Here is a 68904-nt window from a genome sequence, read left to right on the forward strand (position 1 = left end):
AAATAAGCCAGGCACAAAAAGAGAAATATTATATGCTACCACTAATGTGAACTTTGAAAAATGTAAAACAAATGGTTTATAATGTAGAATGCAGGGGAACTAGCAATAGAGAGCAATTAAGGAAGGGGGAACAATAATCCAAGAAGAACAGATAAGCTATTTAACGTTCTGGGGATGCCCAGGAATGACTATGGTCTGTTAATTTCTGATGGATATAGTAGGAACAAGTTCACAGAAATGTTGCTATATTATGTAACTTTCTTGGGGTAAAGTAGGAACATGTTGGAAGTTAAGCAGTTATCTTAGGTTAGTTGTCTTTTTCTTACTCCCTTCTTATGGTCTCTTTGAAATGTTCTTTTATTGTATGTTTGTTTTCTTTTTAACTTTTTTTTCATACAGTTGATTTAAAAAAGAAGGGAAAGTTAAAAAAAAAAAAAAAAAAGAAAAACAAGGAAAAAAAAAGATGTAGTGCCCCCTTGAGGAGCCTGTGTAGAATGCAGGGGTATTTGCCTACCCCACCTCGATGGTTGCTAACATGACCACAGACGTAGGGGACTGGTGGTTTGATGGGTTGAGCCCTCTACCATAAGTTTTACCCTTGGGAAGATGGTTGCTGCAAAGGAGAGGCTAGGCATCCCTATGGTTGTGCCTAAGAGCCTCCTCCCGAATGCCTCTTTGTTGCTCAGATGTGGCCCTCTCTCTCTGGCTAAGCCAACTTGAAAGGTGAAATCACTGCCCTCCCCCCTACGTGGGATCAGACACCCAGGGGAGTGAATCTCCCTGGCAACGTGGAATATGACTCCCGGGGAGGAATGTAGACCCGGCATCGTGGGACGGAGAACATCTTCTTGACCAAAAGGGGGATGTGAAAGAAATGAAATAAGCTTCAGTGGCAGAGAGATTCCAAAAGGAGCCAAGAGGTCACTCGGGTGGGCACTCTTACGCACACTTTAGACAACCCTTTTTAGGTTCCAAATAATTGGGGTAGCTGGTGGTGGATACCTGAAACTATCAAACTACAACCCAGAACCCATGAATCTCGAAGACAGTTGTATAAAAATGTAGCTTATGAGGGGTGACAATGGGATTGGGAAAGCCATAAGGACCACACTCCACTTTGTCTAGTTTATGGATGGATGAGTAGAAAAATAGGGGAAGGAAACAAACAGACAAAGGTACCCAGTGTTCTTTTTTACTTCAATTGTTCTTTTTCACTCTAATTATTATTCTTGATATTTTTGTGTGTGTGCTAATGAAGGTGTCAGGGATTGATTTAGGTGATGAATGTACAACTATGTAATGGTACTGTAAACAATCGAAAGTACGATTTGTTTTGTATGACTGCGTGGTATGTGAATATATCTCAATAAAATGAAGATTTAAAAAAAAAAAAAGGTAACTCAAAATGGATTAAAGACCTCAGTATAAGAGACAGTACCATAAAACTCCTAGAAGATAATGTAGTGAAACGTTTTCGAGACATTGTATTAGGAGGTTTCTTCTTAGACCTTACACCCAAAGCACAAGCAATGCAGGAAAAAATAGATACATGGGAACTCCTCAAACTTAAAATCTTCTGTACCTCAAAGGAATTTGTCAAAAAGGTAAAGAGGCAGCCAACTCAATGGGAAAAAATTTTTGGAAACCATGTATCAGACAAAAGACTGATATCTTACATATATAAAGAAATCCTACAACTCAATGACAATAGTACAGACAGCCCAATTATATAATGGGTAAAAGATATGAAAAGCCATTTCTCTGAAGAGGAAATACAAATGGCCAAAAAACACATGAAAAAATGTTCATCTTCACTAGCTATTATGGAGATGCAAATTAAGACTAGAATGAGAGATCATCTCACACCAATTTGATTGGCTGCCATTAAACAAACAGGAAACTACAAATGCTGGAGAGGATGTGGAGAAATTGGAACTCTTTTCATTGCTGGTGGGATTGTATAATGGTACAGCCACTCTGGAGCACAGTCTGGTGGTTTCTTAGAAAACTAGATATCAAGTTACCCTTCAATTCAGTGATTTCACTTCTCAGTATATACCTGGAAGATCTGAAAGCAGTTACAGGAACAGATATTTGCACACCAATGTTCATAGCAGCATTATTCACAATTGCCAAGAGATGGAAACAATCCAAATGCCTTTCAGCAGACGAGTGGGTAAACAAAATGTGGTATATACACACAGTGGAATACTATGCAGCAGTAAGAAGGAATGAGGCTATGAAACATATGACAACATGGGGAAACTTGAAGACATAATGCTGAGTGAAATAAGCTAGGCACAAGAAGAGAGATATTGTATGTTACCATTAATGTGAACTCTTGTGAAAAAAGTAAAATAAGTGGGTTTTTTTTTTTGTAGAATATAGGAGACTTAGCGATAAACAGCAAATAGTGAAGGGGGAATGGTAATCTAATAAGAACAGATAAGCTAGAAAGGTAAACTTAATGTTTTAGGAATGCTCAGGAACGACTATGGTTTGTTAATTTTTGGGGGGTATGGTAGGAACAAATTGGAAGCAATGTAGTTATTTTAGGTTGCTTGTTTTTCTTATTCCTTTCTTTGGTTATAGTTTGTTTATTTTCTTGGGGTATGGTAGGAACATGTTGGAAGCAATGTAGTTATTTTAGGTTATTTGTTTTTTCTTATTCCTTTGTCTTGGTTTTGCTTGAAATGTTTTTTAATTTTTTTGATAAATAAAGTTAAAAAAAAAGATCTTGTTATAGGCAACGGTTTCTTAGATTTTACACCCAAAGCACAAGCAATGAAAGAAGAAATAGATAAATAGGACCTCATCAAAATTAAAAACTTTTGTGGTGCAAAAGACTTTTGTCAAAAATGTGAAAAGGCAATTTACTCAATGGGAGAAAATATTTGGAAACCACATGTCTGACAAGGGTTTAATATCTGGAATACATAAAGTAATCCTACAGCTCAACAATGAAAAGACAAACAACCCAATTTATAAATGGGCAAAAGACTTGAGTAAACATTTTTCCAAAGAGGATATACAGATGGCTAAAAAGCACATGAAAAGATGTTCAACATCACTAGCCATTAAAGAAATGCAAAACCACAGTGAGATATCCTTACACACCTACTGGAATGGCTACTATTTAAAAAAAAATACCAGAAAACTACAAGTTTTGGAGAGGATGTGGAGAAATAGGAATACATTCACTGTTTGGAATGCAAAATGGTGCAGCCACTGTGAAACACAGTCTGGCGGTTCCTCAGGAAACTAAATATAGAGTTGCCATATGATCTACAATCCTGCTGCTAGGTTTATAACCAGAAGAACTGAAAGCAGAGACTCAAGTAGACATTTGCACACCAATGTTCATAGTGGCATTATCACAATTGCAAAAAGATGGAAGCATCCCAAGGGTCCATCAACTGATGAATGAATAAACAAAATGTGGTATATACATACAATGGAATGTTATTCAGCTGTAATAAGGAATGAATTCCTGATGCATGCAGCAACATGGATGAACATTGAGGACATTATGTTGTGTGAAATAAGCCTGACAGAAAAGGACAAATATTGTATAATCTCACTGATATGAACTAATTATATAAGCAAACTTATAGTTAGAATCTAGAAAGGGGAGCTGATGCTTAAATTGTGCAGAATTTCTACTTAGGTTTGTTGTTGATGTTTGGAAATGGATAGTGGTGATAGCATATTGTTGTAAGTGTATTTAACAGCACTGAATTATGTTGGTGAAGGTGGTTGATGGGAATTTTGGGTCACATATGTTACTAGAAGGAAAGTTCGAAGATAAAACATTGGACCATATAACATAGTGAATCCTGTTGTGGACAGTGGACTGTGGTTAATAGTACAAATATAAGAATGTTCTTTTATGCAGACATAGTTTATTTAAAATACTAGATTGTGAACCTAGAAACACAATTCCCAAAATTATGAAGTATTACATGAAGCATTACAAATGTTCAACACTATTACAAGGTGTTAATAATAGGGTGGTATATGGGAAAAAATAACCTAATGTAAACGAAAGAAGAAGAAGAAGAAGAAGGAGAAAGAGGAGGAGGAGGAGGAGGAGGAGGAGAAGAAGGTGGTATCAAAGAGTTTACAGCCAAAATATGAAGGAAAATTAGTAGAGGTGGTCAGGCAGTTAATAAAAATACTTTATTTTTCTGGATTTGAGAATGTTTGTGGGATTTTTTCAGCTTTTTAAAAATTAGTAATTTGTAAATTTTATGATTTCTTTTATAATTCTAAGGAAATATTTTCTTTCAAATCTAATTTTATGTTTTTAAGAGTGTCCATCAAATTGTATTCATTTTAGGCCTTTCAAATCTGGATTCCCCCTGAGCACTGATCATGCTATATGGTCCTTGGTCTGTCTTACACACCAGTCTGGGAGCTCCTTGACCACCTTACCAAACTCCTTGACCCAGTAGTGTTTGGTACAGGGCAAGGCACAGAAGTACCTACTGTTTGCTAACATGGTATTGTCCAAAGTTTGCAACCCTCACTGTGCAAGGAATCACCCATGATGCTTTTTAAAACAACAGCAACGACATTATTGGGATATTATTTACATACCATAAAATTTACATGTTTAGAGTGTATGAACCAATAGTTTTTAGTATATTTACAGAGTTATGCAACCATCATCATAATCTAATTCTGGAATATTTCATCACCCCAAAAAGAAACCCTATACCCATTAGTAGGTGCCCTACTTTCTCCTCCCTCTCCCCAAACCCTGGACAACCACTAATCTACTTTCTGTCTCTATAGACTTGCCTATTCTGGACATTTCATACAAATGGAATTATACAAAATGTAGTCTTTCGTTGACTGACTCCTTTCACTTAGCATAATATTTTCAAGATTCATCCATTTTTTAGCATATATAACTACTTTATTCCTTTTATAGCTGAATAATATTCCATTGTATTCCATTTGTTTATTCATTCCTCAATTGATGGACATTTTGGATATTTCCATTTGGGGCAATTATGAATAATGCAGCTATGGACATTTGTGTACACTTTTTGTATGAACATATGTGTTCTAGTTTGCTAATGCTGCCAGAATGCAAAACACAAGAAATGGATTGGCTTTTATAAGTGGGGTTTATTTGGTTACACAGTTACAGTCTTAAGGCCATAAAGTGTCCAAGATAACACATCAACAATTGGGTACCTTCACTGGAGGATGGCCAATGGCATCCGGAAAACCTCTGTTAGCTGGGAAGGCACGTGGCTGGCATCTGCTCTGGAGTTCTGGTTTCAAAATGGCTTTCTCCCAGGATGTTCCTCCCTAGGCTTCAGCTCCTCAAAAATGTCACTCTTAGTTGCTCTTGGAGCATTTGTCCTCTCTTAGCTTCTCCGGAGCAAAAGTCTGCTTTCAAAGGCCATCTCCAAAATGTCTCTGTAAGCTGAAGTTCCTCTCTCAGCTTCTGTGCATTCCTCAAAGTGTCCCTCTTGGCTGTAGCAAGCTCGTTCCTTCTGTCTGAACTTATATAGTGCTTCAGTAAACTAATCAAGGCCCATGCTGAATGGGCAGGGCCACATCTCCATGGAAACTATCCAGAGTCATCACCCACAGTTGGGTGGGTCGCATCTCCATGGAAACACTCAAAGAATTACAATCTAATCAACACTGATACTCTGCCCACACAAGATTACATCAAAGACAATGGTGTTTTGGGGACATAATACATTCAAACTGGCACAATTTGTTTTCCATTCTCTTGGATATATACCTAGGAGTGGAATTGCTGGGTCATATAGTAACTCCATATATGACATTTCGAGGGACTGCCAAGCTGTTTACCACTGTGGTTGCATCATTTTACATTTCCACCAGTAATGTATGAGGGTTCCAGTTTCTCCAGATCCTTGTCAACACTTTTGATTTTCCATTTAATAAAAATAAATGGAAATAAAATAAATTTAAAAAATAAATTTAAAAAACCTAGTAGGTGTGAACTGGTTTCTTATTATGCATTTTTTTTTATTTTAAACTTTTTATTGTAGTAATACATATGCAACTCAAAATTTCCCATTTTGACTACTTTCAAGTCTACAATTCAGTGGTATTAATTACATTCATGATATTGTGCTACTGTCACCCAACATCCATCACTCAAATTTTTCATCACCTTAAACAGAAACTCTGTACCCATTAAGAAATACTTCCTTCCTCTTCCCCACCTGTTATATGTGTGTGTGTGTGTGTGTGTGTGTGTGTGTGTGTGTGTGTGTGTGTGTGTTTTCTTATTCTAAGTATTTTTTAATTTAAGTGAGCTCATACAATATTTGTCTTTCTGTGTCTGGCTTATTTCACTTAACATATTTTCAAGTTTCACCCATGTTGTAGAATGTATTGGAACTTCATTTCTTTTTACAGCTGATTAATATTTGATCATGTGTATATACCACATTTCATTTATCCATTCATCTGTTGATGGATACTTGAGTTGCTTCCTCCTTTTGACTATTGTTAATAATGCTGTTATGAATATTGTTGTACAAATATATTTTTGAGTACCTGCTTTCAATTCTTTTTTGTATATACCAAGAAGTGGGACTGCCAGGTCATATGACAATTCTGTATTCAACTTTCTGAGGAACCACCAAACTGATTTCCACAGTGACTGCACCATTTTATAATCACACAGTGTATGAAGGTTACAATTTCTCTGGATCCTCACCAACACTTGCTATTTTCTGTTTTTTTTTTTTTTTTTTTTTTTAAATAATAGACATACTAGTGGGTAGAAGTGCTTTTTCATTTTGGTTTTGGTTTGTATTTCCCAACTAATGATGTTGAATATCTTTTCATGTGCCTACTGACCATTTGAATATCTTATTTGGAGAACTTACTATTAAAATCTTTTGCCTATTTAAAAATTGAATTGTTTTCCCTTTTTAGTTGAGTTGTTAGAGTTCTTTATATATTCTGGATACTAGACACTTATCATATATATTATTTACAAATATTTTCTTCCATTTTGTGTGTTGTTTTCACTTCCTTGATTGTGTCCTTTGAAACACAATAGTTTAATTTTGATGAAGTCCAGTTTACTGATTTTCTCTTTTGTTGCTTGTGCTTTTTGTGTCATGTTGAAGAAACTATTGCCTAATCCCAGGTCATGAAGATTTTCAACTATGTTTCCTTCTAAGAATTGTATAGTTGTAGCTCCTACATTTATGTCTTTGATCCATTTTTGAGTTAATTTTTATATGGTGTGTGGTAATGGTCCAAATTCATTCTTTTGCATGTCCTTGCACCATTTGTTGAAAACACTATTCTTTTCTCATTGAATGATCTTGGCACCCTTGAAAATCAATCAACCATAGATTTATGGATTTGTTTCTGGACTCTCAATACTATTTCAGTAATCTATACATCTATACTTATGCCAGTACCATGCTGTTTTGATCACTGTAGCTTTGTAGTATGTTTTGAAATTGAGAAGTGTCAGTTCTTCAACTTTGTCTTCTTTTTCAAGATTGCTTTGACTATTCAAGGTCTTTTGCATTTCCATATGAATTATAGGATCAGCTGGGTCCCTTTTTTCTGCAAGAAAGGGAAGTTGAAATTTTGATAGGGATTGCATTGAATCTGTAGATCAATTTGAGGAGTATTGTCATCTTAACGATATTGAGTTTTCCAGTCCATGAACACAGGATTCCTTTCCATTTATTTAAGTCTTTTAAAATTTCTTTCAACAATGTTTTGTAGTTTTCAATGTACAGTTCTTGCACTTTCTTGGTTAAATTTATTCCTAAGTATTTTATTCATTTTGATTCTAAGGTAAATGGAATTGTTTTCTTCATTTCATTTTCAGATAATTCATTGCTAGCGTATATGACTATAATTGACTTTCCTACATTGATCTTGTATCCTGCAACCTTGCTGAAATTGTCTATTTGTTCTAACAGTTTTTTTTTTGTGTGTGTGTGGATTCTTTAGAATTTCCTACATACAAGATAATTTAATCTGCAAATAGAGATGGGTTTGCTTCTTCCTTTATATTCTGGCTGCCTTTTCTTTTTCTTGCCTAATTGACCTGACTAGAACTCCAGTACAATGTTGAATAGAAGTGGTGAGATCAGCCACCCTTGTCTTATTCCTGATATTGGGGGGAGGTGTTTAGTCTTTCACTATTTCAAGTATTATTTTAGCTGTGGGTTTTTCATAGATGCCCTTTATTGGGTTAAAGAAGTTCCTTTCTCTTCCTAGTTGTTGAATGTTTTTTCTTTTTATCATGAAAGGGTGTTTGATTTTGTCAAACACTTTTTCTTCATCTATTTTCACGATCATGTGGGGTTTTCCCCTCTATTCTATTTGTATGTTGTATCACATTAACTGGTTTTCATACGTTCAACCACCCTTGTATTTCTGGGAAAAAATCCCGTTTGATCGTGGTGTACTCCTTTTTTATGTCTTGCTGAATTCAGTTTGCTAGTAATTTTTTAAGGATTTTTACATCTATATTCATAAGGGACATTGGTCTTTAGTTGTTTTTTTTTTTTTTTTTTTGAGACATCTTTGTATGGTTTTAGTATTGGGATGATATAGGTCTTATATAATGAGTTGGGAAGTGTTCTCTCCTCTTTTATTTTCTGGAAACATTTGTGAAAGATTAGTGTTAATTCTTCTTTAAATGTTTGGTATAATTCACCAGTGAAGCCATTTTGGCCTCGGCTTTTCTTTGTTGGAAGTTTTTAAAATCACTAAATCAATATGTTTACTTGTTATATGTCTTTTCAGATTTTCCATTTCTTCTTCAGTTAGTTTTGGTAGTTTGTTCTAAGAATTTGTCCATTTCATCTAAGTAACCTATTTTGTTGGCATACAGTTGTTCATAGTATTCCCTTATATTCCTTTTTATTTCTTTAGGGTTGGTAGTGATGTCTTCCTTTTTATTCCCGATTTTAATTATTTGAGTCTTCTCTTGTTTTTTTCTCGGTAAGTCTAGCTAAAAGTTTGCAAATGTTGTTGACATTTTCAAAGAACCAACTTTTGGTTTCATTGATTTTCTCTATCTTTTCTATTGTCTATTTCATGTATTTCTGCTTTAATCTTTATTATTTCCTTCTTGTTTTGTGTTTGCTTTTGCTCTTCTTTTTCTAGTTTCCTAAGGTGGAAGATTAGGGTTATTGATTTGAAATCTTTTTGTTTTTCAATATGGATATTTACAACAATAAATTTCCCTCTAAGCATTGCTATATCTACCACCCCATAAGTTTTGTTATGTGTGTTTTGATTTCATTCATCTCAAGGTATAATTTCCCTTGTGACTTTTTTTCTTTGATCCATTGGTTATCTTGGAGTATGTTAATTTCCACATATTTATGAATTTCTCAAATTTCTTTCTGTTAATGATTTCTCATTTCATTCCATTGTGGTTGGAGCACATACTTTGTATGATTTTTAACTTTTTTAAGGCTTGCTTAAGGTCTAGCATATGGTCTATCCTGGAGAATGTTCTAAGTGCCCTTCAGAAACATGTATATTCTGCTGTTGTTGAGTGCAGTGTTCTATAGATGTTAAGATGTGTTTTTTTGAAAATGTAGATTCCTTAGGCTGAGCAACCTGAGGTTGATTTCTCTGCCCTGGGATCCGAGAATCTGTATTTAATAAATTCCCGCACATCTTTCCTGCGCAGTACCCACTGGCCCAGAACCCGGTGGCACCAACCGTCCTCCACTCCTGGCATCCTTCTATTTAATTATCACAAGCGAGTAATGTACACTTGTCATCATTTGCTCTGATAGGCTTTTCTATTGTTCTAGCCTTGTTGCTAGGTCAGCGGAAAAGCGAATTCTAGTCTCAGGATCGGCCTGCGGCTTATTTTGCCTGGGCCGGCGTGGGCGGCACCAGTTAGCGGCCTAGTTATCACGTGGTCCGCGATCCAGTGATGGCTGGCGCTGGGGAGGATTCGCGAGCTCTCTTCCGGGCTGGCGTCCGCGCGGCGCTGGAGGCCTGGCCGGCATTGCAGGTGAGTGAGGCCACGCCGGGTTAAAGGTTAGGGCAGAACAGGAGTTGGCTGGGCGATGTAAGCGGCGAACCCCCACCCCACTCCAGGCTGGCGCCCACGCTGACTTGGTGAAATCCGGCCTGTGTTTGCAGATCGCGGTGGAGAATGGCTTCGGGGGCGTGCACAGCCAGGAGAAGGCTGAGTGGCTGGGGGGTGCTGTGGAGGAGTACTTCATCCGTAATGGTGAGTGAATGTGAGGCGCCCCGACGTGTCTATGTGGAGGCGTGGAGAAGAGCCACTCAGCTCTGGAAAAGTCCGCACTTACTCCTGTCTAATTGTCGTTTGGTAACTGAGTGCGAGGTGGGATGAATAAAGCCCTTGGAATTAGAATCCTGGGTTCAAATACCTTACTGGCCGTGCCACTGATTCATTTTCTCACTCTGGACAAATCATTCCAACTTCCTGGGACTCGGTTTCTTAGTGAGTATAAAAGTATCTACCCCAGCGTTGTACAGTAGAAGTATAATGTGAGCCAAATCTTGTCATTTAAAAATTTTTTGCAGTAACATTAATAAAGTATAAAAAAGCAGTTGAAGTTAATATATTTTATTCAACTCAATCTATTCAAAACATTATTTCAATAAAATAAAACATTATTAAGACATTTTAGTCTTTTTTTAGTATTAACTTTTTGAAATATGGTGTGTATTTTACAATTTTAGCTCGTCTCAATTTGGCTTAGCCACATTTTAAGTGCTCAGTGACCACATGTGGCTAGAGGCTACCAGAAGATCTACACCTTAGGCTTGTGTAAAAGGTCATTTAAGAATAAGGGGCCCAGCAGAGGGCCTGTTGCATAGTATGATTTTTACAAAATTCTTCATTCATTCTGTAGCCTTGGAGATGACATTAGGCAGAGTCGTTTCTCTCAAGAAATTTACTATCTACTGAGGGATCCAGACAGGTAAATAGGCAGTCACAACAGAGGGTGATAGATGTTCTGATAAAGAGGAACTCCAGGTACTCGGGAGAACATGGGACTAGGGAGAAGGCTTCTCAGGAAAGGTGGTGATCGGGCTGGATCTTAAAGGATGATAAGGAACTAACTGGAGCAACACCTGCCTAAGTTCTGTGGTATGAGGAAATAGTATGTTGTTTTTAGAAGGTGACAGAGAACTCAGTATTAGAGTAAGGGTGTTTATGTGTGTGTATTTCCGGGGGGCGGGGGCGGTTCGTAGAGAATTAAGCTGGAGTGGGGGTGTGGAGTGGAGCCACCACCCCCCCCCCAAAGGCTAAGACATGGAAGGCCGTATGTGCCTTTAATTTCACCCTTTAGGCCACTGTTTGCCAAAATGCATGCTATGGTAGACTAGTTCTGTTAGATGTTCAGTGAAGAAAAAGCTTCACTAGTCAAATTAAGAAAAGCTCTTTTTCCCACTTAAGGGTCGGGATATTTAGTAACATATTAACAGCTTGAATAAGAGTAAGGACCACTAAAAAAGAAAGCTGTTTACCTTTGTTTCACAATTGTCTATGGATAGAAACACAGCAGAGGAGATGTTTCTCAGAGTCAGACTATGAAATACTACAGTAGCTGATACAAATTCATGCGCAGATTCTAAGGTGAGTGATAGGATGGGATTTACTGGCTAGAAATAATCAGAAAGTAATCAGCATGGACTGGAGGGGGAAAACTGATAAGAAAGCTGTTTTTGCCAGAAAATGACGAGGCCTGAACTACGGCAAATAGCCATGGAAAGGAAGGGGTGGATTAGGGTCATGGAGATTATTTGACTGCAGACAGAGGGAAAAGATGGCAGGTTTTCTGGTTTGAGTGGCTGGGTGGACTGGGCGATTTTTATGGAGTGAAGGAAACCTGGAAAATGAGAAGCAAGTTTAGAGGATAAGGTGATGAGTCTGGCTTTGGATATGGAGGGTCTGATGTGTCTGTGAAACATTTAGTCAGAGAGTAGTCTGGGTTGGAGACCGATTTGGGAGGTATTAGGGTCGAGTAGTAGGGAAAGCCAAGGGCATGAATGAGCTCCCTCAGGGAAAGCATATACAGTGAAGAGAGGGTGAAGAGCTTTGTGGAAGTCTTTCTTAAGTTCTTCTCTAATTCAGAAAATGTAGAGCATTTTATTGGGGCCCAAAAGGAAACTGAAGCCCAGATTTGGCCAAGGTCACACAGTAAGATGTTGATGTCAAGGTTATGACGATTTCATTTCATCATCATTGCAGCTACTTACCCATTTCTTCTTACCATTCCCACTGATCTGTGGCCTCCTGTATCAGTGGAGCCACAGTTGTGAAAAAAACTTCAGTCCTTGAGTGATGGAAACATGGATTATGGGTCTCCCTTGTGCCAGGCATGGTGTTGGATGACTCCTCAAAATAGACCTTCAAGGAGGCCACTCTTCGCCCCATTTTACAGATGAGAAAACTGAGGCTCAAAGAGGAGTAAATAACTTGCTCAAGTTCACACAGAGGGGGATCAGTTAGAATGGATCAGAGGAAAGAGGGTGAGCATGGGGCTGGGAGCTGTGGAAATAGAGGGCTCAGTGGGATGCAGGAGATAGTAAATTAAATGTTAATAGTTACTGTCTTTTAAAATCATTAAAAAACCTGGAATACAGACCATTTCAGCAAATAAAAGGCTCATTGTTTGGACCTTTACCTACCAATCCGATGCAGACCCACCAAGTAGGTATTAAGGATTAGTGGGCAGGGGTAATGAAGTTGGCTGGTCTTTGACCAAAGGGCCCTGTCCTTTCCTACTCAGCTGACTTGGAGCTAGATGAGGTGGAGGACTTCCTCGGGGAGCTCATGACCAATGAGTTTGATACGGTTGTGGAGGATGGGAGTCTGCCCCAGGTGAGCTTATCATGGACAAAACTGCCATCTCCCTGCCTGCAGTCTTTTCTCTCCCCAGCTCTCTTGGGCCAAGACCCTTCTCTTGAGTCTGGCACAAGAACCTTCTATGACTCCCTATTGCCCAGAGGAAAAAGTCTAATTTTCCCAGGCCTTTCCAAACCCTCCATCTCCTCCCTTATTTCTCTCTTTTTATAATTCCCAGCAAAGCCTGTTCCTTACTCTTATTCCAAGCATAGGGCAGTCCAGGTACATTTATACCCACTGCTCTGGTACACATTGCTCTCCCTGCTGAAATGGCCTTCCCTTTTACATCTTCCATCTTTCAAAGCCCAGTTCTAGTGCCTTCCTGCTACGAGGCCCTCCTTTACTGCTTCTGGACCTCCACTGAGGCCTTTATATGTGGTTGCCTCATTGATGAACTCCTTGGGGAGGAAAGAGCCCTGTACTCTTCTGGAAATTTCCGACCCCTCTCCATTCTTGCTGTAAATATGGGCTGATTGTATAGTTTGTTCTCTTGAAAATCCAAGCTGGTTGAGTATTTTCTTGGTAGGTGAGCCAGCAGCTGCAGACCATGTTCCACCACTTCCAGAGGGGTGATGGGGCTGCTCTGAGGGAAATGGCCTCCCACATCATCCAAAGAAAGTGCAGGGTCTCAGCCACCGCACTTACAACAACGAGAGAGACTGATGAGGATGAAGATGATGCGGACAGTGTGGAGGAGATGGAGGTGAAGGGGGTGCCCTTTGTGGGGGATGCAGATATTTTCGATTTTCTGGGAGATCAGCTGGTTTCACAGGGAAGTGATGAGAGGGTTGATGGTGGTTGTGGTATTATTCAGAGAGGGCAGGTAGCTTTCTTAAGGTCACCCAGCCAGTCCTGACAAAGCTGAAAACAGTCTGGGTCTCTAATGGCCACAACTGGAAAGTGTCACATTTTAGCTCTCTCTTATATTTCCTCTCCAGGTCACAGCTACAAATGATGGGGCAGCTACTGACAGAGTCTGCACCCAGCCTGAACCCTCTGGCCCAGACTCCCAGACTATTAAGGAAGAGGATATAGTGGAGGATGGCTGGACCATTGTCCGGAGGAAGAAATGAGTGGGGCTGGAAATGGTTTGGGCCCTTGATTGCGAATTAATTTGAGACTCGTTTGTAGGGGCTGTTTTGGAGGGGTTGTGGACCTCTGGTTACTCCATCCCCTCCCTCTCCCCTATTCCCCTGCTCAGCTCCCTCCAGGGGAAGAAAAGCTGGGAAAGGATCATCAGAACCAATATGCAGTGCTAGGGGCTGGCTGGGTCAGGAATGGTGAAATGAACAGAACACATAAATGGAAGAGAGAATAGTTGAAGATAAGAATGAAAGCTGTGGTGTGCCCCTCCCTTCTTCCCCACCAGACACACACCAAGCAGCTCTGTACCCCTGCCCAGAACTTGCTCCCTTTCTGAAGCTCAGCCTCTAGCCCTGGGTTCTCTCAGGAATTCTGAGACCTTGGCTAGGTGGAGAGCTGGGCTTTGCTTTTTGTGTTCTCCAACCCCTTTCTGCACTCTTATTCCATCCCAGTTAAGTCCAGGGATAAGACCTCCATAAATACCTTACTGTTTAATCTGTGGCTTAACCTATGAGTAGCCTTAGAATCAGCCTTCTGGGGGCTGAGCTTCACTGCTCAGCAAGGGAATAATATCTGGGCCCACCCTAAGAGCCTGGTGCTTTGGACAAACAAACAGATGGACGAATGGAACACATCTGTGCTTTGAAAGTTTCTGTAAGCCTGAAATAAACTGTATTTTTCTTTAAAAAACAAAACAGAGAGTATCCATTGTCCTCCCTCCTGTTCCCTTGTCCTGCCCGGTGGCCCTGCCATGGGTCTGGACAATAAAATACTAGGTAGCCTTGGGGCCAGGTAGAAGCTGTAAGCCATGGGGGAGACGCAGGAAGAATATAATTCACCACCCCACGTTGAGTTGTACATGTGAAGACACTGGCTGAGGGGCAGGGGTGGGCGGCCACAGGGGTCAGTGGCAGAGCTGGCACTTGGAATCCAGATCTCCTGCCTCTGGTGCTTTCTGAGGGAATTGTGTGGAGGCAGGTTTTGTAGGGTATTGGGAGGGGGGATGGGGGCAAAATGTCCTAATTCAGGAGGGTCTAGCAAGAGCTCCCACCCTCTCTGATGGGGGAGGATTAAAAAAATTAATGTTACCATAGGAATATTTTTTTAAAACCCCACTATTTGTGAAAAGATTAATTAAAAAAACCCAAGACCCAGCATTTGGGATTGAAAATGCCCATGATGGGAGTTCAAGTATTGACTGAGCTGGGAGGGAGCTGGAGTTCCTAATTGGACACAGGCAGTTAGAGGGTGGGGCAGGGGGCTCCCAGTTCTCTCCAAACCCTTTAGGTCTTCTCTTGGGTCTGGGGGGCTTCAGGGGGGTCAGCAGTGGCTCCTGAAGCTGCCACCGGTGCTTCCTCCAGCTCCCTGTCCTCAGAGAGTATGGGGCCCGGGCAGAACGTGTCCCCACGGCCTGCCCGGCCAAGCACAGCCATCCAACGTCGCTGCAGCTCCTCTGTCTCAGGGCTGAAGTACCAGCTCAGGTGACTCTGGGTGATCTTGAAGACATGCCGTCTATCAGGCCGTTCTCCTGCCTCAGGAGGCCCCACCTCAAAGCCAATGAGGGGCAGGCTGCGTTGGGCTTTCACATCCTGGGGAGCAGGGACAGAGCTGGGGTTACCTTGGGGCTGGACCTTTCCCTCTGCTCCAGCTTCTAGTTGGTTTAGCAACTACTCCCCTTTTTTCCTTCCCCTGCTCAAGAACCGTCCATGGCTCCACTGTTATCATCAACAGAAAGATGTCTGAACTGGGGCTAGAACTCAGGATGGTTTGAATATCCAGTTCCTCTCACTTGCAAAATCACCTGGGCTAGTCTCTAGCATACCCTATATAATGTTTTCAGGCCTCTGCTTGCATGCCCTTCCCCACTGCATGTTCTTCCCCACTTCAATTTGGACCTGGCATTACCCCATTTCCAATCCTGCTTCCTCCAGGAACCAGCCCTCCCAACTCACTTGTTTTTCCTACATACTCTGGCCCACAATCACCTCTTGTCCCTAGCTGGCCTTTGGCTCAGAAGAGTGGGAATCCTCATTTCCCCAAGGGGACTGTGGGGGAAGTGGGGGAAGTGGGGGAAGCCTGGCTTTGCCAGGTGGCTGAAAAGACCTGAAGGAATAGGATACACACCTGAGGGGCTCCATAGATGTACAGCACCAAGGGTTCATTCTCAGGCACCACAAACCATGCCTTGTGCCAGCCTTTCCCACCCTTCTCCATGTAGTGCAGGAAGCTGCAGATAACGCTGTTCTCCGCAGCCACTGAGGCCTGTTTCTGTTGCCAGAGATGGGGGCATCAATGTTGACTGAAGGCCAAGCCTGGCTCTTGAGAAGTTTCAGCACCCCCTCAGTGTAGGAATTGCTGTTCCCATATCTCAGATGAGGAAACTGAATGAAGCTCAAGTGGCAGGAGTGATTTTCCTATTGTCAACCAATGAGTAGAGTTTGGTCTGCCTGACTCTGGGGCCCTGGCTGCTGCCACTAAGGGCTGATGGAAGGGTGTACAGATATATTTTTCATCTTTCTTCACACATCCATTGCCTACAGTCAGAGAAGGTAATAGAGCATTGTGATTAAGGAGGTGAGTGGGTGATTAAGGCAGTATGGTTCAGAATCCCAGTTTTGGATGAAAATGTATTGACTTGGAAGGAAAGCAAATAGAGTTGTTGTGAGGATTAAATGAATTAATTACAAAAAAGCACTTAGAATAGTACCTGGCACAGAGTGTTAAATATTTCTTGGTTCAAAAAACAAAAACGTGTGTGTTTGTATGTATGTATGTGTATGCACCTAGAAAGATAAGGAGAAGGAGAAGTGGTAATCTCTGGGTCGAAGGAACCTGGTATTTTTATTATTTTTACTTATATTGTCTAATTTTCCTTAGTGCAAATATCCTAACTTGTAATAATAAACGGTAATTTGTTAATTTAAAAAAATCTCAGCTTTGCCACTTACTGACTGTAACATGGGCAAATAACCTCTCTGGGCCTTGGCTTCCTCATTTGTGAAATAGGGGTAGTAATAGCATAGATAGATTAGTTACTATAATTAAGTGTGTAACGCACTTAAATAAAAATGACTGTCTCTCGTTAACTCTTGCACTCATTTGTCTCATTCTATGTATGTCACTTGTCCAGTGGACATCCATGGCACCCTAAGGTTTGAGATATCCAACCCTCTTCAATACACTGTGTGGGGCCCATGTGGTTGCTGGGGGATTCATGGGATCCTGGCTCTTACCTCCAGGATGGACCTCCGACGCTGGGGTGTATGCTGGCTGCAGGCTGGGCTGCTCCCGGGCACCCCATGCAGGGCCACATAGCAGTCGGTGCACACACGGTTGGAACGGTTGTTGTCATAGATGAGGCGGGCCCGGAACTCGGAGCACTTCCCACAAACCACCTGGGGTGGCAGGTGGGCAAAAGCAGCCTGATTCCAGTGGACCTTCCCCTTTGGTGTACCAACTCCCACAGCAGACTTGCAGATTCCTCCCACTTGGAGGGTGCCCACTCAGAAGTGGGCCTTTGGGCTGCCAATTTGTCCCCTCCCCAGCTCTGCCCCTACCTCCCAACACTCACATGCCCACAGGCCTTGCAGTGGTGCCTGCGTTTGGTGATGGAATTGAAGGGCTCCTGGCAGCGCATGCACATGGTGACTTCCTTTTCCCGGATGGGTGTAGGTGCCCGCTTCCCAAGATCCACGTTCTGAAGGGAGGGCCAGGGCCAGGTCAGAGACAGCTACTCACCAGCCCTGTCCAGCCAGCCCATGCCCTTGCCCCTGCCCCAAGACATGGATCATAATGGGGGGCAGTAGATAGGGGGCCTGCCTTTGAGTCCTGGCTCTGTCCCTACCTCACTGTGCTACTGAAGACAAGTCACTTTCTACACGCTGGGCCTTGTTTCCCCAGTGATTTCTCTGTGGCCCTACCAACAGAAGACTGTGTTTCTCAGGGTCATGCATTGCCTCTCTGGTCTTTACTCTCGGAGAAGGGGAGAGGGGCATTTCAAGGTGAGGTGGGGACTTGGAGGCCTGAAATGGACCCTGATGCAGGGGAAGAGGGGATGGGGACTTACTGGAGAGTTAGGGGGTGTGTCTTCATCTTCCTTGTTTGTTGAGTTCAACAATTTGAAGGTCTCCAGCGTCTGTTCATGCTTCAGGAGGGTGGAGTTGATGGCCTGGGGGGGAGGTGTAAAAAATGAGAGGTCAGATTACTCTCCAACCCATCCCTTTTCCACCTCACCTCACCCTCCTCTGCCCTACCCTAGAGTCAGAAGAGTTGGGTTCTAGGACTAGCTCTGCCACTGCTTGGCGTATGGCCTTGAACAAGTTCCTTTTCAAATCTAGGGCTCAGTTCTTACAACTGTGAAATTGGAAAGGGGAGCAGTGGCTGAAAAACTTCAGAAGGCGTTCCTGGTCACTGTCTGGTCTTAAGGTTTTATAGGACTTGACTCACTGGGATTAAACCCTCATAGGAACCAGCATTCTAAAAGAAGAAATCTGTGTTTCTGCTTAGCCTCTGGACCTGTTTGCTTATCTGTGAAATGGGGATGGTAAAGTTTGTTGGAAGAGAGGTGTCCATGCCCTTTCTGGTGAGATATGAGTTTTGGGGGTACAGCCCACCACCCCCTAGGAGACCTGTTAATGCTTTTCCAGCCCCCTACCACAAAGCCTTGTTGGATGTTACCTGGACCCAGTCTTTCTTCTCTTCCTCAGTCCTAAGGGCAGAAAAAAGAAAGATGTTGGGTTATGCAGGCCAAAAAAGCAACTGGAGTTTGGTAAAGAGCATGTTTTGGAGTTGGGCAGACCTGGGTTTGACCCTTTGCTCCTTTATTATCTGTGACCTTGGCAAGACACTTAACTATTCCAACAGTTATTAATTCCTTCCAAACCCTGTGCTAGGAATTTGGGCCTCAGAAAAGACCCTACCCTCAAGGAGCTCATGGTCCAATGGGGGAGACAGACAGGGACATACAGAGGGATCAGTGCTGTGACAGAGTGAAAGTAGGGCTGGGAAGCCCAGAGGAGGGGACCCGGAGCTGGGGTGGGGGCTTTTAAGGAAGGTTTCCTCAAGGAGGTGCTAGGCCATAGATAGAGGGGTAAGGGTGAGGTTTAAGAAAGAATATGGAACATACAAGAAACCATTAATAATTCCCTGTTGTTGGAATGTCAAGTTTGAGAAAGGAGGACAGTTTTTTAAATTTATATTTTATTTCTATCTCTGGGTTCTGTGATGTAAAGTGCCCGGTGCAATGTCTGATATACTAGATGCTTATCAGCATGAGTTCACCCTTCCCTTTGCCTTTCTTCCCTCTCCTGTCTGCCCTGCAGTCTCCAGGGCCTCTGCCCTGGGCGCAGCCCCATCAGCTGCTCACTAGGAACATAGGACCCCTCTTTGCTGCTTCCTGTCTGACCTCTTCTAATCTCCTTCCACATCCACACTCCAGACATCAAAAGTATTTTTCTAATATGAAAGTCTGACTACATCCTTAGAACCACTTTGTGAAAAATTAAAACATGTGAGAATGTCCATAGCAATGCTATTTACTGCAGTGAAAGATTGGAAGCAGACCAAGTGTCCAACAACAAAATAGGTTAAAAAATTTCAGTACATCACTACTGCAGGAGAATATTAATGATGTAAAAAGATGTTTATAATATATTAAGTGAAAACAACATGCATAAAATACATATAGTATCTTCTCATTTTTGTTTAAAAAAATATGTGACACAAGTAGCCAAAACTCAGCCATGGTACACTTAAGATCTATGTATTTCACTGTATGAAAATTTTACCTTAAGGAGGAGCCTTAAACAAAATATTGAACACTAGTTAATGATATGAATGCTAGAGTCTTTAGGGATGATGTCTAATGATGTCTGCAATTTACTTTGAAATGCATTTAAAAAATCAGATGTATTGGTGGATATATAAAAGGATAGATATGTGCTAGAGTAAGTACAGCACAGTGTTAACACTTGTAGAATCTAAATGGTGGGTTTATGAGCATTTGCTGTACAATTTTTTAAACTTTTCTATATGTTTGAAAATTTTCATAATAAAAATGTGGAAAAAATTACATATACATATTTGTGTGTTTTTGTATGTGGACTATATCTATGCATAGAGAAAAGACTTGAAAGGGGTTCTGCCAACATATCAACACTGGTTATCTCTGGGTGGTAGGGAATTTTTCTTTAATCCTATTGTATTCTTTTTTATTTATCTATATTTTCTATTTTCTAATTTCTTTGCGATGAAGAAGTGTTGCTTTTGATTTTTTTAAAAGCTACAGTAGGCTTTTTGGTGATGCATGCTGAAGTATATAGAGGTGAAATGTCATGGTGTCTCTCATTTACTTTAAAATGGTTCAGCAAAATGTAATATAAAATATATATAAATATATAAATATATTTATAATATATAAACATATAATATATAAATATATAAATAAAAGTATATAGCACAAAATATTAGCAGTTGCTGACTCTTAAGTCTGGTTCTAAACCCTGGTGCACACATTAAAGTTACCTGGGGAGATGTTAAAAATTCCTATGTTCTGGCTACACCACAGACTAATTAAAGCAGAATCTCTTGAAGTGCGTCCCAGGCATCAGGATTTTTTTAAAGCCTCCCGCCCCCAAGCTGAGTCCAGTAGGGGCTTGTTGTATTAGTCTTTCTACTCTTCTGGATATTTGGGGGGAAAAAATCACATGCAAAAATAAATTTTAAGGTCAGTAAAAGTTATTGCAAAGCAAACCCTCTATGCCTTCCCTCTGCCACTAGGAGGAAACCCTACACTGCTATGCAGCCTCTGCTGGGCCCAGCGTCCCTCAGCAGCCCCCTCCCTGCAGACGACGTGTCCCTGTCACGTGGCTTGTCACTCAGGCTCCACCGAGGCCGAGGCCGGACTGGGGCCAGCACCTGCCCTCCCCCAGATGTGCCGGTCATCAGCTTTGTTCTCGCTTTCCCTGCTGCAGGCCTCCACGATTCTCTGCCCCAGGAGGACCCCTCTAGCCCACATTCATCCCTTTCTCTTGCCTTCACACAGTTTCAGCAACAAGGGTTCTGTCTCTCATTTCTCACTTCCTCCCAGCCTGTCAGAAGCAGACCATCTACCGATGTGCATCCACTCTCGGGCTCTGACTGTGACCTCGATACCCGAACACTTGGGCCCTCAGAAGGCAGCATGGGCAGTGGTTAGGAGCATGAATTCCGGGGTCAGATGGCCTGAGCTCCAATTCTTTTTAGCTGTGGGACCTTGGGCAAGATGCATAACTGTTCCGTGGCTCAGTTTCCTCATCTGCAAAATGGGGTTAATGATAACAGTAGCTACTTCAAGGGTTGTTGTAAGAATTCAATTAGTCAATTTAATGTAAAGCACTTAAAATAGTGCCTGGCACAAGAGTAAGTGTTCATTAAATGTGAGTCCAAGTAGAGGATGGCTATGAAAATCCCTTTGTTAAATGGCTGGGCATTCTACTCATGTATTATTTTTAAACTTTTTATTATGAAAAATATCAAGCATACAGAAAAGTAGGATAGCAAAAGTACAATAAACACCCATTTATCCACTATATTGATGCAATAATTTTTAATATTTTGCCATATTTTTTCATCTCTATATGTATTTTGGGGGGTGATGACTCATTTTCTAGTAAATTACTGACATCCTGACACTTCACCACTAAATCCTCAGCATGCAGAGCCCAAAACAAGGCCATTCTCCTATATCACCATCATACCATTATCACAACCTGAGAAAAATCAGCAATACTTCCCCAATACCATCTAATGCTCATTTCACATTCAAATTGTCCCTAATACCCTACAAATGTCTTTTAGGGCTGTTTTTCTCAAACCACGTACCTATCAAGGACCAAGCATTGCATTTGTTTGTTATTTCTCTTAAATCTCTGAATCTAGAATAAACTATTTGTGTTGTAGTTATTCATGTTAGGATCAGCACCCCCTTCATCCCTCTCCTCTAATGAAAGCCATCAGAAGAGATTTTTGCTTTAAACAGGGACAGCTTATTCATTCCCCCAAAAAGACCTCCTGGCAGGAGTGCCACCTTTCCCCACAACATGAAGTACTCACCCTGAGCCCAAGTGGGCTCTATCCTTCAGGGATCAGCCCCACTCGTGAAGAACAACCCTGCATCTTTGGGGAAAGGTGTCCATCCTTCCTCTGGAACAATCTCTTACCCAAAGAGGTAGGCCTGGCACTAGTTCTGGAATTCCTTTCCATCTCTGAAGAGAGGGCTTGAGGCACGGTATAAGCAAGGGCAAGTACCTGGCTTGGAGCTCCAGGGAGCGTTGCTTTCCTGACACCAGGAAGGTCCTAGGCAGATTGAGGTTGGAGCTTTCCTTTAGCTGGATGGAGGGGGAAAGGGACTTGGTGAGGCCTATGACAGAATCCCAGCCCTTTACACACATGCACACACAGACTTGGGATCAAAGCTAGAACTTTGTTCTTCCCAACATCAAGGCCCCACTCCAGGTCCCCATTTTCCACCTCCTGGTGCTCACCTCCATGCCATCTACATCAATGCGTGCCCGAACACTGAACTTCTGGCCAAGGAGCCGCAGCCTGGGTACGCAATAAAGGAGGCGGTCGTTGAACTAGGAAGGAAAAGGTTTGGGATATATGTGCAGAGGAGCTAGTGGAGTGGTCCAGCTCCCTGCTCTTATGAAACTCCTGAAGTTTTATTGCTGGGTACCCAGATTGGTTACAGGGGTCACAAGGATAGAGTCTAGGCATGGGAGTCACTTCCTAGCTCTGTGACCTTGGGCAAGTCACTTCTCTCTAAGTCTTAGTTACCGCACCTGTAAAGTAGAGAAAAAAATTCCTAGAGTGTGTGTGTGTGTGTGTGTGTGTGTGTGTATAGTGAAGATATGAGTTAATAGAGGAAATAATTGTTAGCATGAGGTATGGTCTTGAGTCAGTAGGGGGAGGGCAGGCACGGCTCACTCACAGCCCCACACCTGGCACTTACTAGTATGAGGTATCGGTCTTGAGTGGTCCCATTCTTTGCTGACAGCTTAAGGATGTGGCCTTCTTTTATGAGTTCTTTGGTGGGGCTGACAATGTCCTCCTCACCCCCTAGCAGCTCATATACCTTCAGCAGCTTGTGCATTCGCTCCTGGCAGGAAACAGTGAGCAAAAGGCAGGGCTTGCGGTGCCAGCCTTCCCTCAGATGCCCACAAGGCACAAAGTCCCCCAGGACAGAGACACCACAGGTGGGTGGCCAAGGAAGGGCAGGGGTTAGAAGTGCCACTTACCATTTTGCGGATGGCAGCATTGGAGTGCTCTGCTGCTGTGGCTATCAGCTCCAGAGACTCTGTGGGCATAGAGAAGTGAGGTCAGATAGGAGATGGGCAGAGAAGAGGCTTTTGGGGGCTTCTTTCTTCTCTAAATACATCCTCTTGCCCTGACCACATCCTCCCCATCCCAGAAAGCACCAGCCTCAAAGATATTCATAGCCACATCATTTATAATCAGGAACTGTCCCAATTAATGCCATAATATCAGAATAGTATATGGAATAGTTGGCAGCCAATAAAACCTAAGTTTACCAATATTATTATTATTAATAACAACAATACTAGTTACATGTGTAACTGGAAGGAAACATGCCATGTTTTGAGTAACAAGTTGTCTATGGATGGTAGGACTATGGGTGATTTTTATTGTCTTCTTTAGGTTTTTCTATATTTCCATATTTTTGACAAAGAACATGTATTATTTTTATCAGAAAAAAATACAGAAAAAAGAAACAAAGAGATGACACTATTCTTTGTCTCAATAATCCTGAATATAGGAATCTATGCTAAGCAAATACACATTCTGTACACATTCATTGCAGCGGTGTTTACAACAGTGCCAAACAGGAAACAAAATATTCAACTGTCTAGGGGTTCAGCTAAATAAATTATGGTGCAGTCATACAATGGAATATTAACCTTTACAAATGATGCTTATGTGGGGCTTTTAATGATATGGGAAACATTTGAGGTATTTTAAGAAAAAAAGGCTACAAACTTGTATATATAGTATGATCTCAGTTTTACAAATATACATGTATAAAAAAGATCAGGAATAATATATGTCAAAATGTTCATTGTGGCATATTTGAAAGTGGCTAAAATGGGAAAGTTTAGGTTGTATATATGTTACCAGAATAAAAATGTTTAAAAACTATAAAACTGTACATCACAAATGTAAACTATGGACTATAGTCAATAGCATAATTATAATCATATTGGTTCATCAATTGTAACAAAGTTACAATACTAATGCAAAATGTTAATAATAGGGAAAACTGTGAGTGTGAGGAGGGGGTATCTGGGAACTGTACACTTCTATGTGATTTTCCTGTAAACCTACAGCTTCTCTTTAAAAAAAAAATCATATTTGTTCTCTGGGGGCTCAGATCACAGGTGATTTTTTCCCCCTAATTCTTTACTCTTTTCTGTAATTTCCGTTTTTTCTATAGTGACCTGGCATTCTCAGGGAAAAAAAAATAAGTGCCTAAATATTCCCCTACACTAACAAATCCTGCCCATGCTTAAGGCCCAGCCACAGCTACATTGCAAGCCACTCTGTTTATATGGTGCTGGATTTGCCCACTCACTAAACATGCCTGGAATGGAGGAGCACAGGTGCTTCTGAAGAGGGTCCTTATGGTTTGCAAACTAAGTCTTGTTTTCCTACAAGGCTTCTCTCCATAGCCAAATCTTGGTGCTCAAGAAGATCAGTGGCTCCTGTCCCAGCTCAGGCCTAAACATGCCTTTCAGATGCCAGGCTCCAATCTCCAACTTCTCTTCCACCCTGGCTGCCAGAGGGTGCTTTTTCACACACAGCTTGCTATCACTCTTCTGCTCAAATCTGTCAGTGGTTCCCCTGTGCCCACAAAGTAAAGACCCCACCCCTTGGACTGTCATTCAAAGCCCTGGTGATCTGGCTTCTGCTGAGCAGTCCAGCTTCCTCCTCTTGCACCTAAACATGTTTTGTCTTGCTTCAACTGGCAGACTTCCACTCGATCTTCTGGATTCAGCTTACCTTCTCCAGTAAGCCTGCCCTCAGTTCCCAGGTTTCCTATATTCCCCTTTGTTGCTCCCCTGTCCCACTAAATTGGGACATACAGTGTGCTCATAGAACATTTATATACCTATATTTGTATCCCTTAGTAGAAAAGGAGCTCCTTAAGGACAGGGCCAATGACCCACCACCTTCCAGGGCTCGCCCAACAAATGCTTTGCATAAATTAGCTCCTTTAATCCTTTTGACAACCCTGAAAGGTAGACATGATTGTCCCATTTTACCAATGAGGAAACTGAGACTCAGAGAGGGGAGGTGGCCAGCCCTAGGTTGTCTAGTTGGGAGATGGCAGAATTAACATAAGAGCTGGGGCTGGTCTCCCAGCTGCCCTTTCTCCTACACTTTCTCCATCACCCCCAGACCCCAGGGTGGGGGGCATGCCGGGTAGTGGAGGTAGGGGTACCTAAGAAAGGGGACAGGAAGAAGACAGGAAGAGGACTCTGGCAAGCTGTGGGCACACATGCTCAGGTCTGTATAGGCCACTGGGCTCAGACTACAGGCCTAGCTGTGCGGAGCTCTTGTCTGGAGAGGTCTTATGTGAGGTACAGAGTGTCATTTCCAGTTCAGTGTGTGCAGGCTGTCTGGGTTCAGTGTGGGGATCTCAGTCCACAATTTCATTTGGGGGTTCAAGCTAGGGAGTGCAGTATAGGGGCTTGGTCAGGAAGTGTTATGGCCCCTGGTGTAGGTTGGCAGTCCTGAGATGCTGTAGTTCAGTCTTGGGCTCAGCACAGGTGGCTCAGGCCAGGAGTTCCAGCTAGCCTGGTTTGGGGAGCTCAGTCTAGGGTCCAGGCTCTAGAGTTCACTCTGGGAGGTAAAAAATGGGCAAGTCAGTCTGAGGAACCAGAGAAATGATTCAGTGGGGCTCAGACCCAGAAGCACTTTCTGGGGCTCAGCCTGGGGATTTTAGTCTGAGGGGCAAAAAATAGGGAGCTCAGCTTAGGATCTTGGGTGGGCACATCTCAGCTGGCTCTCATTCAGAGATTCTCATTCTGAGCAGCTCAGAAAACCAGACCGGGAAGTTCTTTCTTGGGGGTTTCATCTTTGGGCTCAGTGTGGGGAGCTCAGCCTAGGGAGTCTCCTTTAGGGGGGCTCAGTCTGCCAAGCTCAGGCTCTGAGGTTCATTCTGGGGTCTCAGATGGGATTGGGATTGGTACAGAACAGGTATCTAAATTTGGTGAGCTTAATCTGAGGGCTGATTTTGGGGGGAATTAAGTATGAAGGAGGTCAGCTAGGGCAGTCAGTAAGACTAAGAACAGCTGAAAGTTATTGAGCCTTTGCTAAGTGCCAGGTACTGTGAAAAGCTTTACCTGGATTATCTCCTTTATCTTCACAATAACCTTATGAGGTAGGTATCATTATCATTCCCACTCTACACAGGAGAAAACTGAGGCTGAGAGCCTGAACAGCTTTTCCAAGGATACATTGTTGATAAAAGGGACTCTATCTGGAGTAATGAAAATGTTCTAAAATTAATTGTGGCAAAGAATGCACAACTATTTTATGATACGGTGAGCCACTGATTATATATTTTGGATGGATTATATAGTGTGTGAATATATCTCAATAAAATTGTATTCAAAAAGTGGGGGTGGGGGGTGGGGGGATCTCTATCTGGGGCCAAGTCTAGGGAGCTTACACTGACAGCTCACCTTGGGGGTCCAGTCCAGGGAGGTCATTTGGGGAATTTCAGTCTGGGGATAGCATTCTGGGGATTGAATCTGGAAGCAAAATTGCAGGACTCAGTCCTGGGAGCTCAACGTGAACATGTGATTCTGTGGAGTTTTGAGTGGAGAGATGATACAGTAGGCTCCTTCTGGGGATCCCATTATGAAGGCTATAACTCTGTGGTGGTGAGGCACCCTTCTTGGGTCTCATTGTGAGGCCCAGTCTGCAGAGTGCAGTCTGCTAGACTCAGCCTGGGTATCTCAATCCACAAATTCAAGTCTGGGAGGTAGAAAATAGGGGGCTCAGTTTGGGGGAGGTTAGTCAGGGAGTTGAGATTGGGAAGATCAGACTTGTAGCCTTTGCCTGGGTGGCTTAATTTGAGGGACAACTTAAGGCATGAGTCTGGGGGCTCAGCAAAGACTGAATCTTGGGGATAGAAAATAGGGGTCTTCAATCTGGGGGACTTGGGCTAGGGAGAACAAATTCAGGAATTTCAGTTTGGAACTCAGTCTTGGAGCTAAGTTTGGGCAGCTCAATCTCAAGGTTGAACTGGAATTGACACTGAAGAATTCTGGGAATCCAGTGTGACGGCTCAGTGGGGTCTTTGGGATGGATCTGGAGATCAGTCTTTTGGGCTCAGCTGGAAATTTCAGTCTGAAGGGTGATCAGTTGGGAAATATCCATTCTATAGAATGGTGAATGAGATCAGACTGGGAAGCTCTTTTGGGGGAATCTCACACTGGGAGATCAGGCTGAGTGCTCTGACTGAAAACTCACTCTCAGGGCTCGGGGTGGGGATAGCGTTTTGGAGGACCCAGACTGGGGATCTTAGTTTGGGTAAACCAGTGCAGAGATCTATAACTGGGCCCTCAGACTGGGTTCAGTTTGAGGGCTCTCAGGTTGGGAATGTCAGTCCATGGGGCTCATCAGTCTGGAAAGCTCTTTGTAGAGGTTTAGGTCATACATCCTGATACCTCAGTGAGGGCTCAGTCTGGGGGAGGAATGGGGTACTTAGTCTGCAGATGTCAATTTGTAGAGCTCAGCTATCAAGCTTTCTAGGGGTGCTGCTCTTTCTAGGGGCCTAGGCTTGATAGCAAAGTGTCCCATCTGGTGGAGGGAAGGGGCTCAGTTTGGGAAATCTTAACAGGAGTGGACACAACTGTCTACTCCTCCTTGTGGCTTCCAGAGCCCCGCACTTTCCCAGTTTTCCTCCTACCTTCAGGGCCACTCCTTCTAAGTATCCTTTGCTGATTCCCCCTCCCTGGGCTTTGTCATGGGCCCCCTTTTCTTCTCCATTTACACTCACTGTCTTGGTGATCTTGGCCAGCCCCATGGCTTTGAATACTGTCTATACGCCAGTGATATCAAAATCTCTCTCCCTGGAATTCCAGACTCATCTAACTGCCTAACTGGCAGCTCATTTTGAACATGTCCAAAATCAAACTCCCAAGCTCATGTCAGTAACCATCACCACTAGCCAAACATCTAGGAGTCATTCTTGACTCTTTCTCACAAGCCCCACACCCACTCCACCCTAGTCCTTTCAGTGCTACTTCCAAATATAATATATCCTGTGTCCAACCATTTCTCACCACTTCCATTGCTACTATCCTTGTCCAAGCCAACTTCTCTCACTTGGATTATTGCAAAAGCCTTTCAACCAGTCTCTTGGCTCCCTTTCTTGCTCTCCGTGTAATCCCAGTCAAAACCTTCTCATGCTTTCCCACTGCACTCAGAATAAAATCCACCTCCTTATCTTGGCCTTCAAAGTCTTGCTTCTTTTTCCAACCCCTCTTCTACCATTCTACCCTCACTTGCCATGATTGGGTCACACTGGCCCTCTTGTTGGTCCAGAGATATGCAAGCTGATCCCCTGACCCCGACTTAGAGACTCTGCACCTGCTTTTGCCTCTAATGGAATGTGCTCCTCCCCAGTCAGCATGTGGCTACCTTCTTGTTATTCAGGCTTGACTCAAATGTCTTCTATTCAGAGAGGCCACCCAATCTAAAGTAGGCCCCAGTCACTGTCACATCACCTTCTTCTAATTCTCTGGATTACACTTAGCACCTATCTACTATTTTCTTGTGTGTTTATTACTTTTGTTTATTGTCTGTCACCCCCACTAGAATATAAACTCCCTGAGATCAAGGGCCTTTTCCTTGTTCGTCTTGTTCCCCTCTATTACCAGTGCCTACAACAATGGACAGAACATTGAAGTGCTCAGTAAATAGTTGTTAGTTAATGAATGAATGAATGGAAATAATTTGAGGGAAAGTAGAATTAGAATCTGGTGGGCTCTATCTGGGGCTGTGACCCTGTGGGGGTGGGGCTCATACTGGAGGAAATTAGAATGAAACACTTTTCAAGTGGTTCAACGTGTAAGGACTCAGTCTGGGGAGGGGTTATCTGAGCCTAGAGATCCAAATATGGGAAGTAGAAAATAAAGGGGTCCAGTCTAGGGTGCTCAGTTCTGGAGAGCTGATTCTGTGGGGCTCTGATCAGACTTGGAAGTTCTTTTGGGAGGTTCATTCTGGGTAGTGGCTGCAGGACACAGAGTAGAGCTCTAAATCTAGAGGACAGAAAATCAGGGGCTTGACTAGATAGGAGTCTTTCTAGGGAGCTCAACCATGGAGATTCAGTGAGGAGGGCTCATCCTGAGGGGGCAAGCCATGGATCTCACCTGATAGCTCAGTCTATGCAACTCAGTTCCTGGGGTTCAGGTTCAATTTCATTATGGACTTGGTATAACTTCATTCAGGGTCCAGTCTGGTTGTCAGCCTTGGGGCCTCAGCTTAGGAAATGGGTTGCTCCCTTTGGGGAGATCATTCTGGACATGCCCCTCAGACTGTGAGGTTCCAGCTGGGAAATTCACACTGGGGGACTCCTTCTGAATGTTCTGTCTGGGCGCTCAGGCAGGGATCTCACCTGGCGTTCATTCTAGGGTCTACTCCAGAACCTCAATGTGGGCTTTCAGATTAGAGACCCTATTTTGCGATCTCAATCAGGTGGCTCAGGACAGGAATTTCAGTCAGGGTCTTATCCTGTGAATTAAGTTTTGGGGCCCTGAATCAGAGGTTCTGCTTAGGGCAATCAGCGTGGGGCTCATGGTGGAGGGTGGAGCAGGGCTTGGGTGCACACACTCACTTTGGGCGTCTTTGCTGTCCGGGGAGCCATGGGGCAGCTTTAACAGATAGTCCTTGAGAAGCAGCTCATAGCGGGGGATGCGCTGCACAGGCTCCAGCATGTGGTGCTGCAATGTCAGGTTGCCACAGGCTTCTTCCTTCTGTGATAGGTAGAAGCAGGAGGGGCTCAGGTCTGGCTGCAGAGCCCCCACCAGGTCCCTGCAGACCTCTCTTCCCCCAGTTTGCCTCATCCAGCTTTTCCACTTACCTGCACTTCATGGATGATGACTTTAAACTGGGTGGAACGCTCTGTCCAGGTGTTGACCAGCTCCACGGCCCGGTCAAAGTTCTTTACATACTCGCCATACATCTTGAGGAAGGGTGCCAGCTTCTGCAGGATGTCTCCAATGCGTGGGTAGCGGTCCCTGGGGTGGAAGCAGGGGCTGACATGGTGCTACTGATACTTGGCCCCCCAGAACCCTCTCTCACAGGTCTACAGTGTCAGGTAGGCCACTCATCTCAGTCCTGGAAACCCACTTTTCAGTCAGTCTACTCCCTCAGAAATGCTGCTTACTAATTGCAGACCAATTAACCCAAGAGGCTCAACCTGACCTAAGACTGCATCCTGGTCCTCCAGCTGCCCAAACTCTGCCCTGCTTAAGTACCAAAAGACATGTCCTGGAATACCTGCCCAACCTTATGGCAAAAGCCACTTCATTCTTCACACCTTCCAATTAGGGTGTTCAGATTAGGACAAGCAAACCCCAGAAGAAGTGTTCTAACCTGGCCTGAAGATTAATGCAGGCTTATTGGAAGAGGGGAGGCCTGTGATAGCTCCTTGTGCCAGGTTGGATATATAATGTTCCCCCAAAAGCCATATTCTTTAATGCAAACTTGTGGGGACAGACATATTAGTGTTGATAAGGTTGGAATCTGTTTGAGTGTTTCCATGGAGATGTGACTCAATCAACTGTGGGCGAAACTTTTGATTAAATTATTTCCATGGGATATGGACCCCACCCATTTAGGGTGGGTCTTGATTTAATCACTATAGAGTCTTATGAAAGAGCTCACAAACAGAAGGAGCTCAGAACAGCTGAGAGGGACATTTTGGAGAGAAGCTAAGAGCTGACACTGACGCTGACACTTGGAGATGCTTGGAGATGCAGACAGAAGGATGTTAGCTAAGAGATGAAGACCAGAGTTTGCCCCAGGATATGTTAAGAGAGGACCCCCAGGCACTTAGAGAGACACATCCTGGGAGATAGAACTAAGAACACACAGGAGCTGAGAGAGAAGCTGGAACACAATCCAGGATCAACAGATGCCAGCCACATGCCTTCCCAGCTAACAAGAGATTTTCCGGACACCATCGGCCTTTCTCCAGTGAAGGTACTTGCTTGTTGGTGCCTTAGTTTGGACACTTTTATGGCCTCAGGACTGTAAGTTTGTAATTGAATAAAACCCCTTTATAAAAGCCAATCTATTTCTGGTATTTTGTATAATGGCAGCATTAGCAAACCAAACACCCCTGAAGGATCAATTGAGGATAATCAGTCCAAAGCAGGTCCCTCCAGGCAGAGGGACTTGAATGAGCAAAACCATGGAAGTGACATATAGTAAGGTGTTTGCAGAAAACTAAACATAATTTGGTGGTAGCAGAAGGGAAAGTGTAAGGGACTGGCATCTGGTCGGCCTAGGGAACGGTGCAGGCAAGGCCTTTATCATGGAGGTAGGAAGGAGATAATGTTAAGCAGGGGAGTGATGTGGTCTGATTGCTCTTTAGAAAGATGCTTCTGGTAGGTGGGGTTGAATCTAAAGGTTTCATTGGGAGAGGAGAGCCAGGAGGTCAGGAGACTGTCTATAAAACCCACCCAACCCAAGACTGGGTTAGGTCTATTTGTCTGGATTCCCATAGTGTCCCATTCTCACTTCTATCAATAACAACAGCTTACATTTATTGAGCACTTATTATATATCAGGTAGTATTCTAAGCTCTCTATAGTATCAACTAATTTAATCCTTAAAACAACCCTACAAGGTAGACTATTATTATTTTTCCCATTTCATAGAAGAGCAAAGGCACTACAACTTAAGAAACTTGTTCAGTGTCACAAAGCTAGCGAGTAGCACAGCTGGAATTTGAACCCAACCAATTTGGCTACTGAGCTCACACTCTTAAGGGCTATGCTACTGTAATTGTCTGAGTCCTGGTCTATGTTCCACATTAGATTGGGAGGGCTAGAAGGCAAAGCTTGGGCCTGATTCCTTTTGCAAAAGGTGATAAGAGGAGAGGGCAGGCAGGAATGAACCCTGTGCACACATCTGGGCCTAGGCCCAGTGGGCAAGTGGACAGGAAGGTGGGCAGACTAGGCCTGGGGCCCCTCACCATTCTTCCATGCGCTTCTCTAGCTCTGGCAGCAGGAACTGCTGATGGAAGCAATAGATGGAGCAGATGTTAGAGAAGATGCCGTGGACAACATCGGCTGGAAAGGAACTGCGGTTCCGAGCTTCTTCCAGGAGCCGGGCACAGAATACCTGTTGGGCAGGGCAGGAGTGCTCAGCCTAGCTGGACCTGGGTTTGGCTGGGGAACGGTGGCTTGCAGGTGAGAGAAGCTTTGTGGAGCTTTGGGATCAGCACTGCTCTTGAGATTTAGGAGAGAGGGTTATGTTATATATGGGGTTGGATTTCTGGTTGTTAAGATTAAGACCTGGATTAAGACCTGGAGTGAGGCATTGGAACAATGAAAAGTCAGGATCAGGTCAAGGTCAGAATTAAGATTCAGAGGCAGAGAGAAAGTTGGAATTAGATCCATTTATTTAACAAATATTTTTGAGTGCCTACCGTCTGCCAGGCGCTGTCTTAGAGGTTGGACAGAGCAGTGAACAAAGCAGACAAAAATACCTGCCCTCAGAGAACTGACATTCTAGTGCATTTGGGGTCAGGAATTGGGTCATGGTTAGAATGAGATTCAGGGTCTGATTCACAGACAGGTGTAAATTCAGGATTTGGGTTAAAGTCAACAATAGGGTCAGAATCACAGTCAGAGCTGATACACGAGCCCAGGCTTAGGAATGAGGGTTGGTATGAGTATCAAGCTTAGGGTCATAATCAGTATTGGCCCCAGGGCCAGGATGGGGCTCAAGGTCAGAGAAGGGCCTTACCACCTCTAGATTCTGATCCCAATGGTGCGGTTGAGCTCAGGCCCTACCAAATCCTCCTTGGAACCTACCTCCGCAGTCCTGGGACCCCGGGGCCCTTGAGGAGCCATTCACCTGATCCAGAAGATGGAGTCTAGAAACATAGGCCTTCTCAGTTTGCAGGAGCTCATTGGCAATGTGGAACACCTTCTGTTGCACGGTCAACTGGAAAGGAGAAGAGGTAACCCCTGATCCATCATCTTCCACCCTAATCCAAGCACTGACCTCTAAGAGTTCTCTGAAAAGTTCAAATGTTACTCCATACATAATGCCACCCCAAAATAGCCCTAACCTCCATCTCTAGACCCATAAGTCTCCCCAGCTTCATCTCTGACTCCCCAGTGTATCATAAGGCCCACCTCTCAATAATGATGACACGCACACCCTCACTCAGCCACTCATTCACCCATTCATTTGCTCTCTCTATTCATTCAGCATAGTGCAATGGTTAAGACTGTGGACTGGGAAATCAGTCTTCCTGGGTTCAAATCCTAGCTTTGCCATTCTACTAGCTTGTAAAAAACTGTTTAACTGCTCTGCATTTAAGTCTCCTCATCTATAAATAGGATAATAATAGGACCTAAGTCCATCTGTCGTTGTGAAAAATGGTTTAATACAAATAAAACATAAATTACAGGGAGGGCGTAGAGAATTAAAAGAAAACATAAACTACAGATTAAGCACTCTATAAATGTTAGTTATTTATTCACCCACTTAGTTCATTGTCAGCAAAGGCCTGCTGAGTACCTGGGGCGTGAGGAAAAAAAAAGTATGAAAATGTATAAAATGCACTGCCTGTTGGCCCAATTTCCCATTAGATATATATTTGCTCAGTACCTGCCATCCCAGCAGTCCCTGGCCTCAGCTCCCACACTTGAGCTTGATTCTAGAGGAGCAGGTATTCTGGTTGAGACCTAACTCAAGTACAAAGATGCCTTCTAAAGAAATAGTGGGCTGCCAGTGCAAGAAAGGGATCTCTACTGCCAAGCTGGCCTCAGCTGGCCCTGTGGGGCTCTAATTCTTGAGCTCCTCTGCCAGCTGTCAGAAAGTCTCTCTGGATATGAAAGCATATTTTCATTATGCCCCAATTTACAAATAAGGAAACTGAGGCTTGTAGTTTGGGAGTGAAGAGAGAAGAAACTTGACCAATGTTACATAGCTACTGTGTCATGGGACTTTGCACTGGAATAGGACTTTAGAGATCCCTAACCAATTTGCCCATCATCAAGACAGAAAACCTGAGGTCCAGCTAATGGTAGGACAATCACCACAGTGGGCATCTGAAACTGTGTACAGTCAGTTTGGTAGTCACAGTGATGGGGGGTGGGGAGCGAGGGTTTGCTGCTGGTATTTAGTACCAGGGGACCAGGGAAGTTAAATGTCCAAAATGGAAACAATGCCCAGTTTTGGGAAATACTGAGCTAGGGGAAGAACCAAGCATAAAAGCTAGGCTCCTGATTTCTCCATATGGTCCTGCTTCTCAGTGAATGTGGGTCAGTACCTCCACAGACTCCTGTCTCTCCATGGGGGGCACTGGAATTTCTCTGTCCTTCTCCTCATCCTCCTCTTCCTCGTCCTCCTCCTCCAGGTCACTGTCAACCTCCTGGGAGCCGGGCCGGAGGGGGTCGGCCAAATCAACAGGCACACTGGCCAGGGCAGGGGGCCCGGGGCAGAGGCTGTGGCTGGTGGGCCCGTCATCACTGACAAAGCAGGTTTCCTCGCTGTTGGATGGCGAGCTGATGCTGTCAATTCCGCTGTCCCGGTTGGGCACCTTCTCGCCGTCCTGGGGCCCAGGGGCCAACAGGAACAGGCAGCGGGAGGCCTCACCCTCAGGGAGCTGGGGCACTGGTGGCTGCGGGGGTGGCGGTGGCAACATGGCTGGCTCTGTGGGACCTGGGTTGGGGCCAGGGGTTGGCCTATCCGAGGCGACAATCACAGGCTCTCTGAGGTGGGTGGCAGACACATATGAGGGCAGGGTGTGAGCTTGACTGAGAGGCCTCTCCTGCAGATCCCTTCCTGTCCCAGGCCCACCCTCCTCACCACTGGGTCCCCTGGAGACCAGACTCACCTCTCAAACTTCTCAATCAGTGAGGATACTGCTGCAGAACTGGGGCTGGCCTCCATCCTGGGGGCTAGGCCCTTGGCCACTCGGGGATCTGCAGGCAGTGGGCGTGATGGTGGAGGGGGGATGGGCTCAGGTGGGGGGGGCATCCGGGGCATCTGCAAGTAGCTGGGCTTTGGGGGGACTGGAGAGATGGATGGGAAAGAGAGAGAGGGGAGACTTCAATGAGCTAGGTTTGGAGATGGCTGTCACAGCCAGGTCACAACCCCCTCTACAAATCCCCAATCTGCACTTTGCCGGAGGTGGGAATGGAGCAGACCTGAGGTGAGATTCCAGTGTGCACCCGTTAGTCCTAGGCCACAGCCCTCTGCCCCCCAGCCCATGGTGCTTCCCTGTCCTTCTAACAAGCCCTATCCTCTGCCACTGGTCAACCTTTCCCCTTCCTCTGTCCCCTCTGCTGTCTGTGTCGTTCCCTGGGCCACTGTCCTCTCCTCTCTGAAACCACTTACCTTGTGGCTTTGGACCTGGTGCCCGTTTCAGTGGTGAAGGACGCTGGTTGGGAGTTTCACTCGGGGGGCCTGGGTCTGAGCGAAGTCGTTGGGGGCCTTCTGGATGAGGCTCAAGGCTCTGGCCAGGGTCAAGGGACAAACTTTTAATCAGGATCCGGTTTCCCTGGTGCAGCCCTGCAGAAAGGGAGAAAATGGGTGTGAAGTGACTGACATCACCCCAAAAGGGACTGGGGAGTTACATGTCTTAGCAGGTATCGGGGGTGTTGGGTTTTCCTGAGCCCCTTTCCTGGCCACACTGCTTTTCTGAGAGGCCCCCTGCTCCAGCCCTCAAATGGGGGGCCAGACCTAAGGCTGTAGCAGGCTTCGTTTCCATAAATAGATGAGAATTCTTTGTGATTAATACATTGATTCCATGTATGTCAACAGGCATCATTACCAAGGAGTTTAACCATGCTGGAGATGGGAATGAGTACCTTAAAGTTTGTGTACATGTTTGCAGTCCTTGTTTACATAGCCACAATAGGTGCTGAGCATAAACCATTTTTTTAAGGCCCCGAGGATATATGGACTTTCTTGGTTACAATTTTGTACAGCTGAATATCCTTGAAAATGATGAAACTGTATTTTATGAGCAGTTTTGTGTTGTAAAATCCCAGCTTCTCACTAGTCTGTTGTACCCTCCTGTACTTCAATACCCACCCACATCCCTACACACCCAGCGCCCAGAGTTCAGGTGCTGAGATTGACTGGCAGGGTGTCATGGGAACAACTTTAAAACAGTGGATAAAAAATTCAGAAAAATGGAGGCCTTTTTGCACTACCTGCCCCTCTTCCCTCTCTGTGGGCCTCCTAAATCCACCTGTGTCTTTGGTCCTGGGGGAGATGATGGTCACATTTGGGAGAGAAGACTCAGCCTGGGAGGCAGTGAGGGAGCCCCTAGGGATAACATGACCTGAGGAAAAGAGTGCTGAGTGTGCACCCATTAGCCCCAGGCCATAGTTCTCTGTCCCCCAGCTGGGAAACGCTGTCCCTCCAGACCATGGTGCTTCCCTGTCTTTCTAACAAGCCCGCTCCTCTGCCACTGACATGTAGTCCTGGATGGGCATGGGGCTGTTGGAGGTGTCTCAGATGATAGAGAAGTCAGGTGGGGCCAGAGAGGAGAGGAAAAAGCCTTAGGTGCCAGGCTGAGGAGCTGGACATCCATCCTGTGGGCAGAAGGGAGCCATGAAAAGTCCTGTGTAGGGGAAGGATGCAGTGCAAATAGGTGTAAGGATGCCAGAGTGAGTGGTAGTCAAGAGCTCCAGAAGGTACCACCAGCACAAGGTGTCAGTTATGTGGTGCCACAGTCACATGGCCTCTCACGCATGGCCACACGGGGTCACACAATCTCATATATGACCAAAACTAAATGAACTCGCTCAGTCACAAAGACATACAGAATAATTTCACAGTTAGCTCAGTGGTGGGGCCACACAAATTCATGCACTCAATCACATGCCATCACACTCCTGAAAACCTGGTCACACACAGTTGCAAAGACCCACAGTCACAACCTCACCTATTACACACAGCCACACAGTATCATGCACTCCTGCAAACATGGTCATGCACAGTCACAAAGACTCATAGTCACACAATGTCAATTATATCATTTCACATACAGCCTCATACAACAATCACCCAACCACATATCATCATACACCCCTCAGACATGGTTCCACTGAGTCACAGAGATATACAGTGCCATTTACACTGTGTCTAACAATTGCAGGGCCACAGAGTGTCAGACACATCGTAATATACTTTCACACACCTGAAAACATGGTTACACGCAGTCACAAAGACTAGAGTCACACAGGGTCAATTATAGCATTTCATATACAACCACACACAATGACAAAACAGCACAAAGTAACACCACCACATACACAGAAACACAAACACATAATCACAGACACATAGCATAATTTATTTTGTCGCACTCATGAAACAAACATGTTCACGGTGTCCCTGAGTCTTAGCTACAGATGCAGGCACATGAATATACACAATGACACCTGCCCTCTTCTGGTCTAAATGGTCACAGAGTCACATGTGGCCTCTGTTGCAAAAACATACGGTGTCCTCAAACACAGCTACAAAACACACCCTCCTTTACAGGGTCATACAGGCACAAAGAGTCACAGGGGATTTTAGGTCTCCCCATCTTGGAGGGAAGGAGCAGCTCAACCCACAGAGTTCCAGCAGCCCCCCTGAGACCCTGCCCCCACCCTGGCCACAGTCCAGCCAGGCAGGTCCCAGAGGACTAAGGTCATGATTCCCTCCCAGCCTTGAGGGAACAAGGTGCCCCAGGCCCAGGCCGAGCAACCTTTTGCCCACCCTGTACCTTGCTTTGGGGGCAGTTTCCAAACTTCCTTTCTGACCTGAGCAGGCAGGCCCCAGCCAGGAGGTAGGAGGTGTTCCTCTCAGCTCAGCTGGGCAGCTTACCCTGCCCTGCTTAGCACATCCTAGCCTGGTCCTGCCCTCCCCTCCCCCTGGGCGTGGGGTTGAGGAGGATGAATCACCTGGAGGACGGCACATGCAGAGACATAGTTTGAGATACGCAGCCAGAGAAACTGAGACAGAGAGTAGCTGACAGGGCCAGAGATCCAGTGAGCAAAGCCAGGCACCCCATTGTACAGCGATCACCCACCACCCACTCCCACTTGCTTCAAAGATACACACATAGTGCCCAGAGTTCCAGGTGCCTCTTGTCTGTCTCTTTAGACCTGGCCCATTTCCACAACCCAAAGCAGGCAGGCTTTGCCAGGTAAGCCCTCCCCACCCAATATGTAGCAGGGCAGTAGGGTCCCTAGTTGGGGCTTCTCTCCCACTGCTCTGCTGACTGTTCTGGGGGTGGAGGTCACCTTGCCCTAGCCCCATCTCTAGTCCCTCCTCCTCGACCTCACCCGGGAGCCCACAGACGGGCCTGCTTCTCCTTTCTCTCTGCCTTCTTGCAGGCAGCCCTGAAGAATGGGAGGCTGAATGAAACTCAAATATTCTGGAACACTCTGGAGACCCAGGTGAGCAGGGCAGGGATTGATGGATCAGTTTCTAGTAAGGAGATGAAGGCAGAGAGAGGGGCAATGACTTGCTTGAGGTCACACAGCAAATCAGTGGTAGACTTTTAGGCACTAGCTGGTCCTAGACTGGACTTCTTTCTTAAGCCTGCTCTCCAAGGGGATGCTGGAAAAGAGGGAGACCAGGAGGGGCAGGGGTGCACCCCAGTGTTTCAGAAATTCATGAACTGCAATGTAGCTAGTGTACTCCCAACCCCCATCTAGAGGGACATGAACAACAGGGTTCTAGTTCAGAAACATAGGCCTGGCCAAGAACCAGGCTAGGTTCTACTGAGGGGAAGAAGGTTCAAGATCCCTCCCTCGAGGCTAAGCCTACTTATAATTGTGCCTAAGAGTCTCCCCCAGAGAACTGCTTTGTTGCTCAGATGTGGCCTCTCTCTCTAAGCCAATTCTGCAGGTCAACTCACTGCCCTCCCCGCTATGTGGGACCTGACTCCCAGGGGTATAAATCTCCCTGGTAATGTGGGACCTGACTCCCGGGGATGAGCTCAGACCTGACATCGTGGGATTTAGAAAATCTTCCTGACCAAAAGGAGGACACGAATTGAAACTAAATAAAGTTTCATTGGCTGAGAAATTTCAAATGGAGTCAAGAGATCACTCTGGAGGGCATTCTTATGCACTATATAGATATTCCTTTTTAGTTTTAGTGTTTTGGAATAGCTAGAAGGAAATACCTGAAACTGTCAAACAGCAACCTAGTAGCCTTGATTCTTGAAGATGATTGCATTAACTATGTAGCTTACATGGTGTGTTTGTGTGATTGTGAAAACCTTGTGGCTCACACTCCCTTTGTTCAGTGTATGGACAGATGAGCAGAAAAATGGGGACAAAGACTAAATGAAAAATAGGGTGGGAATGGGAAATGGAGTGTTTTGGGTGTTCTTTTTTACTTTTACTTTTATTTATTTATTTTGGAGTAAAGAAAATGTTCAAAAGTTGATTCTGGTGATGAATGCACAACTATATGTGTGCTGTGAATAGCTGATTGTACACTGTGGATGACTGTAGGGTATGTGAATATATCTCAATAAAATTGTATTAAAAAAAGCAAATAAAAAAGATCCTTCCCTCTCCTACTTCAGAACTCCTCCTCCCTTGTCTCTCTGCCTACATTTTCCTGTCTCCACCTGTTTTCCCTGCATGGCCTCCTTAGCCTCAGATCTTGCTCCTTCCAGATGGCTGAATGAACCTTCTTACAGTTCAGCTTGGGTCATGTCACTTAACTGCATAGGAACTGTCCATGACTCCCCGTTGCCCAAGGGAAAATAGGGGAACTTCTCAGCCAGGCTTCTGCAACCCCTCACGACCTCACCCCTACTGAACTCTCTGACTCACCCTGGCTTAGTTTGGTCCCCCTCGCCCTATGTTTCTAAGCCCTGCTCCAAGCCTGATAGGTTCTGGGCTAGGGGATGCTGAAAACCCCATCCCTGCTCCCAAGGTAGGGCTCCCCACTTCCTGGATACCACAGACCTTCCTACTGCCCCATCCATCTCCATCCAGCTAAGTCCTGCATTGTTTTTTTTTTTTTTCAGCCTATTTATCATGGTTGATAGTCTACTACATTCTCTCTTTCTCATGCACATACACACCCACCCACACATGACAATATCCTCCACCAGCACTGCCCCCTCCATCACTGAGCTTACCAGAGCTCCCAAAGCCCATTAGAGCATAGGCCACAAAGCCCCTCTTCCACACTGTGCCAGTTTGAATGTATTATGTCCACCAAAACACCATTATCTTTGATGCAATCTCATGTAGGGCAGACAAATTATTGTTGATTAGACTAATTTTTTGAGTGTTTCCATGAGGATGCGACCCACCCAAATGTAGGTGATAACTCTGATTAGATAATTTCCATGGAGGCGTGGCCCTGCCCATTCAGCGTGGGCCTTGATTAGTTCACTAGAGCACTATATAAGCTCAGACAGAAGGAGCAAGCTTGCTACAGCCAAGAGGGACACTTTGAAGAACACACAGGAGCTGAGAGAGGAGCTGCAGATGAGAGAGTTTGAAGATGGCTGTTGAAAGCAGACTTTTGCTCCGGAGAAGCTAAGAGAGGACAAACGCCCCAAGAGCAACTGAGAGTGACATTATGGAGGAGCTGCAGCTTACAGAGACATTTTGGAGAACACAACCCAGGAGTAAGCAGACGCCTAGAGAGGCACGTCGTGGGAGAAAGCCATTTTGAAACCAGAACTCTAGAACAGACGCCGGCCACGTGCCTTCCCAGCTAACAGAGGTTTTCCAGATGCTGTTGGCCATCCTCCAGTGAAGGTACCCAATTGATTGTTGATGCCTTCCCTTGGACACTTTATGGCCTTAAGACTGTAACTGTGTAACCAAATAAACCCCCTTTATAAAAGCCAATCCATTTCTGGTACTTTGCAAAAAGGCAGCATTAGCAAACCGGAACACCCACCAAATAGTCATACCACCAAACCTTATAACCCTTTGTGAAAATGTACCCAGCCACACACCAACTATGCACAGACCTAGAGAGAATCAAAAAGCTGTTCACACATCCACATGCAATTCTTTCTGCACAATGTACACACACACACACACACAACCGCCACTCAGACATCTCCTGTCAGTGATGGGAAGCATACCCCAAGCATCCCTTTTGTGCCTAGGTGCTGCCTCAGCTTAGCTGTATGGGTATGGGTGTGTGCACCACCCCCCCTCCACCTACTTCAGGACCTCAGTAGGCAGGAAGGGCAATCTTGACCCTTACCCTCAGGGAGCTCCCAATCTCAAAGACAAAAGACTCTCATTCAGGAAAAGCTAAGCGGTAGCTCAGGAAGTGCAAAGGGGTCAGTTTGTCAGGACCAGGGAAGCTCAGTGGAAGGAGAGGTCGGGGATAAGGTTGCCAGATAAAATACAGGATGCCCAGTTAAATTTGAATTTCAGAAAACGAACACTTTTTTTCAGTGTAAGTATGTCTCATGCATACTTATACTAAAAACTTATACTAAAAAAGTGTTTGCTATATATCTGAAATTCAAATTTAACTGGGCACCCTGTATTCTCTTTTGCTAAGTCTGACAGCCCTAGTTGTCCTTTTGGAGAGAGTGAGGCAGAGCCAGGTGTCCAAGGCAGCATCTGGCAGATATTTTTCCACTTAAGCCTCAGGCAGGCTATGAGTTCTACCCAATTTGTCCTACAATGGGCACCTGAATACTTGTGACAGTGACATTATTTCAGGGATAACCTTGACTCTGGTCTTTTTTTTAATTAAAAACAAATTATAATTTAAAAATTCTGGTACTTGACAATTCCAGACAAGGGTGTTGTGACCAGAACCACCAACAGGACTGCATAGATTAAGGTGTTGCAGCATCTTTATTAAGAACAGCTGGTTTAGGAGTCACACAGACCCCAGTTTAAAGACCAACACCATTTACTAAATGTGTGACCTTGTACATCTGAGCTTCAGTCTCCTTGCTGGAAAAAAAGGATAATAATAGCAGCTCCCTGGTTTGGGGGCATCTATGAGACATCGCAGGTAAAGAGCTTAGCATAGTGCTCCCTCTCCCCCAACAGAGAGCGATAAGGATTAAACTTGAAAACCAACGGAATAGCACACCAACAGAGACAAAAAACTACACAAACAGATACATAAACCCACAGGCTGCAGGCCACAACCCAACACAAAGCTATTGATACACTGAGAAACCCAAGCAAAGCCAACAGAGGTGGGCATAGAATCCAGCCCCACTCACCGTGACAGCACTGCAGATCAGGGTGGGATTCCTATTACAGGCAGCATGATAATGAAAAAGACAATGGCACCCCATCCCCCGATATGCAATTCAAATTACAAACCACACAAATCTGTAAAGTAAGTGTCACAGAGTTTTGAATTTCCCCATGACAATGTAATGTAATCTAAAATCATTCCAAAAATTGTTTCTGTTTGCTGCATGCCCCTGCTTGACAGATGCCCTGAGCACATGCTTCTGGCCTTACAGGAGCCCTGGTGGGTCATTTGGAGGTTCCTTCCCTGAGGTAGACTGATCTTCTGAATATAAGGACTCTGCAGAAAAATGGAAGCACCTTCTGTAGAGTGCAGGCACTTTTGGAAAGTGGGAGCCATCCTGGCCAGTAAGGAGCCTTCTAAAGAATGTTCCTTCCTGCAAAATGGAGGAGCTTTCTGTAAAATGGAGGTCTCTTTAATAAAAAAAGAAAGCCTCTTCTGTAATGTGAAGAAGTTTCTGCAAAATGGAGGAGCCTTCTCCAAAGTGGAGGGCCATTCTGTAAAGCATTCTGTAAAGTAAGGAGAGTCCTATAAAGTTAAGAACCATCTGTAAAAATGGATGACCAGTCTGTAAATGGAGGACTCTTTGACAAAATAGAGGACCCTTCTGTAAAATGGAAGGACTCTTTTCTGTAAAGAAAGGCCCCTTCTTTAAAGTGTGGATCCTTCTGGAAAGTAAGGACATCTCTGTAAAATGGGATGGTATAAGGCAATAGAGAATGGTGAGGAGTGGGGTGAACTGGAGAGTACGTGCCTCACCTAAAGCAGGGGCAGCAGCTATTCTCCTCCATCCAATTGTCACTTGCCATAATGAGCCCTATATTGCCAGATCTTCCAGTATTTCAAGAGAATCCAGAAATCCAGAATTTTATGTGAAATCCCCTAATTTTAAAGGCAGTGAGCAAACCAAATGAAACATTTCTGTGAGTCAAATTCAACTTGTGGGTCACCACTTTGTAATATCTGAGTTGGATGGATGGTCCTTAAGGCCCCTTCCACCTCTGCTGTTTACCTCTTGTCCTGTTTGACACGCTCTGGCCCTTGGGCCTTGGAGGTCCCCTTCACGACCCCCAGAAGGGTCAAAGTTTCCTCTGGGTTGGGACAGGCTCATGCAATTCTTGTCAAGAATTCCCTGAATTGGAATCTGCCTTTTGTTCTGCCTGGCCCAGTTCAAGTTCTACCCTGTGTAGGACACCTGGAGAAGAAAGCAGGGGATTGCAAGAACTTTCAGAATTCTCTGGAACTCAAAGTATTCACTTTCTTGTGGAGGATATAATGCTGCGTATTCAACAGTTTGGTGAACACCTACTCTTGGTCAGGCATTGTACTGATGCTTTCCTGTATGGCATTCTCCTAACAACCGTGTGATCCAGGGGAAATGTCCTGCAGGCAAGGGAAGAAAAACTGGGCAAAAGTGTGGATACTGGGGGGTAAAGAATGAGTGTGAAGGACCGAGAGTCTTGTGATTTGCAGGAGGCACAGAAAGACGCCAAAAAATGCAGTAAAACACCACCGCTACCATCACCAAGACACAGATCCAAGGGGGACTCACAGAGAAAAACCCAGTGACAGAGGCACAGAAACAGGCACATATACACACATAAGATCTACAGAGACTCATACAGAAACATCTAGAAACCCCCACAGGCTTAGACTGAGCCAAGGTGACACAATAAAGGACTCGTGTGAAAAATGCAGGAATACACATACAGATCCTAAGATACACACAGACATACATGGATATACATAGACATACACATACATGAAACATACACAGATATACAGAAACAAGAATACCACACACAGAAACAGACCCAGACTAAAGACAGCCAGGCAGACAGGCACATGTGCACATGCACACAAAACAAACCATATAGCCATATGAGAGCACAGCCAGCCCATCCCTCTTCCAGTTGTTTGATTACTGTGAGGGTCTGGCCACCTCCTCCCTGTGTTTCTGGACCTCAGCTCCACCTCGGGGAGGGGCTGGGGACTTCAGAGGACAGGAAGGGAAGGGAGTGGAGCTGCAGCTGGGAGCACTGGAGGCAGTAATTACCCGGTGCTGGGGCTGCCACGCTGGCTAGGATTTCCCTCCCTGTGAAGACACGGGAGGCAAAGCCAGTAGGGGAGATGGCTCCTCTGACCCCTGCCACAACCCCAATGACCCCAACGCCCACCCATATCCCCTCCACGCCACCAGAGGTCTGGTCAAATCTGACAGTTGGAGACAGAAATTATGAAAGAAGAAGACAGCTGACAGAGAAAGACACTGGGGCAAAGACAAGGTGGGAGAAAACAGGAAAACTACAGAGACCCAGAGAAACGGACAGATATAAAGGGAGACAGAAAAAGGAAGTGCGGGGGGGGGGGGGGAGTCAGAAGGGAGACAGAGACAAAAAGACCCATATAAGGGATGGGAGTCAGTGAGGGATTCAGGCCCAGAGAGGCAAAGGGGCAGGGACAAAAGGGGGGCAGGCCATTGCCATTTGTTGAACGTGGCTATGATGTGCCATGCCGAGTGCTGTGGGCATTACCTCGGGCATTTACTCCTTACAACGTCTTTAGGAAGTGAGAATTCTAATCCCATTTTACAGATGGAAAAACAAAGGCACAGAGAGGTGAAGTGACTTGTCCAAGGTGGCAGAGCTGGGTCTGTGGGGTTCTCATCACTGCCTGACTCTGCCAGAGACAGGGGGCCCAGAGATCCCTGAAGGAATTTTCCAGGGAGAGAAGCAGTCAGTGAGACCGGAAGACTTCAGTCCCTAAGAGATGCACGGTGAAAGAGATCCACCCCTCCACCAAAGCCCCGGGGTAGGGGAGGGGACCGCTTCTATACCTGGAATGCATTAGGCAGGGAGGCCCGGTCTAGGGGAGTCGGTAGGAAGCTGGAGGGGAGAAGGGAAGGTGAAGGCAAAGGTGGCAGTGTGGGTGTCAGTGGCGATGGCACAGGCCTAGCAGCCACGGGTCAGGCCAGAAAGGCTTCTATGCCAGTTGCAACTCCCTGGGGCCAGCCCAGTCTGGCCTTTCCCTGCTTTTTGCAGGCACCTTTCCTCGCTGACTTAACCCTTTCCCTGCAGGGGCCGCAGGGAAGCGTCATGGAGGGCTAAAGCCCTGAGCACCCAGAAGGGCCTTCTAGTCCTTCCCTGAGCCTCAGCCAAGCATCTGTGCTCCTCCCTCTCCTGCCCTTACTCTGGGTTCCAGACAGGCACATCTGACGCCTATTGGGCACTGCCTCCTATGCGTCCTGTCCCCAGGCTCCTCAGACTCACTGCATCCTAAATCACATTCCTACCCCACCCCCCAATCTGCCGCTCTTCCTGCCTTCTCCAACCCAAGGAATGGCACCTTCAGCCCACCCACAGTTGCCCAAGCCAGAAACTGCGAGTTCTCCATAACTTTTCCCTCTCCTTCAACCCACACATCCAACCAGGTCCCAAGTCCTGTGCATGCAACTTCTTAGTATCTCTAGAATCCGTAATACTTTTTTCCTCCCACTCCAGCCTCCTGATTTCCCTTCCATCCTCAGGGCCCTCTACAAGGCATTCTCCACACTACAGCAAGCTTTTGGAAAACACAGTACCCTTCGTCCTTTCAGCCCTGTCAAGGGCTTCCCTTACCTTCAGGGTAAACTCCAAACTCCTGAGCAAGGGGACAGCGCTGGCCTAGCTCGTGAGCATTTCCCTGCCCCCACCCTCTAGCCACAATGGACTCTTGTCTGTTCCTTGAAAGTGCTCTCTACCGCCTGGGGCTTTGGCACATGCTCTTCCCATGGTCTGAACCACTTTTGTGCTTCTCCTTACCTCTGGACTCCTATTTATTCTCAGGTCTCAACTCAAGAGTCCTCTTTTTCCTGCCCCCTTCCCCCAAATGCTCGTGTAGCATCTGTACTTGGAATTACTTGTAATGTGTATCTTTTCTGCTAGATATGAGCTCCATGAGGACAGAGATTGGGCCTTTTTTTTGCCCACCCAGCACCAAGTGCAGAGCCTAGCACATAACAGGCATTCAATACACATATCGTAAATAAAGAAATGCCCTCCTTCCTCCCCTCTTTCACTTCCCCTTACCCTCTCTCAGACATTCATTGACACCCTATTATATGCTGGACAAATGCGATGACCAGATCCACGACATAACAGATGGCGAAACTAAGGCCCTGAGAAGGGAAGAGAGGCCTAGAGGTACAGTGAACTAGTGGCAGACCAGCAGTACAGAGGCTCCTTCAGCTACTGCTCTGCAACCTTGTCTCCAGCCTCATCTGTTTTGAGGCACCTTTGGAGGTGTGATGCCTTCCAGGTCCAAGGAACTGGACATTCAAGTCCTGGGAGGCTGGACTCACTGCTCCTAGGGGCAGTGATGCTCTCCAGATGAGGGAACTTAACTCTACAGGGCCAGCCAATGGCAGCTGTGCTTTCTGCCCTCATTCCAGACAGGTCCTAGCCCCACCCAGCCAGCGTCTGGCCAGCTCCACATCTGCCTAAGACATTTAGCTAACTGGCCCCCAGAAAGCGATGGCTTGCATCTGTCTGGGGCACTGTTAGCTGCCGCTCACCTTTGAGGAAGTAGGCAGCTCCAGCTGGGCCCTCTCCCAGGGACACAGGCGCCTAAAACGGCAGAGGAGCAGGAGTGCCAACCATCTGCAACTTGGAAACTTCAATTCTTTCAATCCTGTCTGTGGAAGTCCTTTTCCCAGCTACCCAGGGTCTTTACATTTTGTTGTGTTTGTTTGGAAGGCCCCAGTTGACTAGGAACTAAATCTGGGTCTTTTCCCAGACACTCCCCCTGGAATCTCAAACTACTGCTTTCCAAAAAACCCCAGCAGACCCCCTCCCCACTATTCTGCCCTGCCTGGAGCCCTTTCTTCTCCCTTTTCTGAGCAACCCTTCCCCTCTAGCCTCTCACTATCTCTCTGAGCCTCTCAGAATGTCCTGGACAGGGAGAACAGCAAGAAGGGAGACACGGGAATGTACTTTGCCGATGTCTGATTTGCTTTTTGGGAGTTTTCCCGCAGTTCTTTGCAATAGTCAGCTACCCCTGAGTGTATATGAAATGGGTCTCAGCTTTAGGCAAATATGCTTTCAAAAACTGCTCCCGCAAAAAAGAATATTTCTAAGGTGAGGTTTGGGCAGGTAATGAATGATCCACCAAGTGTGACTCTGCTGACCTCACTATCTATGTCTTCAAGGACCCCACCATCTATGTTTTCAAGGATCTCACTATTATACATATCTTCTGGCCCCCAGAACCATCTACACTCTCCCCACGAGCCACTGTGTGGTCTATGGTATGTGTTGGTGGTGAGAACTTCCAAACATCTCTGGCCAAAACCTCTCTTCTGAGATTCTGAATCATACTTCCAAATGCCTGCTGGCCAGTTCCACCTGGATGCCCTCCCAGGCCTCTCAAACTCAACATGTCTCATACACAACATGTCTTCTTCCCAAACCTGCTCCTATTCCTATATGTAGATGACTCCACCACCATCTACCAGGTCACTCTAGTTGGTTTCAGAAGACAACCGGACTCATCCCAAACTTTTCCCTCTTTCTTGGACTCTACATCTAAGTTGCCACAAAGACTTGACCATATTAGCACCTAAAGATCTCTCAGATCTCACCCTCTCCATCTGCCACCATCCAAACCCAAAATACCATCCCCTCTTGCTGGCATGACTGCAATGACCACCTGCTTGTCTCCCTGCTTCCATTCTTGCACCCGTCCTATCCATTCTCCACATGCAGTCATGGGGGTCTTTCAAACACCCACATCTGAGCACAACATTCCACTGCTTAATAAACCCTTCAATGGTTTTTTGCCCTCAGTTTAAAGTCCTTTTGCCAACCTTATCTCTCCACTCCTCCCAACACCAGCCCCAGTCCCTAGGATGCCCCATGTCTCAGTGCCTTTGCTTCCACAAAAATCCCCACCTGGACTGCTCTCCACGTTACCCTCTGGTTCTTACAAACCTTACTTGACACCCCTATAGAGCCTTTCCTTCTGGCCAGGCCCTGTACTTGGTTCTCTCTGCCTAGAGCCCCAGAACTGTAACTGCTTTCCAATTTTGACTGCCAAAGGGCAGCCATTCATGGGAGCTAGGAATAAAGAATAAACTGAGGCAGCCAGTGTTTGTGTGTATGTGGGAAGCGGCTGACTTTTGCCTAAACCAAGTACCTCCCTTGGGATTAGGAGTGAGGGAGGGAGGCCCACATGGGGCCCTGGGGAGAGGGCCTCAGATGGGAGGCAGATGACTTCTCTTGGTTGTAGCTAATGCTGACTTACTGGAAGACCATGAGTAAAAAATCACTATCTCTCTGAGCCTCTACTACCCCAACAGGAAAATGGCCTTGACCAGTGATTTCCACACTAGGCTGCACATCAGAATCACCTGGGGAGCTTTTGAAAATAGATTCCTGGGTTCCAGTTCCAACCCTAAGGTTCTGGAGCTCTGAAGTAGTCTGGGAATCACATTTATTTTTTTAAGATTAACAGGGGATTCTGATGCTCACCAGTTTGGGAAACTCAAAACTAGATGGTGTCTAGGGGCCTTTCCAGCTCCAGTTCTAACTCTTAGAGTCTCTGAAGATGTCCCCATGCTCCATATCAGAAGGAGTCAGCCCCTCTTGCTGCCCACCCTCAAGTGACTCAGTTCCCCCTACCACCAGGAAAAAGCTCTAACTTCAGACACAACTCCTTCTCCTGAGCTAGGGTCAGGCCGCAAGGTCTTGCCCACCCAACATCTGGAAGGACATTCTAGGCCTCACCCCTGAGGAATAAGTTAGGGTCCTCACCAAATCCCTATGAGCAAACCTACACCTGGAAACCCCTCTCCAACTCTCAAAGCCCTCTCTGGCATCTCACTGGGTTATGCATGTAAGGATGATGATTCAACAAAGGTTTCAGCAGTCTGAGAGAGGAAGTCAGCAGGCACACGGAAATCTTAATATGTGGACTAAAATGTTTCAACCCTTTAATTGAAGCTCAGGAAACTCTCTCTCTCTCTTACACACACTCACCCCACAACCACCAACCCTGCCCTTTTCGGGCCAATTATAGGCGAGTCCCGTGGAGAGAGAAGCAAGTCACTTGTGCCTACCCTTGGGCCGACTGGGCAGTGGGGGAGGCGGGCCTCACACCCCATGCTGCTGTGAATCACATGGCCCAACGCCTGCCCTGTCAGGGCCTGAGTAATTCCTGTCTCCTCTTCAGAAGGTTTTTCTCTTTTCTTATTTTTTATTTTAATTTTTTTTTTAGCTCCCAGTTGCTGAGGGTTTAGACTGTGCTGCAGGCTTTGTAAACAATATCTTACGGACTTCTTGGACCATGCTGCAGACTTTCCAACCAATATCTCATAGACTCCTTATGGCATTCTCTAGATGAGGAAATTGAAGTTCAGAGAAGGGAAGTCACTCATCTGAGGTCACACAGTGAGTCAGTTAGGAATGGCAGGATGGGAGGTCAGGTCTGTCCCTGACAAACCTCACTCCCAGTTCTCACCTTGGATTAGAAAAAAAGATACTCACCATGCATGTAATGACAGAGACAGGGGCTTCATTGTGAAAAAGGATCCTGGGGATTTTGTGTTACCTTTTCGGGGAGGAGGGGAGTGGTTTAGGAAGGGTTTTGTGATTTGTAATTTGGAAGGATTGGTGGGAGTGAGAATGAACATGCAGAAATACCACCATGTATTGATCAGAGAGGCCAGAGACCAGGAGTCTAGACACTGCCCAGATAGTGACTCCCAGACCACGACTACCTGGAGGACAGGAATTCAGTTCTCCTCTTAAACAGTAGTTACTGAGGGTCTACTGTATTCTCCCTTAGTATCTGTTCAGGCATTCATTCAACAAGGATTTATTGAGCACCTACAGAGTGCTGGGCAATGTGCTAGTTGCTGGGGATACCAAGGTGACCAAAACAGATACAATCCCCTTGCCCTCGTGGAGCTCACATTCTAGTGGGGGAAGACAGGCAATAAACAAGCAATCACATTCAATGAGATAATTTCAGTCTTTACTAAGTGCAAGGATGGAAACACGCTAGCAGCTGCAATGGAGACTCACATGTGGCCCTACCTTAAGTGGTCAGGGAAGGTCTCTTGGAGGAGTTGACATTTGAGCTGAGACCTGAAAGATGAGGAGCAAGCCAGGTGGAGGGCTGGGGAAAGAGCTGCCAGGCAGAAGGAAAAGCAAATGCAAAGGCCCTGAGGTGGGACTGCTTGTGGTATGTTTTGGGATTAGAAAGAAGGTGCTGCAGTTAAGCAAGTGAGTAGCCCACTCATTTACCATCAGTGTCTGTGAAGGGGAGTTGGGAAAGACAGCAGGAGCAATATGCAAGGCAGAGTGTTAAAGGTCTGCTATCATCTGGTTATCTTCAGCCCATACCACAGGAGCTCCCTGTAAACTCCTAGAGGTTCCATGACTATCCCAAGTTTGCAACAGCAGCAAGGGGTGTAACTTGCCTATGCTTTATGCTTCACTCCTGCTACGTGGTGCTGGGCCACAGTCCCCAAAACCTGTAGAGCCTGGGGTATGAGTCCTGGGTGGCCCACAGAGGCTGAACAACCCATTCAGTATTGTCCAGTAGAAGGGAGAGCAGACATGTACTGCTCTTCCTCCCCAGCTCCTGGGCTCAGGCCCACATGAGAATGTCCCCAGATGGGGGAGGCCCTGCTGGACTCCTCACTAGACTCGGTGCAGTGCAAAGGCCTCCTCAGGCAGTTTTCTGTGGCTCCAGCCCAACTAAAGCTGCTCCACCTCTGCAAGCCCAAGTTCAAGCATCCTGATTTCTCCTCATCAACAACCCCTGCAGCTCTCCAGCTCTGCTATATCTTAGCCTCTGCCCTCTGACTTTTCTGCTGCCGTCCTACCCACCAGCCCCACCAGCCTTCCCCTCCATCCTGACCCCCAAGGCCTACCACTTCCACTTTTCTCTCCCATCAATAGGTCAACTCCCTCCCTCCCTTGTCCTCCTGCCATACACACCTGGCAAAACCCCAACCTTGGATCAATCCACCATCCCCCCCTTTTTTTTTCCATTCATACTCCAGGGCTACTGAATACTACAGGAGAAAATCATATAAACAGAAAGGTTGGCATTTCTTTCATGCTCACCAACCTCAGTTTGGGGGAGTGGAAAGACCATAGACTTTGGATTAAAAAATCTTGGCTCCATACTAGCTGTGTGACCCTAAGCAAGTTACTTAACATCTCTTAGCCTCAGTTTTCTCACCTACAAAAGGAGGCTAATGATACTTACCTCACAGCCGTGAGGATTAAATGAGAAACCATGTAAAGCACCCAACCCAGTGCTTGGCACAATGTAGGCACTTGGGAAATGGGAGACTCCTCCTTTTCTTCAGTTCCCCCAACCAAATCCCCGTTGCTGCCTTGCAATCCTGCCCCTATTCTTCGAGTGTTCCCTCGCCCATTAACCTCAGCAGACAGATGAGAAGGGAATCAGAGGCGTTGCGGGGCACAGGGGACAGAGAGAGGAAACAGGGACAGAGATTGAAAGGACGGGATGGAAGGCCTAGGAGAGGGGGTGGGGGTTGGAGGGACCCGAAAAGCCAGGATGAGTGGGCCAGAGACCAGGAACCCGCTCCCAATACCAGGCCCGTGGCCCAGGCTCCCACGCTCTCTTGATCACTCACCAGGCCGGGGCTGTGAGCCCTCCAGGTGGTAGGAGAAGCGCAGGGCCCGGTGGTGCTGTGGGCTGGGGCCGCAGGGCAAGACCCGGGGGCCTGGTGCTGCGCTTGGACTGGCGTCCGAGGGCCAGGCAAGCTGGGGATCCAGGGGGCCGCTGAGACCCGAGGCTGAGCCCCTGGGCACCGGCAGTCCGGACTCCGAGGCTCCAATGTCCGAGTCGGCACAGGCCGGTGGAACAGCGCCGGGGGATTTCGCAGCCGGGTGTTCGGGCTCTGAAGGCCGGGCGCCCCCCGGGGCTCGGTGGCCATGCATGGTCCGGGCCTGGGCGCGGGGCCCGGGCTCCCCGCTTGGCTCCAGCTCCTGGGGCGGAGGCGCGGGCGGAGAAGGCCCAGCGCCCGGCAGAGCAGCGGCCTCAGGCTCGGGGGGCGGGGCTGTGGGCTCAGCCCCACTGCGGAGCTTCAAGCCCCCGGCCCGGACCCGGGCCGGCAGCCGAGGCAGTAACGGCAGCAGCCGTGGGTACCGCTGCCGCCGTACCAGGCATCGCCAGCCTGGGCCCCGCGCGGGGAGTAGGCTCGGCGGGACCGGGAGCCCGCTGGGGAGTTCAGTCTATAAGGCAGCGGCTAGAAGAGGGTCGGGGTCTGCGACCGGCGGCGAGCCACTTCCGTGGCCCGGGGGCAAGCGGTCGGTCGGCTCTGAGTGCGGAGTCTTCTTTCTCCCGGAATGGGAATCCGGGAGAGGCTGGTCAGAAAGGGTTCTTCCTCCCGCCGCAGCGGAGGCTGGGGGGCGGAGGGGAGGGGAGGGGAGGGGAGGGGAGGGAAGGGGAGGGAAGAGGGGGCGGCGGCGGCCGGGGGCGCGCTTGTGTGCCGCGCGCGTGGTCTGCGGGGCTTGCCCTCAGCCAGTTCCCCTGGACGATGCTCCAGCCGCGGGGACAGGGAAACGGCCTGGGCCCAGCTCCACCGTCCTCTCCAGCCTTAGCCTGGGTCTCCGCGGCGGCGAGCGGGAGGGAACCCAGGGAAGGGGGTGGGGAGGCGGGAGCCGTAGCTGAGGCAGCCGAAGCCACAGCCGAAGCCACAGCGGCGCTGGGACCCAGTTACCGGGGCTCCGCCCCCTCGCCCGGGATTTGAGCTTCGCCACGCCCACTCACTCGGATCTTCCTCACCTCTCGCTGCGATCCTGCCCCCAAGGCCATCCTTCTCTTCCTTAAAAATTACCCCTCAGCCTGCTGCCTTCATCCTGCCCTGATCCCTCACAGGCAATGTCTCCTGACTCCCTCCCCCAAAATCTGCCCTTCTGTACCATTTCAGGTCTTCTTCCCTCCGCACCCCCTTCAATCTCTTTCCCAGAAACCTTTCCACACGTTCCAGAGCTTTACTGGGGCTTGGATGCTCTTCACTCTGCTCAGACCACACTCCATGATCCTTTCCTTCACCACTCTCTTAACAATAGCCTCAGTTCCCTGGTTTGTCCCATCCACTTGGCAACATCCCAACCTTGGATCAGTCCAACTGTCCACCTTTCAATGCCTTTGCCCAGGCAGTTTAACACTGCTGGAAAAAATTATTCAACCTCACAGACTGGTGCCACTACAAACTCATGGTCCCCAGCTTCTACTAGGCCCTCAGTGCTGACCACAACCCTATTACATGTCTCTAGTTCTCTCTCTCCCACTCTCCACAGCAACCATTTCAAACCTTCTCCCCTCTCCTCAAACTTTCAACTTCTCCAACTGCCCTCTCAACTCTTAGCAAATGACCCCACCTCCTACTTCACAGAGTAAAGAGAAGCCAACAAAAAGGAAGCTCTTAACTCCTTGGTGCCAAACTTACAGAACTCATAACTTGCTCCTTCCTGTCAGCATGTAAACATGCTTAGGTCTCTTCCATCTAAAAGCAAATAATTACCAAATATTCTCCCTTCCCAACCACCTCCCCTTCTCACTTCTCCTTTCTATAGACAAACTTGAAAGAGTTGCCTACAATTGCTGTCATTTTCCCACCTCCCATTTACCCCTCAACTCACTCCCATCTGCCCCCACTGCTTGCCTTAATATGTTGCTCCTCAAGATCCTCCATGGCCTCTGTGTCATTAAATCCAATAGAATCTTTTCAGACTTTATCTTACTTAACTTCTTGGTAGCATTCGGCACTTGATCACTCCCTCCTCCTTAAACTACTTCCATGACACTGCACTCTCCTTATTTTCCTCCTACTTCCCTGGTGATTCCTTTTTACTTTCCAGGCTCCTTTTTGTCCATCCCTTAAATATTGGTGCTCTTTAGGGCTTTGGTCTGAGCTCTTTTGTTTTCTCCCTCTACATTCTTTTCTTAGATTATCTCATTCACTCTCATGGCTTCAATCATCATTTCATTGCTGATGACTCCCAAATTGATACCTCAAGTCCAGATATTTCTCCTGACCCATGCATTCAATGGGATACTAGACAGCTCTACCCGAATATCCCACAGATACCTCAACCCTCAGCTTCTCTCCAACTCAACTCATTGTCCCCCAACCTGTTTGTCCTTCTTTGTACCTTACCTTAGTGAATGACCCTAGTCAAAGCAGAAACCTGAGTTACACCCCTGACTCTTCTCTCTCCTCCACCTCCCATGCAATCACCAATTCCTGTCATTTCTCCCTCCTGAATATCTTCTCTGTATATTTAGGTAGTATCCTCTCTACTTCTGCTGCCACTACCCTAGTATGGGCCAGCAGCATTTCTATCTTGCACTACTGTCATGGCCTCCCTGTTTCAGTCTGGTTCCCTGGAATCAATTCTTTATATTGTAGCCAGTGTGATCTTTTGAAAAGGTAAATCAAATCATATCACTCCTATGTTTGTAACTCTTCAATGAGTCCCCACTGACTCAAAAGGAGACACACTTTCCTTAACAGGGTGTGCCTAGCCCTTTTGTGATCTGGCTCCTGCCTGCCTTTCCAGACTCCATGCTCAAGCCAAAAATAAAATTCTTAGACTGTTCCTTAGTCTTTCCAGCCTTCAACTCTTTGCATATGCTGTTGCCTCTGCCTGAAACCCTCTCCACATGTCCCCATCCTCACTTCATTTGCTCTTCAGATCTCAACTCATTCAATAAATGTTTTTTTTTTTTGAGCACACACTATGAGCCACACACAGTGTGAGGTGCTAGCTATGAAGTAGTGAATAAACAGCCATGGACAAGACAATAGCAAACAAACTCTGCTCTCAGAGTTAACAGTCTGGTGCTGGAGAGGATGAGAAATGAACAAACATATAATTGCAACATATAAGCACCCATCATTACAAATTGTGATAAGGCTATAAAGGGACAGAACAGAGTGATAGGAAAGAGAATGATGGGAGTGGGGATAATTTAGCTTGAGGAGTCAGGCAAAGAGGACTGATTTTTAAGCTGAGACCTGAAAGAGTGGGAGTTAGCAGATAATGAGTGGAGGCAAAAGTGGGGAAGGCTCTGGGGAGAAAGGGAAATGGTATATTTAGAAACTACAAGTCCAGTGTAGCTGGAGCATGGTGATCCAAGGGCAAGAAGGGTGGGATATGATGTTGAAGAGGTAGGAGGAACCAGATTATGTAGGGCTTTATAGGCCAAGGTAAGGAGAATGGATTACGTTCTGTGAGCAATAGAAAAATACCAAAGCAGTGCTTTTAAGTGTGGGTCACACTAGAGAAGGTACTGACATCAATATGAGAAAAAATAAAAAATATCAGAGTGTATCATAGGATCACATAGGAAGGGTATGTTTCATGAAGTGTTTGCTTCAGTTATATATAGTACACATATAAATTCTATGTGAACTGGATCATGATGAAAATAGTATGTATCTCTTCTTTACGTCATGTCCAAAAATGGCGAAATACACTGAACTGAAACTTTTGTTTTAATTAGAGAAGTTTTAGATTTACAGAAAAATAATGCAGAAAATATAGTTTCCATATACCCTTCCCTATTATGAACACTTTGCATTAGTGTGGTAACTTTGCTACAAATGATGAAAGAATGTTATTACAATTGTACTATTGACTATAGCCTATAGTTTACATTAGGGTTCACTGTTTGTGTGGTATCATCCTATGTTTTTTTTTTTTTTTTACATTTTTATTCTGATAACATATCAACATATCTACAACCTAAAATTTCCCCTTTTAATCACATTCAAATATATTATTCAGTGGTGTCAATCACATTCACAATGTTGTGCTACCATCACCATCATCAATTACCAAAACCTTGCACTGAAAGGTTTTAATTGGGGATTGACATGATCTGGTTAACATTTTTAAAAGATTACTCTGGCCGCTGTGGATTGGATTGGAAGTGGACAAGATTAGGATCCTACTGCAGTCAGATGTTATGGCAAGTTTACTAAGGTGATGGCAGTGGAGATGGAAAGAGGTAGAAGATTTGAGAGAGATTTAGAATGGAGGGGGCTTGGTGTGGGGAGGTAGACTCAAGGATGACTCCCAGGGATCTGGTGATGGTGGGGCCAGGCCATTCTTTGAGAAAAGGAACAGATTTTCAGGGAAAGATCAAGAGTTCAGTTTTGGACATGTTAAGCTGGACATGCCCTTAAGATACCCAAGTGGAGAAGTCAAGTTGGTAGTGGTATGTACAACCTAGGGGTGAGGTCTGGGTTTCAGATACAAATGAGAGTTGTCAGTATAGAGATAGTATTAAAAGGCATGAGAGTAGAAGAGATCAGCCCAAAACACAGCAAAGAATGAGAAAGGAAGAGGACCCATGACTGAACTCAGAGTAACTCCAACTTTAGAGGTCAAGTGAAACAGCAGGAATTGGAAGAGACTGAGAAAGAGGTAAGGGACATAAGCAGGAGTGTTAGGGATGTTTCAAGATCCCCGAGAAGTCAAGCAAGATGATTGAAAAGGGCCCACTGGACATGGCAACATGGATGTTGTTGGTGACCTTGATAGGACCTTGACAGTTTAGGGGGAGTGTTGGGGTAAATGCCAGAATGGATGATGTGTGAATGGTCACACTATTCGTGGGAGTGTAAATTGATACAACCACTCTAGAAAACAGGTGTTCTAGTAAAGTTGAATGATGCACATACTCTGACCCAGCAATTGTGGGCATATACCCTCAGAGAAGTAGTTCTCACAGTGTGGTTTGGGGATTCTGGGGGTTTTGATTGGAAGGATTCAAAACTGTAATACTAGTAAGATGTTATCTGCCTTTTTAAATTCTCATTCTCTCCAGAATGTAGAGTGGACTTTTCCAGAGGCTACATGACATGTGATATCATAACACGATTGAATGTAGAAGCAGATACAAAAGTCCAGCTGTCTTCTTTTAAGCCATACATTAAAGAGATTTGCAAAAATGTACAACAGTGCCACTCTTCTCACTAAATTCTTTTCATTTTCCATACAAATATATTATTTGTGTGACTATGCAATGGGTTTATTTTAAAATTAATTAATATATTTACATTTTCTCAGTTTTAATTTCCAGTACAGTAAATATAAATTGAAATAACCTACATAAACAGAAGTTCATTGGGTCTGTAATGATTTTTAAGAATGTAAAGGGGTCCTGAGACAAAAAAGTTTGAGTATGTCTCCCTTAGAGAAATTAGAGAAATTCTTGCACAGGCATACTGGGAGACATGTACAAGAATGCTCACAAGAATGTTGTGGGTAAAAGGGGGAAATTTTAGATTGTATACATGGTACTAGAAATTTTTTTTTTTAAACCCATAAGACTATACAACACAGTGAACCCTAATGTAAATTATAGACTATAGTTAATAGAACAATTATACTAATATTCTTTCATCAATTGTAATAAAGATACCACACTAATGCAAGATGTTAATAATAGGGGGCAGGAAACTACAGATGCTAGAGAGGATGTGGAGAAATTGGAACTCTTATTCATTGCTGATGGGACTGTATAATGGTACAGCCACTCTGGAGGACAGTCTGGCGGTTCCTTAGAAAACTAGATATCGAGTTACCCTGAAATCTGGCAATTTCACTTCTCGGTATATACCCAGAAGAACTGAAAGCAGTGACACAAACAGATATTTGAACACTGATGTTCATAGTGGCATTATTCACAATTGCCAAGAAATGGAAACAATCCAAATGTCCTTCAACAGATGAGTGAATAAACAAAATGTGTTATATACACACAATGGGATACTACGTGGCAGTAAGAAGGAACAAGGTCGTGAAACATATGGCAACATGGATGAATCTTGAAGACATAATGCTGAGTGAAATAAGCCAGACACAAAAAGAGAGATATTGTACATTACCACTAAGGTGAACTCTGTGAAAAATGTAAAATAAGTGTCTTATATTGTAGAATGTACGGGATCCAGAGATAGACAGCTACTAGTCAAGGGGGAATGATAATCTAATAAGAACAGAAAAGCTATTGAAGGTAATCTCAATGTTATGGGAATGTTCAGGAATGATTATGGTTTGCAAATTTTCTTGGGTATGGTAGGAGCATGTTGGAAGCAATGTAGTTATTTTAGGTTATTTGTTTTCCTTATTCCTTTGTTTTTTTGTTTGAATTTTTTAAAAAATTTTTTGATAAAGTAAAAAAAAGGCTATTGCATTTTAAAAAATTAGCTTCAATGTAGTTATTTAATTTGTTTTTTCTCATGCCTTTGATTATGGTTTGTTAATTTTTGGGGGGTATGGTAAGAACATGTTGGAAGCAAAGTAGTTATTTTAGCTTGTTTTTCTTAATCATTTGCTTTGTTTTGTTTGAAATGTGTTTATGTGTGTTTTTAAAATTTTTTGATAAATAAAGTTAAATAATAGGGGGCAGTGGGTTTCAGGGAACTCTCTATTTTCTGCATGATTTTTCTGTAAACCTGTAACTTCTCTAATGAAAAAAATTATATTAAAAATAATGTTCATAAAAGCCTGTTTGCAACAGCAAGAAACTGGAAATAAGAGCAGGGAATGAATAAATTGAGACATATTTATACAATGGAATACCATAAGGAAAAAATGAATGAACCATAGCTACATGTATCAACATGGATGAAATGCAGGAAACCTAATGCTAATTTTAAAAAAAGGCCATAGAACAATGTTTATATAAAGTTGAAAACAAGAAAAAGTAAATAATATATTATTAATGGATGTGGTCACATGTCTTAAAGCTATACAGAACAGCAAGGGAATGAAAAATGAAAAATTCAGGACAATGGTTACCTCTCAGGGAGAAGATATGATTGGAGAGGGTTACGCAGTGGATTTGTCAACAGTAAATGATCTGTTTTTGAAGCTGGATGATGGGTACACAAGTATTTGTTTTATTATTATTCAAACTGTATAGATATGTTATATGTATTCTAGAACTAATGATGTATATCATAAAAAAATAAGTAAAATTAAAGAAAAAAAGAATAACTGGATAGAGTGCTGGTGGGAATGTAAAGTGGTACAGGGGTCCTCACTGAAGTACAGTTAGGCTGTTTTCACAGTTCCCTTTGCTGGGAGGGGGAACAGAGCCCAGGGATAGGGTGATAGTAGAAGGATCAAAGAATGATTTCTTTTAAAGATGGGAGATACTGGACTAGGTATGTTTGCTGCTGGGAATGATTCAGTAGAGAGGGAGAGGTCGAGGGCACAGAAGAGAAAGGGAATAATGGAAGGTGATATGTCCCTGGGAAAAGGGGGTGTTGGGATCTGGGGTATTGGGCCTCAGAGGACAGTTTCCCCAAAGCTCCCCTCATTGTAACAGGAAGGAACTAGAAAAGGATGAATGCAGATACTGGTTGGTTTAGAGATTCAGTGGTAGGAGGATGAGGGCCCTGTAATAATTCTGGAGGTTGATGGCTTCTATTTTGTCACTGAAGTATGAGGTAAGGCCATTTTCTATAGAGAGAACAGAAATATTTAGTCTTTCTTAATAGTATGGTTGATAGAAATTTGTTTTTTACTACTGATAGTTCAGAAAAGTTTCAGCTTCACACTAACATTTTGTACATTTTTAGGATGGTTGTCAAATTTGGGAAAACCTCTGTCTAGTTTCTTTCATATGTGAGCTATAAGATTTAAGGGCATTTCAATTTTGTGTAGTGACAAATATTAATCACTCTTCGAATTTTCATTGTTCATTAACCAGGGCTTTAGTAGGGCCTATGCAAATGAGGGGCCCTGAAGCTTAAGCTTCATTGACATTTTATAAATCTGCCTCTGGCCTCTTTGAATTACCTCTTCCTGCAGGAATCGTTCTCTGATTTTCCCAGGCCGAGGTCCTCCCACTGGGCTTTATACCTGCCACTTTTATAGGACATTTCCCAGTCTCTCAGAGCTAGCTAGGTTTCCTTCTAATAGAAGAATGGAGCTCCAGAGGGTAATGAGTCAGGATACACCTTGGAGGTTCAGCAGTCCATCCGTCTGCCATCAAGCCTTCATTTGGAGCAGTCTGGCATGGTGGTCAAAATGCAGGCCTTGGAGTCAGGCAAACTAGAATTTGGATTTGAGGTTTTTTCACTTCAGGTGCACTGAACAGAGTTGATCCTAAACCTTGGTTCAAGATATACTTTCACTATTGGTTAGGCTAGGACTTCACTCCTAGCTGCTTTATGTGACCTTGGGCAAGTTACTCATTCCTCTGTTTCCCCATCTGTAAATTCGGGATAATAATACCTACTACATTCAATCTATGAAGTTTCAATAACATAATTCATGCAAATTCATGCACAGTCCCTGGTACCTAGTGTCTAGTAAAGCAGTAGACCTTCATGTGACTGGTCACTATATTATGAGTGTAGGACACAGAAATGAGTAACGAAGCCCAGGCCCTGCCTTCTTGAGCATATAGTTTAGTGGTCACCTACACAGACCAATGCAACCCTGACATATGCAAGAGCCTTGTGAATGGTTGTTGGATCAAAATGACTTCATCCTTTTGTATCTATTTCTCTTTCTAATATTTCTGTTTTTTTTCTCCCTAGTTCATTATCAGTGTCACCATCTCTCTGACACCCCCCATCTCTCTCTCTCTTTTTCTTTCTCCTTTCTGTTTACATCTCTCTGCCTATCCCTTTTCCTGTCTCTTATTTGCTCCCTCATCTATCTTAGCTATGTTGGAGGAGCACCCCATCTTCATCCTGTCCCCATCTAACTCATGGTCCTCACCTGGGTCTCTCTGTCCTCATCTATATGACATTACTTCATCTGTTTCTGAATTTGGATTCCAAAATTAGTCTTTTCAGTTTCTCCTTCAATTTCTTTCTGGCTCCCTGGCCTCTTTTCTATCTGTACTTCTGTCACCATCACTCTGTCCATATTTATCTCATCTCTGGTTGTCTCCCAGACCTCATCTTTCTGTTTGTGTTGCTGTATTCATCTGTCTCTGCTCTCCATCTATCTTTCTTTATTCTAACCTTTTTCTGTTCCAAACTGTGTCTCTGTCTTCATCTCTTTTTTTCTCTAACATTTACAGTCTATCTCTGTTTCTCTCTCTGTCACACACACACACACACACCTATTTTGGTCTCCTTGCCCCTTTCTGTCTGATTTTCTCTCCTCATCTTTCTAATACCCCCTTTCTCTATTTCTCTGTCACTATCTCTCTTGTTGAGTTGCTCTCCACATTTGCTTGTTTCCATCTCTCTTTCCCTATATATGTTCCATCTGTTTGCTATTTTGCCCCCAGCTCCCAGTCCCTCTGTCTGTCACTCACAGAGTAGTCAAGACTATGGTCTCTTGGTGTTACACTGTTTTGATTCCAATCCTAGCTACGCTTCTGACTTGCTGTATGATCTTGCTATGCCTCAGTGTTCTCACCTGTAAATTAGGGCTGATAACTATACTTGCTTCATAGCATTACTGTGGGGATTGAGTTAATCCATGCATAACTCTTAGAACAATGCTTTGGACATAAGTGCTCAAAAATGTTAGCTTCTACACCTTCATCTTCCTCAATGATATCACCGTCTCTGTTTTTTTTGTCTAATTCCAGTCATTCCCTCCCTACATCTGGTTCTTATTATCTGCGTATCTCTCTGCCTTTTTTTTTAATGTAGCTGCTTTCCTGTCCCCATTTGTCTCTATCCCCCTCTCTCTAACTCCCTTCCTACATGGCTGCCTCATCTCTGTTGGTCCCTCTTACTCCACCCCCTCACTCCATCTTTCTGTATCTCTGTCTCCATCATTCTTTTTTTTTTTCTTTATCTCCACTTCTGATGGTTGCTACTCATCTCTCAGGCTCTATTTCTTCATCTCTGTCTCTTTGTCTTTCTCTCTCTTTCCCTGTATCTATGTTTGTTTATCTGCTTCCTTTAAAAATCTTATTCTGTTTCTTTGTGTCAATTTCCCAGGCCTCTATGAACAATTTAGCTTGGAGTTGGTCTGGTAGATAATGTGAAGCTATAAAAAGGGTTTAGGAGGAAGAAGCAGGCCTGGCAAGAGGAGAGTGGCAGGGGGTGGAATTTCAGGGCTCTGCCAAATCCTCCTGAAATACGTGGCCTTTGAGGTCAAGGTTAGCACAAACTCCCTGAACTTAGCCTCTTGAAGAAAGACAAAGAACGCCTGCAGTCATTGGGAGGACCAGGAAGGGGTATTTTTCTGAGTGAAATTCCATCCGGAAGCTGGAATCCAGAGCATTTCCTGTTGTAATGTTTCTTCCAGACTTGGAGAGTCTGAACTTGTCACGTAGCATGTGCACTATGTGCATATAATTCTACAGCAAAATACAAAGATGCATACAGAATCCCTCACTCTTAGGGACCTGGACATGTGCAGAGGCATAAAGATACACATAGAATCATGGACCCTCACAGATATAGATACTCACACAGACATGAAAAAGCACACAGAATGAAGCACCCACTGGCAGAGATGCAGGCATACACAGGGACATTGAGAAAATTATCCCCCTCACAGCTCAGGAACTTATGTGAACAGATACAGGGAAACAGCTACACAGAGAATCATCCAGCTGATTTCCATTTAAAATAATCATTCTTTTTCAGTCTTATATTTTCATATATGCAGAAGTACACCAGAGAATCATGTGTACACACACACACACACACACATAATCATAGAAGTGTGCACATTCGTATACAGTTACAAATATCCAAAGCCACAGAGAATCACATATAGCCATTGCTTTGCTGGAAGTGCAAAGTTAGTCCAACTCCCTCTAGCCCCCAAATGACAGGCATGCTGCTCCTCCAGCGCCCCCTCTCTGTGAAGCAAACACTCAAGCCAGAAACCCAATCATTAGACAAGAATAATCTGAAATTGAATAGACTAATAAGTATTAATGAAATGAAAAGGGTAGTCAAGGACCTTCCTTCCCCACCCAAATCCAGGCCCAGATGGTTTTACAGGTACATTTTGCCAAACTCTCAAGGAACAGTTAACTCTCTCTTTTTTTTTTCATTTAATGAAACTCATTTTTATTTTAGAGATTTCTAGTTCCTTACAATACCTTTACTCTTCCCCACATAAAATACAAATACTTGGAATCCCAAAGACCCTATTTTCAGGATAAGGGTTTTTATTCCAGTGTGTTGGCATTGTTTTCCTTTGCCTTTAGGATGAAGAACCTGCATTCATCAGCAAATGTTTAAGGGCAACTACTATGTGCCAGATGCTGTGCTTTGCAAGGCACTGACAGTCCAGCAGTGAAGATAGTCTATCAGGGAACAGTCAAGCATCAATTAAAATAGTGTCATGAAGAAGAAGGGTAAAGAGGGAAGTACAGGACTGTGAACCAGAGGACCCCTACCCAACTTATATTCAGGTGGCCAAGGAAAGCTTACTGGGGGAGGAGACTATAAAGTAAGGTTTAAATACTGAGCAGGAGTTACTCAAGTAAATGGGGGAGGGCAGAGGAGAGAGGATGACTGTTAGCTGAGGAGTGCAGAAGGGTGGTGGGGCATCCAAGCAGAAAAAAACTGTATTAAAAATATATACTAAGAGAAGTTGAACATGACTGAAGAAGAAGGGTCTGTAGGATTGAAGTGAGAGAATTCTCTTCTTATATAAGTTACTCCAGAAAACAGAAAAGGAGAGAAAGCTGTCCAGGTTATTTTATTAGGCTAGTACAATCTTGAAATATTGATTCTAAAAGCAGATAAAGACAATACAAGAAAAGAAAATTATAGGTTCATGTCACTTATGAATATAAATGCACAAATCTTAAATACAATATTAGCTAATTGAGGCCAGCAGTACATTTTTAAATACATCATCATCAAATGGAGTTTGTTTCAAGAACGCAAGGAGAATTAGTTTAACCTCAAAAAATCTATTGATGTAATTCACCACATTAGTAGACTAAAGGAGAATAATCCTATGATTATTTCTCCTTTAATGTAGAAAAAGCATGTTAAATGCCTCCTTATAATGAAAACTCTTATCAAACCAGGAAGAGAAGGCAAATTCTTTAACTACTATGTCTTTAACTGCTATGAAGTTTACATACCAAAAACTTACAGCACGCTTTATGTTAAATGGAGAAATTTAAGATGCATTTCCTTCAAGATTTAGAATAAGGCTAGGAAGCCTAGTATTTAATAGTACAATTATTATTAACATAGAATTAGAAGTTGTTGGTCAGTACTATTAAAGGAGAAAAAGAAATGAGAGGTGTACGGATTGGAAGAGAAGGGATAAAATCAACAGATACAGTAGACACACTATTAGAACTAAAAAGAGTTCATTAAGGTTGCCAGATACAAAATCAACTTATAAAAATCAACAGCATTTCTTTACATTAGCAATAAGCAACTTGAAAAAAGTAATAAAAAATATGATACATAAAATTAATCACCTGACCAAAATATAAACCTTTCTAAATGACAGGAATGAAAAAATAATACAATAAAAAACAAAGAAAACAGACTAGACAATGAAAGGCTTTTAACAAATAAACATATAGATAAGAAAGAAAAATAATATGACAATACTAACACCAAGCGTATCTTTATGGTTTTAATGCACATATAAAAAGAAAAATAAACTTGAATGCTGTATTAAAGAGAGTCAACTAAAATAAATTGATTCAGAAAGGTTAAGGATACAAGAAAGGGCAAAGGTATACCAGACAAATACAAATAAAGCAAGCAGGGGTTGCAATCTTAGTATCAGACAAGTTGGAACTCTGAACAAAAAGCATTAATTGACTATCAAGATCACAGAAAACAAGGAAAAACTGAGGACTTGTCCAGATTGGAGGAGACATGAGGACTAAATGCAATGTGGTATCCTGAATTGATTCTAGAGCAGAAAAAGGATATTAGTGGGAAAACTGGTGACATCTGAATAAAGTGTGGAGTTGACAGCAATGTACCAACATTAATCTCTTAGTTTTGACAAATATAGTTATATAAGATGTTATCATTAGGGAAAACTAGGTGTAGTGTATATGGGAACTCTATCATTTTTGCAACTTTTCTGTAAATCTAAAATTATTCCCAAAAAATAAGTTTATTACAAAAAAAGCATTAATTGTGACAAAGAAGGCCACAACTCACAATAAAGATATAAAGTTAGGAATATTTATGTACCAAATAAGATGGCAACTTTCACAAAGTTGAAATTATGAGATACAAAGAGAAATAGATATTAGATAGAAACACACCAAAAACAGGAGAGATTTAATTCACCTTTTCATTCCAGGGCAGATCAAATGAATAATAGCAATAACAACAAAAAATGGTCAAGGATATAGAAAACCTAAACAACAAAACCAATATTAGGCCAAGAAGAAAATCTCAATAAATTCCAAAAAGGGGAACTAATATAGATAATGTTCTCTGATCACAATTAGATAAAACTAGAAATCAATTTAAAATGGATCTCTTTCATCTGAATATGCAAAAACTCTCTCTTTACTCTTGGGTTAAACTCAAATGGAAATTTCTGAATTGCAAACAATAATGATAATGAAAACACTACATATCAGAATCTATGGTACAGCTAAAACATTGGTCAGAGGAAAGTTCATAACCTTAAAATACATACTAAAAATGAGGAGAAAAATTAAATGAATAAGCATCCAACTCAAAAACTAAGAGAAAGAAAAACAAGTTTAAGGGGAGCAGAAGGGAAGAATTAACAAATAAAGGAGTTAGAAAATAGATAACATCAGAAGCAATAAATACAAAATGAGCTGATTTTGTGAAAAAGAAATATATAAGCCATTAGATAACACAATCAAGAAAAGAAAAGGAGAAAGCACAAATATACAAAATAAGAAAAGAATCATGGGAAATAACCATAGTAAGAGGACATTTAAAAACATCTTAAGAGACTTCTTTGTATAACTTTATGCAAATCATGTTAAAAACCTGGAAAAATGGATAATGTTCTAGAAAATACAATTCACCAAAACAATTTACCTAAATGAGAAAGTCCACACAGATTAATTTCCCTAGAAGAAACAGAGGAAGTTATAAAAGAGCTATCCCTTCAAAAGCATCAGACCAAGATAATTTCACAGGGAAATTCCATTAGAACTGGAAAGTGGATAATTCCAATGCTAATTTTATTTTCTCAAGCCTATATAAAGAAGGAACACTTTCAAATTCTTTTTATGAAGTAGGTATAAATAACATTGATACCAAAATGTGACAAGATTCCACAGGAAGAACACTACTGACCAATCTTACTTATGAATATCAATGCAGAGTCCTAAATAAAATAGTAGCATACACAATCCATGACTGTGGGATTTATTTAAGGAATGCAAGAATCATTCAATATTAGGATTTGTATTAATGTGATTTAATGTATTATTGAATCTAAGGAGCAAAACCATATCATCATCTCCAGAGATTCCAAAGACTGATTTGACAAAATTCAACATTAATTCCTTATCAAACATTCAATTAAACAGGGATATATGGTTTCTTCCTCGATATGATATATAATTTTTCACATACACACACATATCCAAAATCCAGCATTTTACTTAACCAGGAAACACTAGCAACATTTTTACACTAAAATCAGAAACTAGCTAAGGGTATCTACTCTCTCTTCTACAATTTAGCATCGTATTGGAGATATTAGGTATTGCAATTACAAAAGAGAAAGAAATTAGAAGGATATAACTGGAATGCAGGAAATAAAGCTGTCGCTATTTGTAGATGATAAAATTGTATAGCCAGAAAACCCAAGCAAACCAATGAAAAACTACTACAAACAAGAGAATTCAGTAAGGTAGCAGGATATGTAATTAATACATAGAAATCACTCAGTTAGAAGATATATGGAAGAGAAGGCTCCACTAATTAGAGCAAGTAAAAGATAAAATACCCAGAAGGAAACTTAATAAGAAATGTCCAAAACTTTTATGAGAAAAAATGTATAACACTCTGAAGGAACAAATGGCAAGGCATATCATGTTCTTGGCAAGGAGACTCGAAATTATGATCATGTCAAATTAATTAAATTTAGTGTAAGTCCATTAAAAATACCAGTATTTTTTTCTTTTTTGGATCTAGACAAACTGATTCTAAAGTTCCTATGGAAAATAACAAGCAAGCATAGCCAGGCTTTCTGTGAAAAGGATGAACAATGATGGGGGACTAGACCTAACAGATATTAAAAGAAAAATTTTAAAGCCTCAATAATTAAAGCAGTGTGGTATTTGTTCATGACTAGACAGATTAATAAAACAGAACTGAAAGTTCGGGAAGAGAACCCCAAATACAAAAGGAATGTATATGTGATGAAAGTGGCATTTCACATTTGTAGGGCAAAAATGAAATTTTAAATAATTGGATAGCCATATGGAACAAGATAAGGTTGGATTCATACCTTACACTGTACTATAGGAAAAATTCCAAGTGGATCAAAGATTTAATGTAATAAATGAACCACAAAAGCATTAGAAGAAAACACAGGTGAATTTCTTTATAGTTTTAGAATGTGAAAATCCATTCAAATTGATTCAGATATCTATTGCCACAGTAATGCTCTGTAAAAAGGCACAATGAATATTTATGTACCAAAACAGACCAAGTCTATGGGTCAGCTGGGGAAGGTCTCCTCATCTCACCAGGCCCAGGCCCTATTGATCTCAATTGTGCTAGCTCTTGTGTCTGCACTCGGTGAATTGCCTAGAGATTGGCTGGTATAGGATGCCCAGCTGGGACAACCAGGCTCATCTCTACCCTATCTCTTGGATCCCTCCAGCAGGCTAGCTTGGGTATGTTCTCATGGCAGTGGTAGCTCTTTCAAGGCTCTGCTAATACCAAGTTTGCTACTATCCCATTGGTTAAAGTAAGTCATATGGCCAAGCTCAGAGTCAGTGTAGGGGAATACTACACAAGGACATGGATACAGAGACACATGAAGAATCAGGGTCATTAATGCAATCTATCATACAAATGATGATTCAAAATCTAAAACCCATAAAAGAAAACACAGGTAAGTTTGTTTACATAAAAATAACAAAATTTGCTTAGAAAAATATTCATTAGCAAAGTCAAAAGAAAAATGACAAACTGGGAAACATTCTAGGTTCCATGCAACCATGTTGTTTAAATAAACTGACTATACGGGTTATATATCCATATAGGTTTTATTAGTATTTTGCATTCTTTCAGGGTTTCTTTATGCAGATATAAACAAACATCAATATATATCCTATTGCACCTCCCCTCTTTCTTACACAAAAGTTGAAATACTATACATAAAGCATGTTGCCTTTTTTCACTTAATAATACATCCTTGAGATCTTTCCATATTAGAACATTAGATAGTTACCAGTACCTAGGAAACCACTGTATGGAAGCA

General features: G+C 44.1%; 2 protein-coding genes across 3 annotated transcripts; one reads left to right on the top strand and one right to left on the bottom strand.

Moving 5' to 3' along the window:
- Positions 1-9873: 9873 nt before the first annotated feature.
- Positions 9874-14667, top strand: TSR2 (TSR2 ribosome maturation factor). Its single transcript, XM_037821725.1, has 5 exons — positions 9874-10015; positions 10147-10237; positions 12774-12865; positions 13416-13592; positions 13828-14667. The coding sequence occupies exons 1-5, from the start codon at positions 9935-9937 to the stop codon at positions 13960-13962; spliced, it is 576 nt and encodes a 191-aa protein (XP_037677653.1). The 5' UTR covers positions 9874-9934; the 3' UTR covers positions 13963-14667.
- Positions 14617-53100, bottom strand: FGD1 (FYVE, RhoGEF and PH domain containing 1). 2 transcript variants are annotated; one of them, XM_037821724.1, is made up of 18 exons: positions 52158-53100; positions 35627-35800; positions 35124-35301; positions 34557-34998; positions 33131-33220; positions 32244-32284; positions 30123-30279; positions 29877-30015; positions 23248-23306; positions 22962-23108; positions 22495-22587; positions 22259-22338; positions 18650-18680; positions 18039-18140; positions 17544-17669; positions 17206-17367; positions 16097-16240; positions 14617-15561 (listed from the first exon to the last, which is right to left on the bottom strand). In XM_037821724.1, exons 1-18 carry the CDS (start codon positions 52462-52464, stop codon positions 15256-15258), a joined length of 2778 nt encoding a protein of 925 aa, XP_037677652.1. In that variant the 5' UTR covers positions 52465-53100; the 3' UTR covers positions 14617-15255. The 2 variants fall into 2 exon arrangements, with proteins under 2 accessions (XP_037677652.1, XP_037677651.1); XM_037821723.1 differs by having other exon boundaries at positions 32244-32392; positions 52158-53099.
- Between the last annotated feature and the right edge of the window lie 15804 nt (positions 53101-68904).

This window comes from Choloepus didactylus, chromosome X (assembly GCF_015220235.1).
Source record: "Choloepus didactylus isolate mChoDid1 chromosome X, mChoDid1.pri, whole genome shotgun sequence".
Taxonomy (NCBI): domain Eukaryota; kingdom Metazoa; phylum Chordata; class Mammalia; order Pilosa; family Megalonychidae; genus Choloepus; species Choloepus didactylus.

Excerpts from the sequence above, each read along its gene's own strand:
- FGD1 (XM_037821723.1), bottom strand. The coding sequence starts at position 52,464 with ATGCATGGCCACCGAGCCCCGGGGGGCGCCCGGCCTTCAGAGCCCGAA. Across the intron at positions 33,221-34,556 it reads AGAGACAGGAGTCTGTGGAG|TTGACCGTGCAACAGAAGGT; the intron begins GTACTGACCCAC and ends TCTCCTTTCCAG. Across the intron at positions 17,368-17,543 it reads ACTGCAAGGCCTGTGGGCAT|GTGGTTTGTGGGAAGTGCTC; the intron begins GTGAGTGTTGGG and ends CTGCCACCCCAG.
- TSR2 (XM_037821725.1), top strand. The coding sequence starts at position 9,935 with ATGGCTGGCGCTGGGGAGGATTCGCGAGCTCTCTTCCGGGCTGGCGTC. Across the intron at positions 12,866-13,415 it reads AGGATGGGAGTCTGCCCCAG|GTGAGCCAGCAGCTGCAGAC; the intron begins GTGAGCTTATCA and ends TTTTCTTGGTAG. Across the intron at positions 13,593-13,827 it reads ACAGTGTGGAGGAGATGGAG|GTCACAGCTACAAATGATGG; the intron begins GTGAAGGGGGTG and ends TTTCCTCTCCAG.